The sequence below is a fragment of the Oncorhynchus mykiss genome, chromosome 8 (genome assembly GCF_013265735.2).
Source record: "Oncorhynchus mykiss isolate Arlee chromosome 8, USDA_OmykA_1.1, whole genome shotgun sequence".
Lineage (NCBI taxonomy): Eukaryota > Metazoa > Chordata > Actinopteri > Salmoniformes > Salmonidae > Oncorhynchus > Oncorhynchus mykiss.
Window position 1 is genome coordinate 59,098,184 of NC_048572.1, and position 72,089 is coordinate 59,170,272.

Below are 72,089 nucleotides of genomic sequence, written 5' to 3' on the forward strand. Positions count from 1 at the left end.
CTATCAGCGCTGCCTGAAATTAGCACTTTAGATCATGTTTTTAATGGCACACCTACAATATTTCCAACCCGCCCTTCTGACCGCAATCAAGCTGATATAAGACAGGTAAATTGCCGAACCTGGTGTTAGGTCTGGAAATACTAGTGCGCCAGTTTTGGCAAGACGAAATGGCAAACTAACGTGGGGTTGACACTGACGCTGCCTTAACGCCAGCCGAAAATAGAACCCTTAGAGGCAAAGCATTCTACAATGACATGGCTCTATACATAACTGAGAAACGCATTGAATCTGTTTTTGGTTTGGGTACGGTTAAGAAACCCGGGGAGGGGTGTCTGGTGGGGTATGTACAGTGGAGTAAAAAATAATTTGTCAGCCACCAATTGTGTAAGTTCTCCCACTTGAAACGATGAGAGAGGCCTGTAATTTTCATCATAGGTACACTTCAACTATGACAGACAAAATTAGAAAAAAAATCCAGAAAATCACATTGTAGGATAAAAAAAAAAAAATATTTCACCTTTATTTAACCAGTTAGGCTAGTTGAGAACAAGTTCTCATTCACAACTGCGACCTGGCCAAGATAAAGCATAGCAGTGTGAACAGACAACACAAAGTTACACATGGAGTAAACAATAAACAAGTCTATATACATTGTGTGCAAAAGGCATGAGGAGGTAGGCGAATAATTACAATTTAGCAGATTAACACTGGAGTGATAAATTATCAAATGGTCATGTGCAGGCAGAGATACTGGTGTGCAAAAGAGCAGAAAAATAAATCAATAAAAACAGTATGGGGATAAGGTAGGTCAATTGGGTGGGCTATTTACCGATGGACTATGTACAGCTGCAGCGATCGGTTAGCTGCTCAGATAGCAGATGTTTAAAGTTGGTGAGGGAGATAAAAGTCTCCAACTTCAGCGATTTTTGCAATTTGTTCCAGTCACAGGCAGCAGAGAACTGGAAGGAAATACAGCCAAATAAGGTGTTGGCTTTAGGGATGGTCAGTGAGATACACCTGCTGGAGCGCGTGCTACGGGTGGGTGTTGCCATCGTGACCAGTGAACTGAGATAAGGCGGAGCTTTACCTAGCATGGACTTGTAGATGACCTGGAGCCAGTGGGTCTGGCGACGAATATGTGGCGAGGACCAGCCAACTAGAGCATACAGGTCGCAGTGGTGGGTGGTATAAGGTGTTTTAGTAACAAAACGGATGGCACTGTGATAAACTGCATCCAGTTTGCTGAGTAGAGTATTGGAAGCTATTTTGTTGATGACATCGCCGAAGTCGAGGATCGGTAGGATAGTCAGTTTTACTAGGGTAAGTTTGCGGCGTGAGTGAAGGAGGCTTTGTTGGGGAATAGAAAGCCGACTCTAGATTTGATTTTAGATTGGAGATGTTTGATATGAGTCTGGAAGGAGAGTTTACAGTCTAGCCAGACACCTAGGTACTTATAGATGTCCACATATTCTAGGTCGGAACCATCCAGGGTGGTGATGCTAGTCGGGCGTGCGGGTGCAGGCAGCGAACGGTTGAAAAGCATGCATTTGGTTTTACTAGCGTTTAAGAGCAGTTGGAGGCCACGGAAGGAGTGTTGTGTGGCATTGAAGCTCGTTTGGAGGTTAGATAGCACAGTGTCCAAGGAAGGGCCAGAAGCATACAGAATGGTGTCGTCTGCGTAGAGGTGGATCAGGGAATCGCCCACAGCAAGAGCAACATCATTGATATATACAGAGAAAAGAGTCGGCCCGAGAATTGAACCCTGTGGCACCCCCATAGAGACTGCCAGAGGACCGGACAACATGCCCTTTGATTTGACACACTGAACTCTGTCTGCAAAGTAGTTGGTGAACCAGGCAAGGCAGTCATTAGAAAAACCGAGGCTACTGAGTCTGCCGATAAGAATATGGTGATTGACAGTGACGAAAGCCTTGGCCAGGTCGATGAAGACGGCTGCACAGTACTTGTCTTTTATCGATGGCGGTTATGATATCGTTTAGTACCTTGAGCGTGGCTGAGGTGCACCCGTGACCGGCTCGGAAACTAGATTGCACAGCGGAGAAGGTACGGTGGGATTCGAGATGGTCAGTGATCTGTTTGTTGAGTAGGCTTTCGAAGACCTTAGATAGGCAGGGCAGGATGGATATAGGTCTGTTGCAGTTTGGGTCCAGGGTGTCTCCCCCTTTGAAGAGGGGGATGACTGCGGCAGCTTTCCAATCCTTGGGGATCTCAGACGATATGAAAGAGAGGTTGAACAGGCTAGTAATAGGGGTTGCGACAATGGCGGCGGATAGTTTCAGAAATAGAGGGTCCAGATTTTCAAGACCAGCTGATTTGTACGGGTCCAGGTTTTGCAGCTCTTTCAGAACATCTGCTATCTGGATTTGGGTAATGGAGAAGCTGGGGAGGCTTGGGCGAGTAGCTGCGGGGGGGGGCGGAGCTGTTGGCTGAGGTAGGAGTAGCCAGGCATGACCAGCCATTGAGAAATGCTTGTTGAAGTTATCGATTATCATGGATTTATCAGTGGTGACCGTGTTACCTAGCCTCAGTGCAGTGGGCAGCTGGGAGGAGATGCTCTTGTTCTCCATGGACTTTACAGTGTCCCAGAACTTTTTTGAGTTAGAGCTACAGGATGCAAATGTCTGCTTGAAAAAGCTGGCCTTTGCTTTCCTGACTGACTGCGTTTATTGGTTCATGACTTCTCTGAACAGTTGCATATCGCGGGGACTATTCAACGCTATTGCAGTCCGCCGCAGGATGTTTTTATGCTGGTTGAGGGCAGTCAGGTCTGGAGTGAACCAAGGGCTATGTCTGTTCTTAGTTTTTTAGCATTTTTTGAACGGAGCATGCTTATCTAAGATGGTGAGGAAGTTACTTTTAAAGAATGACCAGGCATCCTCAACTGACGGGATGAGGTCAATATCCTTCCAGGATACCCGGGCCAGGTCGATTAGAAAGGCCTGCTCGCAGAAGTGTTAGGGAGCGTTTGACAGTGATCAGGGGTGGTCGTTTGACTGCGGACCCGTAGCGGTTGCAGGCAATGAGGCAGTGATCGCTGAGATCCTGATTGAAGACAGCGGCGGTATATTTGGGGGGTAGTTGGTCAGGATAACGTCTATGAGGGTGCCATTGTTTACAGATTTGCAACTCCGCCCCCTTTGGCAGTTCTATCTTGACAGAAAATGTTATAGTTGGGTATGGAAATCTCAGAATCCTAAGCCAGGATTCAGACACGGCAAGGACATCAGGGTTGGCAGAGTGTGCTAAAGCAGTGAGTAAAACAAACTTAGGGAGGAGGCTTCTGATGTTGACATGCATGAAACCAAGGCTTTTTCGATCACAGAAGTCAACAAATGAGGGTGCCTGGGGACATGCAGGGCCTGGGTTTACCTCCACATCACACGCGGAACAAAGGAGGAGTAGTATGAGAGAGCGGCTAAAGGCTATCAAAACTGGTCGCCTAGTGCGTTGGGGACAAAGAATAAAAGGAGCAGATTTCTGGGCATGGTAGAATATATTTAGGGCATAATGCGCAGACAGGGGTATGGTGGGGTGCGGGTACAGCGGAGGTAAGCCCAGGCACTGGGTGATGATAAGAGAGGTTGTATCTCTGGACATGCTGGTTGTAATGGGTGAGGTCACCGCATGTATGGGAGGTGGGACAAAGGAGGTATCAGAGGTATGAAGAGTGGAACTAGGGAGTCCATTGTAAACTAAAACAATGATAACTAACCTGAACAACAGTATACAAGGCATATTGACATTTGAGAGAGACATACAACGATGAATTTATTTGCAAATGATGATGGAAAATAAGTATTTGGTCAATAACAAAAGTTTATCTCAATACTTTGTTATATACCCTTTGTTGGCAATGACAGAGGTCAAACGTTTTCTGTAAGTCTTCACAAGGTTTTCACACACTGTTGCTGGTATTTTGGCCCATTCCTCCATGCAGATCTCCTCTAGAGCAGTGATGTTTTGGGGCTGTTGCTGGGCAACACCGACTTTCAACTCCCTCCAAAGATTTTCTATGGGGTTGAGATCTGGAGACTGGCTAGGCCACTCCAGGACCTTGAAATGCTTCTTACGAAGCCAATCCTTCGTTGCCCGGGCGGTGTATTTGGGATCATTGTCATGCTGAAAGACCCAGCCACGTTTCACCTTCAATGCCCTTGCTGATGGAAGGAGGTTCACAGTAGGTATGGTGTTCTTTGGATGCAACTCAGCATTCTTTGTCCTCCAAACACGACAAGTTGAGTTTTTACCAAAAAGTTATATTTTGGTTTCATCTGACCATATGACATTCTCCCAATCCTCTTCTGGGTCATCCAAATGCTCTCTAGCAAACTTCAGACAGGCCTGGGCATGTACTGGCTTAAGCAGGGGACACATCTGGCACTGCAGGATTTGAGTCCCTGGCGGCGTAGTGTGTTACTGATGGTAGGCTTTGTTACTTTGGTCCCAGCTCTCTGCAGGTCATTCATTCTTAAAGAAGAAGTTACAGGTCTGTGAGAGCCATAAATCTTGCTTGTTTCTAGGTGACCAAATACTTATTTTCCACCTTAATTTGCAAATAAATTCATTAAAAATCCTACAATGTGATTTTCTGGATTTTTTTTCTATTTTTGTCTGTCATAGTTGAAGTGTACCTATGATGAAAATTACAGGCCCTCTCATCTTTTTTAAGTGGGAGACCTTGCACAATTGGTGACTGACTAAATACTTTTTTTGCCCCACTGTATGTTGGTTTGGAGTGTATGCAAATAGATTACACAAGTGCTTAGCCATTTTCAACACACAACTGTTTCTTAAAAGGGCTAGAAGAGAAGTAGTCATTTTCTCCATAAACGTAAACCATGAAAGACTATCATGCATGTTTATGATGTTAGTTCTGTGTGTGTAGTTCAGGGCAAGGTGTGCTGCTTTGTTTTGATCCAGCTGCAGCTTTGCTAGCTCTTCTTTGCGACACCTGACCATATTACCGGACATTAATCAAGATGGGATGATATCAGAGCCTGAACAACTAGTACAGTTGATCTTTGTGTCAAAAACTCAGAACATCTTTTTATAACCTTTGTGGTGGCAGGTAGCCTAGTGGTTAGAGCGTTTGGCCAGCAATCGAAAGGTTGCAGGATCGAAATCCTCGAGCTGACAAGGTATAAATCTGTCCAGAACGCTAGGCCGTCATTCTAAATACGAATTTGTTCTTAAGTGACTTGCCTAGTTACATTTAATTTTTTTTATAACACACATATATTTGGAGATTCTAACTTTAACCCTTTCCTGGGTGGTTTATATAAAACTGAACTCATAATGATAATGGGTTGTATTTCTAATAATCATATTTCTGATAATAACAAAGAAGGAATGAATGGGTTTTTGACCAGATCAGCAGATGCCTTATCTGGTTCAGCTCGGCTGCAGCAGGGTGCTCTATTTTTTGTGCCACTTCTGCATAGCTGTCTTGATGGACTTTTGTCACCTATTTAAATGCAATCACTCTCTATGTAAAATGTCTGTTCTTTAGTTCATACGTACATATTAACTGCCATGAGAATAAAGGTGGAATTAAGAATTATGGCTCTGTCATTATTGTGCAACAACACAAACAAACCTCTTGTTGACTAAAACACCCCACTCAGAACAGGTTCTCTGCCCATGCATGTTTTCATAATTGTTAAGTTTATATGTCAAATGTAATGATTTGTCTCTTTCTACATACACACATGTTATCAAAGACACAAACACACAAACACACACACTATCCATTCCACCGGGCCTTTTAAGTGTCTCTTACGTTCTGTGGCATGTGGCGTGTGCCATGTAAAAGGCCCTTCTGGAATTGATCCTGATTGGACCTCACAGGAGGAGATTCCGGCCTTCCGATGACCCACACTTTGAGATGTTTCCACCAAACCCACCCCACCCCTCATCACAGGCAGCCCTCTTCTGCATCCCCCACCCCTGATCCCCTCCTGCTTCCAGTGTCTCATTTTAAAATGTTGAGGAGGGGGAACAAAATTAAAGAAATTGTAGCTGAAGGTTTCACAAAATCACTAGCAGGTCCGCGAAAGGTCCATATTGAAGTTTTCCTGGATATTCCGACTGTCAAAACATCTCTCTGCAGCATTGCCTCACGGCCAGCCAGCCTGCCAGACAACCCAACCCCAGGGCTCAGAGTTTCCTCTCCTTTACTCTACTCTTCAAAGTTAAATCTACTCTTTGTCGTTCAAATTCAAGTCCAAATCGTCTGTGTTCAATTTCTCCTTCCCTCCTCCTCCTCCTTCGCCCATGAACTCCATGTAAGGGTCCTCCTTTTGTGCACTGTTGACAAAGCTCTTGAACAGGGGCATAGCCAGGAAGGAGTAGAAACCAATGACAAAGCGGATATAGAAGTAAGCGTTGTCGCAGGACGTCCTGGGGTCCTCAGCCATCGGGGTTGGGGTTGTGATGGGCATGGGGAAGGAGGATGATGGGGTGGTGGTGGTGTTGAGATTGTGGTGGACACGGTTACAACCATTGGATTCCAGTTCTTCTAGGATGATCTTCCTGCATTGGGAGAGTGGTGCAAGAAGCAGGGTTTGGCTCATGGCGAAAGAGATGAGAGGGAAATAGAGATGTAGGGAAATAGAGATGTAGGGAAATAGAGATGAGAGGGAAATAGAGATGTAGGGAAATAGAGATGAAGGGAAATAGAGATGTAGGGAAATAGAGATGAGAGGGAAATAGAGATGAGAGGGAAATAGAGATGAGAGGGAAATAGAGATGTAGGGAAATAGAGATGAAGGGAAATAGAGATGTAGGGAAATGAGAGGGAAATAGAGATGTAGGGAAATAGAGATGAGAGGGAAATAGAGATGTAGGGAAATAGAGATGAGAGGGAAATAGAGATGTAGGGAAATAGAGATGAGAGGGAAATAGAGATGAGAGGGAAATAGAGATGTAGGGAAATAGAGATGAGAGGGAAATAGAGATGTAGGGAAATAGAGATAAGAGGGAAATAGAGATGAGAGGGAAATAGAGATGAGAGCGAAATAGAGATGTAGGGAAATAGAGATGAGAGAGAAATAGAGATGTAGGGAAATAGAGATGAGAGGGAAATAGAGATGTAGGGAAATAGAGATGAGAGGGAAATAGAGATGTAGGTAAATAGAGATGAGGGAAATAGAGATGTAGGGAAATAGAGATGAGAGGGAAATAGAGATGTAGGGAAATAGAGATGAGAGGGAAATAGAGGTGTAGGGAAATAGAGATAAGAGGGAAATAGAGATGTAGGGAAATAGAGATGAGAGGGAAATAGAGATGTGGGGAAATAGAGATGAAGGGAAATAGAGATGTAGGGAAATAGAGATGTAGGGAAATAGAGATGAGAGGGAAATAGAGATGTAGGGAAATAGAGATAAGAGGGAAATAGAGATGTAAGGAAATAGAGATGAGAGGGAAATAGAGATGTAGGGAAATAGAGATAAGAGGGAAATAGAGATGTAGGGAAATAGAGATGAGAGGGAAATAGAGATGTAGAGAAATAGATGAGAGGGAAATAGAGATGTAGGGAAATAGAGATGTAGGGAAATAGAGATGAGAGGGAAATAGAGATGTAGGGAAATAGAGATGTAGAGAAATAGAGATGAGAGGGAAAAGGAGATGTAGGGAGAGGATAAAATAAAAATGGTAAAAAATGGTATAAAAATATTTCACCTTTATTTAACCAGGTAGGCTAGTTGAGAACAAGTTCTCATTTGCAACTGCGACCTGGCCAAGTTAAGGCATAGCAGTGTGAACAGACAACACAGAGTTACACATGGAGTAAACAATTAACAAGTCAATAACACAGTGGAAAAAAGGGGAGTCTATATACATTGTGTGCAAAAGGCATGAGAAGGTAGGCGAATAATTACAATTATGCAGATTAACACTGGAGTGATAAATTATCAGATGGTTATGTACAGGTAGACATATTGGTGTGCAAAAGAGCAGAAAAATAAATAAAAACAGTATGGGGATGAGGTAGGTGAAAATGGGTGGGCTATTTACCAATAGACTATGTACAGCTGCAGCGATCGGTTAGCTGCTCAGATAGCAGATGTTTGAAGTTGGTGAGGGAGATAAAAGTCTCCAACTTCAGCGATTTTTGCAATTCGTTCCAGTCACAGGCAGCAGAGAACTGGAACGAAAGGCGGCCAAATGAGGTGTTGGCTTTAGGGATGATCAGTGAGATACACCAGCTGGAGCGCGTGCTACGGATGGGTGTTGCCATCGTAACCAGTGAACTGAGATAAGGCAGAGCTTTACCTAGCATGGACTTGTAGATGACCTGGAGCCAGTGGGTCTGGCGACGAATATGTAGCGAGGGCCAGCCGACTAGAGCATACAAGTCGCAGTGGTGGGTGGTATAAGGTGCTTTAGTGACAAAACGGATGGCACTGTGATAAACTGCATCCAGTTTGCTGAGTAGAGTGTTGGAAGCAATTTTGTAGATGACATCGCCGAAGTGGAGGATCGGTAGGATAGTCAGTTTTACTAGGGTAAGTTTGGCGGCGTGAGTGAAGGAGGCTTTGTTGGGGAATAGAAAGCCGACTCTTGATTTGATTTTCGATTGGAGATGTTTGATATGGGTCTGGAAGGAGAGTTTAGAGTCTAGCCAGACACCTAGGTACTTATAGATGTCCACATATTCAAGGTCGGAACCATCCAGGGTGGTGATGCTGGTCAGGCGTGCGGGTGCAGGCAGCGAACGGTTGAAAAGCATGCATTTGGTTTTACTAGCGTTTAAGAGCAGTTGGAGGCCACGGAAGGAGTGCTGTATGGCATTGAAGCTCGTTTGGAGGTTAGATAGCACAGTGTCCAAGGACGGGCCGGAAGTATATAGAATGGTGTCGTCTGCGTAGAGGTGGATCAGGGAATCGCCCGCAGCATGAGAAACATCATTGATATATACAGAGAAAAGAGTCGGCCCGAGAATTGAACCCTGTGGCACCCCCATAGAGACTGCCAGAGGACCGGACAGCATGCCCTCCGATTTGACACACTGAACTCTGTCTGCAAAGTAATTGGTGAACCAGGCAAGGCAGTCATCCGAAAAACTGAGGCTACTGAGTCTGCCGATAAGAATACGGTGATTGACAGAGTCGAAAGCCTTGGCAAGGTCTATGAAGACGGCTGCACAGTACTGTCTTTTATCGATGGCGGTTATGATATCGTTTAGTACCTTGAGCGTGGCTGATGTTCACCTGTGACCGGCTCGGAAACCAGATTGCACAGCGGAGAAGGTACGGTGGGATTCGAGATGGTCAGTGACCTGTTTGTTGACTTGGCTTTCGAAGACCTTAGATAGGCAGGGCAGGATGGATATAGGTCTGTAACAGTTTGGGTCCAGGGTGTCGCCCCCTTTGAAGAGGGGGATGACTGCGGCAGCTTTCCAATCCTTGGGGATCTCAGACGATATGAAAGAGAGGTTGAACAGGCTGGTAATAGGGGTTGCGACAATGGCGGCGGATAGTTTCAGGAATAGAGGGTCCAGATTGTCAAGCCCAGCTTATTTGTACGGGTCCAGGTTTTGCAGCTCTTTCAGAACATCTGCTATCTGGATTTGGGTAATGGAGAACCAGAAGAGGCTTGGGCGAGTAGCTGCGGGGGGGGGGGGGGGGGGGGGGGGGGGGCTGTTGGCCGAGGTTGGAGTAGCCAGGCGGAAGGCATGGCCAGCCGTTGAGAAATGCTTGTTGAAGTTTTCGATAATCATGGATTTATCGGTGGTGACCGTGTTACCTAGCCTCAGTGCAGTGGGCAGCTGGGAGGAGGTGCTCTTGTTCTCCATGGACTTCACAGTGTCCCAGAACTTTTTGGAGTTGGAGCTACAGGATGCAAACTTCTGCCTGAAGAAGTTGGCTTTAGCTTTCCTGACTGACTGTGTGTATTGGTTCCTGACTTCCCTGAACAGTTGCATATTGCGGGGACTATTCGATGTTATTGCAGTCCGCCACAGGATGTTTTTGTGCTGGTCAAGGGCAGTCAGGTCTGGAGTGAACCAGGGGCTATATCTGTTCTTAGTTCTGCATTTTTTGAACGGAGCATGCTTATCTAAAATGGTGAGGAAGTTACTTTTAAAGAAAGACCAGGCATCCTCAACTGACGGGATGAGGTCAATGTCCTTCCAGGATACACGGGCCAGGTCGATTAGAAAGGCCTGCTCACAGAAGTGTTTTAGGGAGCGTTTGACAGTGATGAGGGGTGGTCGTTTGACTGCGGCTCCGTAGCGGATACAGGCAATGAGGCAGTGATCGCTGAGATCCTGGTTGAAGACAGCGGAGGTGTATTTGGAGGGCCAGTTGGTCAGGATGACGTCTATGAGGGTTCCCTTGTTTACAGAGTTAGGGTTGTACCTGGTAGGTTCCTTGATGATTTGAGTGAGATTGAGGGCATCTAGCTTAGATTGTAGGACTGCCGGGGTGTTAAGCATATCCCAGTTTAGGTCACCTAACAGAACAAACTCTGAAGCTAGATGGGGGGCGATCAATCAGACGATGAAGAAAGAGTCCTAGAGAGAGGAAGACTTTGGAGAAAGACGTGCAGAGGGAAACTAAGAGAAGGGGTAAATGGAGAGATAGAGGGTGAAGTGACGACACAGCTGCATTGGGAAAGGAATGTTGTTCCTAACCTGGCAGCTCTCTGACACTGGATTAAGAGGCATTGCTGAGATTAATTCCACTTACCACTCTTACCAGTAAAAGACCATGGCAGCTACAGGGCAAGGTTCCTCCGGGCAAAATATCAGAGAGAGTTCAGTCTATCAATTATGATATAAACATGGTTGAAATGTCATACTGATAAATGTCACTAGGCTAAAATAGCATACACACACCATGCAGCAAAGTCATGCCAGATCAATGTATCCTTTTTAACTTTTTGCCTTCAATCATAGCTTTGCTTTACCCAAAACATTGATCAAAGCATATTTTTCTCTTTCTCCCTCTTCCCGCTCTATCTTTCTCTAAAATCAACGATTATTCACTCCTCCCTCCCTTTCTATCTCCCTCCCTCTCTTCTGAAACACCTCCTCCCCTTCCTTCACTTTCTATTGGAGGGCCGGGAAGCTGCAGGAGACTGGCGTTGTTGTCAGCTCCGGTCAAGTACTCTACACATTTCAAAGAGTGTTGGGGTCAGGGGTTAAGTTGTCTCCAGTGTGTGGCTGCTTGAGTGACACTCTGCTTCAGAGGAGGCCTTTAGCTCCTACTTCCATTGTGTTCAACAAGTTAAGCACTTGTAAAAAGAGTTTGCAGAAGGACTAAGAAAACAGTGAAATGGTATCTCGCCTTGATCGCTCAACGTTAACGTTCGAGCTTGGACACACAAGTAAACAATAACATGCAACCATACACACTATTGAAAATAAACACACAATGTAGGAAAACATGCACACACACAGGAAGATGTATGAACTTATACATGGACACACACACACCCCATATAAAATGAGTGACACTGCCAGCTGCATACACCTGATCCCTGGATCCCCCCTTCAGAGAGAGAGAAAGAAAGAACGAAAGAAGATGAGAAGAATGAGAGTGATAAAAACACCGATATCCATAACTTGTGAAGTGTCAGACAACTGGCTGAGTGTTTTTCTTTCTGCCAGGGTGCTGGGATCGGAACGTTTTGCCCTCTGAACCCCATGTGTGCCCCAAATGGTGCCCTATGTCCTAGATAGTTCACTACTTTTGACCAGAGCCCCTTTTAGTGCACAATCTAGGGAATAGGGTGCCATTTGGGACGTGAACGCAGTCTGAACCCCAGTCTGAATCCTAGAGAGACAGTGGCAGTGACTAATGTCCCAGTGTGTCTGTGGTGTTGTGTTTAGATCGTTTACAGGGTGCTCTGTTTTACTCATTATGGGTGTGAAGGGTCCCCCGGGGAGGAGGAATTTGTCCGAAAGCGGTGTTTATGAAAGGGAATATATTTATGAATGAGTCAATGTGCCTTTAAAGTGTTAGGGAGCCACTGTGCTGCAGGGAGAGAGAACATGAGTGGATGAGAGGCACCGACCGACTCTCAGTCATGGAGAATGCTTGTTCTTAGACCACAATAAAAAAATGTTCTATGCTCAATTCGCTTTTGTGTGTGTGTGTGTGTGTGTGTGTGTGTGTGTGTGTGTGTGTGTGTGTGTGTGTGTGTGTGTGTGTGTGTGTGTGTGTGTGTGTGTGTGTGTGTGTGTGTGTGTGTGTGTGTGTGTGTGTGTGTGTGTGTGTGTGTGTGTGTGTGTGTGTGTGTGTGTATACAGGAATGGGGTGAGTGGATGGCAAATTGTTCCACTTATTTTTCTTGGAAAACAAAACATATCTTATTGCAGGAAAAACTGTAGTTTCCAATATGGATTCTTGAAATATGAATGAAAGAGTGGAAGTCCTGAATGAAAAACTAAATTCTGAATTTCGGTAAAGAAAGGCAGTGGATGGTCACTTGGGACATTGCCATCTTGTCTTGTCTGAGTCATTGCTCTGTTGGCTTGAGTTCCCTTTGTTTAATACAGTTACAGTATCTCAGTGTTTCTTAACCTTGGTCCTGGGGACCTAAAGGGCTGATTGAAAGGATCAACTCATCATCAAGCTTTGATGATTTGAATCAGGTGTGTAGTGCGAGGGCAAAAACAGAACTGTGAACCACTTTGGGTCCCTGGGACCAGGATTAAAGAACGCCGCAGAGTATCGAAATCAGATGTACCTAAATGTAGAGGTCCTGAATGGGCAAGTAATCTGTTCTCAGTAATCTCATCAATGACATTTACCCAAATTCAGAACTAGTTCATATCTTACCATAACTCGTAGTTAGCTAATATCTGTACTAACATTTTTCAGTACATAATCAAAATTGTAAAGCCCATAGACGGTATGGTAACGACAGACACACATTGGTTTGAAATGAATGAAAACACTTCAGCCTGTACACATTTTTATATATTTTATTATAAATAGTAAATAGTGCTGCATTTGACACGAGACATATTAAAACACAAATCATCTTATGCAGTCATAAATGAAAATGATATATGTTTACAAAAGAAACAAGGCAGAAAAATAAAGGTTTGATTTCCACACAACTGAATGCTGTGATCAGGGATACTAACAGAGAAGAGGTGGACTGAATAAATACTAAATGAATGAGAGTGGTATGTTTTACCAGGTCCAATTTACATTTGATTGGACTGTGACTGGTAGCCTGGGCCTGTATTCACAAAGTGTATCGGAGTAGGAATGCTGTTTTGCCATTTTGATCATAACTAATATGATTATATGGACAGGAGGGACCTGATCCTAGATCAGTACTCCTGCTCAGAGATACTTTCTGAATATAGGCCATGGTCCTACTCCGATTTCTGCTCAAATCTCCCATTGAAATCAATGCAAGGTTTATGCAAAAGTCCAAGCTACCTGTACGTGCACAGATCTTGTGTCAGGATGATTCTCGCTTCAAAGTGATCCGTGCAACCCAGCTACCATTGTTTTTGCTCAAAACAATATGGATTACAAAAAGGATGTAGTCAGTTAATTGAGGAGATTGTTATACAGGGATGTGTCAATTCATTTCATCTGAGGTTTGAATGTATTGCACTTCTTTGGGTTGCAGCAGCTTCCATCTACTACAGTATATTTCTCTCTCTATCATCCTAGTTGGGTGAAAGACTGTCCAGACCTTCACTGTCCAGACCTACAGTACATATGCTTAGAGTCATTTTTACAAATCAAATTGATGGCAGTTTTTCTTCTCCTGATAGAACACATTTAATTTCCCCAAATCATATCAAATAATACAAAGTCTCAGCACGCAGTATTCCCCAAAGACATTGTGAGTGTCTTTACATAGAGCATTGTGGCTGAGTGAGCGGTGTGCCTATTGCAGGTCCATACATCATCCTTATGCCTCGGGATTGTGCTCTAAAACCTTATTTTCCTCCCTTCATCACAATATACCCTGAAAGCACATCCATGGAAGGAAAACTGTTTACCCAGTCCTCTCCCACTCTCTGCCACTTATTACAAATCAAACGCAGAGTGTTGAATGAGTGAATGTGGTTTTTTGTTGGGGTTTAATTCACTCCTTTTTTTTTGTTTATCCTCTTCTTCTCCTTCTCTCCATTTATTTTTCTCGTCAAGCATGGAGAGCGAGGCGTGCTTGGTTTTCGGAGCATGAAGTGAAGCGCGAGCGGGGCGAGTGCCAGGTAACTAGAGAGGGCTTCCCCTTTGGTCCTGATTATCCCATTGAGTCAACCCTCCCCCTCACATCCCCGAATCCCCAAAACAACCCCCTTCCCTCCATCTCTCTGGGTTGTCCCTTCTCCTCAGGGGCTGGGTGGGGAGAAGGCAGAGGGGGGAAGAAGAGAGGAAAGGGGAGTGCTCCAGAGTTGACTGTCGGGTTGACCAGAGATCTCATCCACTTCTGGCCATGGTGGGGCTTCAGATAATGAAAGGCACCTGAGAGAAAAGGAGAGAGGGGAAGGGTTGGAACTGTTCTCCATTGGGTTTGTCACTCTCTACCTGCTGTGTCAGGGAAACATCATGTCTGATGAGTAAGGAGGTAAATAATGGGTGAGAGGGATGAGAGCAGTGAGAGGTGGAGAGAGGGGAGGGGTTGAGGGAGTTAAAGAAAGGCAAGGAGTGTGAGGCAGATCTGGGGCTTTTCCCTGTGGCTGGGCTGTACTGTACTGTACTGCCTGCCCTTGCTGCGTTGGTCCTGGCTGTGGCTCTGCTCCAGTGATCAACAACAACTCAGACTGCATCTGACCTGCACAGAAACACATGGTTCTAATCCCCGCCTGCCAGAGGCCATTTCGCTCCCCGTTAAAAAGGCCCCCTCTCAAACCCACCTTCCACCCACCCCTCTCTTACCAACCCCCTACCCCTGCAAGCTGCCTGCACACAGGTCCCGAGCCAAATTAATGACATCAAGATGCCGCCACTGATGGGCCAGTATACACTACTCAACATGTGGCAGTGTACCTCACCCCCTCCCCCCCTGCCTGTCAAACATGTTTTGGGGAAGCCGTCCATTTGATTTGGAGAGGTATCTTTGTTACCCAGGGGTCATTACATGGCTAGGTGAGTGAGAGGAGGGTTTGGTGGTCCAGCTCATCACACGGGTCGTGGAAGGTCACAGGCTGATGGTTATGGGGGAGGCCCCACTGACATACCTCTGTATCGGGCCACGTGGATATATGGCGTGGGTAAGTGCTTGAAGGTAATAGTAATGTAAACCGAAGTGCCCTCTGGACTACTAGCAGTGCCTCTGACATACATGTAATGTCACAGCCTGATTTGAGAGCGTGATTCAAGAGGCTCACTCATCATGTTGGCCTTTGCAATTAACGTGGGTTATGATTCTGAAAATCTAAACCTTGAGTATGGTCTTTAATCATAGGAGACTACATACCGGTATATAGAAATGAATGGAGTTAGTATACCTCTAATGCTAATCTAATGTGTCTTTTATACAGGCATTTAAGCAGAATGTTTTTTCAGAATAACTTACAATCAATGCATTCAAACAAAAAAGGGATAAAAATAACTAATACACAAATACCTTTAAAAAACGTTACCAACAACCACATGACTAGAATATCATTGCACATAAAACTCCCATGACCCACCTTGCTCTGTCCATACTGTCCGTACTGGTATGAGGGGTGGTGGTCCATAGCGTAGGCTGGGGAACTGTAGGTGGGCGGGCAGTAGGACTGGGAGTTGGGCAGGGTGGGCATGCTGGTCAGGCCTGGCAGACCCTCCAGGCCCCGCTGGGAGCCGTGGCAGCTGGCCGCCATAGCACCCCCGGGCTCCATCCCACCAGTCAGGGGAGAGAGGGCAAAGTCACTCTGGTGGCTAGGCTGGTGGGGCACTCCTCCCGGGTTCAACAGCCCCATCACCTGGAGAGACAGAGGAGAGAGGTTAGAATGGAATGGATTGTGGTGGGATACAGTGGAATGGAGTAGAGTATCGTAGAATGTGGTAGACACAAAGAATAGAGAAGGATAACATTTAACAGAATACTTTTTCTCATACAGGTTACGCAAGATTCATTTGTTCACAAACAAATTAATAGATACAGTTGAAGTTGGAAGTTTACATACACCTTAGCCAAACATTTAAACTCAGTTCTACACAATTGCTGACATTTAATCTTAGTAAAAATTCCCTGTCTTAGGTCAGTTAGGATCACCACTTTATTTTAAGAATGTGAAATGTCAGAATAATTGTAGAGAGAATGATTTATTTCAGCTTTTATTTCTTTCATCACATTCCCAGTGGGTCAGAAGTTAACATACACTCAATTAGCATTTGGTAGCATTGTCTTTAAATTGCTTAACTTGGGTCAAACGTTTCGGGTAGCCTTCCACAAGCTTCCCACAATAAGTTGGGTGAATTTTGGCTCATTCCTCCTGACAGAGCTGGTGTAACAGAGTCAGGTTTGTAGGACTCGCACAAGCTTTTTCAGTTCTGCCCATACATATTCTTTAGGATGGAGGTCAGGGCTTTGTGGTGGCTATTCCAATACCTTGACTTTGTTGTCCTTAAGCCATTTTGCCACAATTTTGGAAGTATGCTTGGGGTCTTTGTCCATTTGGAAGACCACTTGCAACCAAGCTTTAACTTCCTGACTGATGTCTTGAGATGTTGCTTCAATATATCCACATAATTTTCCATCCTCCTGATGACATCTATTTTGTGAAGTGTACCAGTCCCTCCTGCAGCAAAGCACCCCCACAACATGATGCTGCCACCCCCGTGCTTCACGGTTGGGATGGTGATATATGGCTTGCAAGCCTCCCCCTTTTTCCTCCAAATATAACAATGGTCATTATGGCCCAACAGTTCTATTTTTGTTTCATCAGACCAGAGGACATTTCTCCAAAAAGTACGATCTTTGTCCCCATGCTAAGTTACAAACCGTAGTCTGGCTTTTTTATGGCGGTATTGGAGCAGTGGCTTCTTCCTTGCTGAGCGGCCTTTCAGGTTATGTCGATGTAGGACTCGTTTTACTGTGGATATAGATACTTTTGTACCTGTTTCCTCCAGCATCTTCACAAGGTCCTTTGCTGTTGTTCTGGAATTGATTTGCACTTTTCACGCCAAAGTACGTGCATCTCTAGGAGACAGAACACGTCTCCTTCCTGAGTGGTATGACGGCTGCGTGGTCCCATGGTATTTATACTTGCATACTATTGTCTGTAGAGTTGAACATGGTACCTTCAGGCATTTGGAAATGGCTCCGAAGGATGAATCAGACTGTCTTGGTTGATTTATTTTGATTTTCCCATGATGTCAAGTAAAGAGGTACTGAGTTTGAAGGTAGGCCTTGAAATACATCCACAGGTACACCTCCTATTCACTCAAATGATGTCAATTAGCCTATCAGAAGCATCTGAAACCATGACATAATTTTCTGGAATTTTCCAAGCTGCTTAGTGTATGTAAACTTCTGACCCACTGGAATTGTGATACAATGAATTATAAATGAAATAATCTGTCTGTAAATAATTGTTGGAAAAATGACTTGTGTTATGCACAAAGTAGATTTGCCAAAACTATAGTTTGTTAACAAGAAATTTGTGGAGTGGTTGAAAAACGAGTTTCAATGACTCCAACATAAGTGTATGTAAACTTCCGACTTCAACTGTAAGTACAGCCCTTACATGGCTTAATCCATGAAGACAAACGTACAAATAGCACGTACTGTATCTTTTGCACACGTAACACATGCTTTTGCTCATGCAACATTATTTTTCACACATAACATACTTTTGTATAGCTCATGGATTGATGTCAAAAGGACATATGCATGAAAGTTCCATTTGAGCGATCGTATCACGAGTTGGGGTATGTACAGAGTCATACAGTACATATTAGGAATGCTGACTGTGTCAAAGAGGACGAGAGGAGAGTTCAAGATGGAGGAAGAACAACAGGGATTGACTGGTGAATCTATTACAGCAGTAAAGTTGTGTTACTAATCCTCACCGGGCCTAAAAAAAAGATGTCAGTTCGCATCAGAGAAAACGTCTTTCAACTCAGTCTCGGGAAACATTAGATGGATTTTCCAGGAATATATTTGTGAGGACACGTTGAATTTCTGACATTCTTTGAAGGCTGTTAGAAAATACCTTAGGGTCCTGTAACAAACGGTACATCCGACTACCCATAAAAAATAAAATCATCTATACAAAAATCACGCAACGTCTTTATGAGTCTTCAACTTTACATGTATGCCTACTCTTCATTGACAGACAACTGTAACCCTGTTGATTCTTACTGACCATGACTATGTAACTTGGTTCTGTTATATTATACATAGTTTCTAGAATAACCTCTCCTCTCCTTCTTTGCTTTCCTCAGTTCTCCTTCTTTACTCTCCTCCTCTCCTCTCCTCTCCTCTCCTCTCCTCTCCTCTCCTCTCCTCTCCTCTCCTCTCCTTATTTACTCTCCTTCTTTACTCTCCTTCTTTCCTTTCCTCTCCTCTCCTGGTTGTGACCATATGAGACACATTATACTGTGTTCACCCAGACACATGGTTCCTGTTACATCATTTCCTTAGTGACAGACGGACGGGGGAGCCCGCATCGGTTCGGGACCGCACAGTTCTGGTCCACTACACCGCTAAATAGCATTTTCAGAATTACTCTGTGGAGTTTTTACTGTATCCTATGGAATGGAATCAAAAAGGTTGTTTGTGGAGGTTATTTACTATGCTAAATGTACAGTCCCACTTTTTAAATTTTTCATGAAACATGTTATATTTTATAAACATAGTAAAAAGACATTCACAATACAAAACCTATGGTAAATAACTTGTTAATTAATTTCGTCGTCAGAGTCTACTAGATAAAGCAGATGGTGTGTTTAACATTGTAAAGTTTATGAATGACCGTTTATATGTTTGGACAGTATACTAAAGGAGAAAAACAGACGTGAATCCCTCTCTCCCTTCCACCCCCACCCGTCTTCTCCCTCCTTCCCTTTCTCTCTCTCCAGCTTTCTCATTTGATGCCCAAATTCACTGTGTCCTTATGGGGCCTACATGGAAAGGCCACAGGGTACGTGGGAACAAGGAGTATGATTCTTCAACACATTTCCAAAAAGTAAGTGTGTGTGTGTGTGTGTGTGTGTGTGTGTGTGTGTGTGTGTGTGTGTGTGTGTGTGTGTGTGTGTGTGTGTGTGTGTGTGTGTGTGTGTGTGTGTGTGTGTGTGTGTGTGAAGCACTTTCTGTTAGGGGTTAAGAGGTCTCCTTGGTGATACATCGTGAACAGCTGCATGAGAGTTTGTGTGTGACGAGATATCGCCAAAACGGAGGGGTAAATAGGTGGACTTAGTGACCGTTAGAAACATACAGCAAGAGAGAGAGGGAGAAAGAGTGAGAGATAGACAGAGAGGGGGGGAGAGTGAGAAAGTAGATATAAACAGGCACGAGAGTGACAAAGGTAGACAAGATCATGAAAGAGTGACATATAGAGAGAGAGAGAGCGAAAGCGAGACAATTCTGTGAGAAATAAACCGAAAGAGACACTTTAAAAAGCGGCAGAGAAAATGGCAGAATGCTGAACTAATGGTGAATAATTGAAAGATAATCGTGTTGCTTCCCCACCTGGCATCCACACGCACACACACACACACACACGCACACACACACACACACATATATGCCCGGACAGCCACACACACACACACAATATCTGTCTGAGAGTATGTAATTTACAGGAGCTCTGTCAGAGGAATCTAACCTTACGCGTCTCAGGAACATGCTGATGTGTGACTGACTACAAATGGGAAACACATGGAGGTCAACACATCCCATTCATCTTACAGTGTGTGTGTGTGTGTGTGTGTGTGTGTGTGTGTGTGTGTGTGTGTGTGTGTGTGTGTGTGTGTGTGTGTGTGTGTGTGTGTGTGTGTGTGTGTGTGTGTGTGTGTGTGTGTGTGTGTGTGTGTGCGTGCGTGCTTGCGTGTGTTTGCCTGTGCATCTGTGTATGTTTGAGTATGTGTGGGTTGAGGGTGGGGAAATATATGGAAATTATTTTTTCTGAATGGAAAACCCAAATGTTGGCATGTTCACAGGGAAAAGTGTAGATAACAATACGTTTAGATCCTTATTACATGTGGACGTTGTACTGCCGTCATGGCGAAAGCATTTAACCCATATTTCCTCCGATTTGAGGTCAGATACGGGATTAGAGGAGAGAACTGTATACAATCCAATTGATACGGTTATCTGATCAAAAACCCCTGTGTGCATGTGTGTGTTTACATGCATGCCTGTGTGTGTCTGAGACTGTTTGCGCATGCGCACTAGGGCCGACCCCATTTAGTCGACTGGTCGATTGTTTGGTCGATAGGCTGTTTTTCGACCAAGATTTTTTTTAGTCAAGCAGTGGCAAATTATATATTAAAACAATTACGGCACACGAGACACCTGTTTGATTCACTCCTGTCTGAGGGGCTAATCCATTGGGGAGGCCACGGGGATGGCACTCCAGTAACACCAGGAGTACATTTATCAATAATTACCATCTTTTCTCAGCTACAATGTTTGTTTGTAACGGTCCTTTCTGTTAATGCATTCAATACATTATTATCACAGTCTTACCGATGTCATTGTAGAAGTGGACACGTTGTTTGCAGAGCGCACAACTCAGGCTACAAGTTTGGGTTCATTTCATTCCATTTACGAGTTGTCAATTTATTCATTGTCTTTTGTTTGGAGCACTCCTGTCAATGTTGAGTAAGGACACGTACCTGATTACGCACAGAAGTAGGCGTAGGCTACCTGGCCTGCACGCAAATGTAGGCCTATAAATGTGCCCATTTGGGGATCTGATGCTATTTCTGATTGGCTTAACTCACCATCACTGTGGAGCTTCTCAAAGTAGGAGAGAAAGAGAGGGAGAGAGACAGAGGTAGAGAAAAGAGAGTGGAGAAATAGACAGATCGAGAGAGGGGGAGAGAGAGAGAGAAAGTAGAGATAAACAGGCATGAGAGTGATAAAGGGAGACAGAAGAGAATGAAAGAATTACATATTGACAGAGAGAGAGAGAGAGAGAGAGAGAGAGAGAGAGAGAGAGAGAGAGAGAGAGAGAGAGAGAGAGAGAGAGAGAGAGAGAGAGAGAGAGAGAGATAGTAGTTGATACGTTTCAAGTTCCTTGCAGACAGGCCATGCATAGCCAATGTGATTCATAGGATATTTATTTTTATCAATGTTTTTATTTGTATTTTTACATATTGGTAGCGGCAATTTAAATATACATGACCAGTCAAAAGTTTGGACACACCTACTCCTTCAAGGGTTTTTCTTTATTTTTACTATTTTCTACATTGTAGAATAATAGTGAAGACATCGTCAAAACTATGAAATAACACATACAGAATCATGTAGTAGCCAAAAAAGTGTCAAACAAATCAAAATATATTTTACAATTGAGATTCTTCAAAGTAACCATAATTTGCAAATAAATTCATAAAAAATCCTACAATGTGATTTTCTGGAGAGAAAAAAATCTCATTTTGTCTGTCATAGTTGAAGTGTACCTATTATGAAAATTACAGGCCTCTCTCATCTTTTTAAGTGGTAGAACTTGCACAATTGGTGGCTGACTAAATACTTTTTTGCCCCACTGTAGCCCCCCCCCCCCCCCCCCCCCCCCCATTTTAGGGGACCAAAAGCAATACGATAAATTCACTTATATGTGTATTATAGTAGTAAAAAGTTAAGTATTTGGTCCCGTATTCATAGTCGCCAATGAGCTACATCAAGCTTGTGGCTCTACACATTTGTTGGATGCATTTGCTGTTTGTTTTGGTTGTGTTTCAGATTATTTTGTGCCCAATATAGATGAATGGTAAATCATGTATTGTGTCATTTTGGAGTCTTTTATTGACTTTTATTGTAAATAAGAATAGAGTATGTTTCTAAACACGTCTACATTAATGTGGATGCTACCATGATAACGGGTAATCCTGAATGAATCGGGAATAAAGATGAGTGAGAAAGTTAGTGGCATAAACATCATATATATTTATATTTGTGCATCTGTAACTTTCTCGCCCGTCATTATTCACGATTCATTCATGGTCCATTCATCATCCTTAATCATGGTACCGTCCACATTCATGTAGAAGTGTTCACCCGATATGGATGAAAATGCCTTCAAATTAAAGCCGACAGTCTACCTTTTCACCTCACAGTCATTGTATCTTTTCAAATCCAAAGTGCTGGAGGACAGAGACAAAACAACAACACGTGTCATTGTCCCATTACTTTTGGAGCTCACTGTATGTGTGTCTAAGCCAGTGTGTGTATTCCTCCAGCCTTTCTCCTCTGTGATTGAAGCCCATGGCGGTTCCTGGGGGTGTCTCTGTTTCTCGGTGGTTCCGGGGATTAAGCCTCATCGGGGTGCAAAGCCTGGCCGCTTGCTGCACTGGTGAGAACAGATTCCTCTGGTATGCCCCGGATCAGCTAGCCAGACGTCTGAGACCCCACACCCCAGGGAGATATCCCACAGTACACCGGGGAAGGCTAGACTGGTCCCCTAAACCTTCATGTTTTACTACCAACCGAAGCACTACCACTCAGAGCATAGGCCGAACTACTCATAAAATAGGGCTAACTCAGAGTGCTGATGTATTCCTACTCCATATAACCAAAGGGTAACCATTCCCAGAGCTACAAAAAAAACACATTCATTTTTTTTCATGGACTAAAACCTCAAATAACTTCCAAAAGCACCAAGAAGTGTCATTCAGCACTGTTTAACGATCAGACAGCCCAAAATAACGATATACTGTAACAACCCACTGGGCAAAAACTGGTTGAATCAACTAGGTTTCCACGTCATTTCAAACCAAAAATTCTGTCATGACGTTGAATCAACATGGAAAACTGATTTGATTTGAAAAATATAATCAACGTAAAGGAAATGTAATGTTTGTTTTTTTACCCAACCAATTATTTGGTTGATTTCCCGTTGAATTGACATTAGTTGACAACCCAACCAAATGTAAATCCAAAACTAGACGTTGAACTGACGTCTGTGCTCAGTGGGAATCCACAGTATTGAGGATTTTCTGTGTAGACATTGCAGAGTTTATATAGCTTTGTGTGTGCATTTATTTGGTATGTCTAATTGTAAAGTTTTAAAGGTTTTTATCCACTCACTATAAATGTCATAAAATGTATTAATTTGTATTTCATCTCTTTTATTATTTCAAAGTTCCATCCAGTCTGAAATGCAAATGAGCATATTCCAATATGCATTAAAAAAACTGCAGATGAATACATGAATTAAAACAAATTAGTCAACAAAGTGAGTCATTTGCATAAATTACACACCGCATTACTAAGGGATAGATTCCTTCATTCCAATCAATTAGCACACTGGAACGTTTCATAATTGCAATTCAGGACGGACGCATACATTCCAGACGTGTGCGTTTGATCGTGCATGTGCACGTGTGCACGTATGCTTCCATATGCAAGCTAAGATAGCCACTCTCTAAAGGGAAACACCCTCTCAGGGAGGCTGATGGTGAAAAACAGCTATGAGAGAGAAGCACCTTTGGCCTCCACGCAGAGTAAAAGCAATCGAATGGATTTGTCATCTACTGACCGTTTGCGTGCGTTAAATCGACTCTACTCAAGTGGTGGCTTGTGGCTAGTCAGCACCAGCTTGTGAAGGAACCAATGTGTTTTACTGCTGTTCTCAGTTTAAGTAGTCAATTATTGTCCATTTCCCAAATGGTTTCACGGATCACCAGGTTGTGTTGTCCTGCTGTCATTTGCTGATGAAAATGACAAGCAGACACACACACACACACACACACGCCCTCAGGGTTCCCCTTGTCACAGAAATAGGAAGAAGTGCTCTCTCTCATGGGGCGAGGACCCAGCGTGCATTGCGTGGGGCCTGGCCACCATTTGTGGCGGTTAAAAGCTCGTTTTCCGCCTGTTAGGACGGCCCCCTCACGGCGTACGGAACCCGCTATGGCCTCTAATGACTGTGTAATCGGCCATAATTGTATTTTCCATTTTCATTTGTGTCATCTTCCATCTGCCACTCTTCCTCTTACTATCGTCCACTCTCACACTCCCTCCATCTTCTACTGTCTCCTCTCTCTTCATGAAACATTTGCATAGCACAAGTCATCCCTATTGAATTCATCTGACAAATGGATGTCAAATTCACTGTCACTGAGCTAATACATCTACCGAAAGTTATCAAGAACAAACCCCCTAAACAGGGTTTACCATTCCGATGGTATAAAATCTATGCTAAATGTCAAATTGAAACTATGGAATCGACATGTTGCATAGCAAAACACTTATGTTTGTGCTGCTAGCTACAGTCATGACATTGAATGACTGACCTGTGGTGAGAGGCCGTTGCTAATGCTGGGGTTGACTGGGTTGGAGTGGCCAGGGGGGGGCACAAAGCTGTCTGAGTAGCCTGAGAAGCCGTGGCGTCCGGAGGACAGGCAGTAGGCCGAACTCCCGTCCTGGGTCCCCACTGAGGAGCCAAGCCCACCCTGGTGCACCGAGGTGGGGGGGAGAGGCTGAGGCCTGTGGACCGTACTGTGCTGCTCTGACACTGCTGAGAGAGAGCGAGAGAGAAAGAGAGAGCGAGAGAGAGAGAGAGAGAGAGAGTGAGAGAGAGAGAAAGAGAATGGATTAGGACTAGGCTATTGATCTTGAGTCAAATACATCACATCTGTAGATGACCTCTGTTGATATAGAACGAGATCACAGAGAGAAGTGGAAGGTGAAGGTGTGCTCACTTTGTGAGATGGAGGTGGGAGGGTAGGGGGTGTCTGACAGCTGATATGGCTGCAAGCTCGACATGGCCGAAGGTGGGAAACCGCCGGGGATCAGGTGATTAAATGCCATTAGCTGATTGGCTCCTGCCTGTTTCCTCCACCTGGCTCTCCTGTTGCTGAACCACACCTAATAAAATAAAACAGAAGACGTGAGAATCTATTCTTGTGAAAAATAGTACATACAGTGTGTGTGTGTGTGTGTGTGTGTGTGTGTGTGTGTGTGTGTGTGTGTGTGTGTGTGTGTGTGTGTGTGTGTGTGTGTGTGTGTGTGTGTGTGTGTGTGTGTGTGTGTGTGCAATAGACATGCCTAAAGTGTGTAAGAGTATTCAATGTGTGTGTGCCCGCTAACAGTATGTGTGTGTGTATGTGTGTATCTATGCTGTAGCCTCAAGCAGAACAGACAGATAGAGATCTGAACATCTGGTGCACTTTGAAACCATAGTGACATTACGTCTTTGTCTAACTCAGTCACAGGGTTTACAGTGACAGAGGTCCCCAATTACATTCAGCCGTGGGACGATTTGTCCTTGAGTGGATGGTCGTGGGGGGGGATATATAGTTGAAGTCGGAAGTTTACATACACCTTAGCCAAATACATTTAAACTTAGTTTTTCACAATTCCTGACATTTAATCTTTAAAAAATTCCATGTCTTTAATAAATCTTCTTAGGGCTAAGCCGCTTTTTTTTCTCAATTTCCGCCTGAATTACGTGCCCAAAGTAAACTGCCTGTTGCTCAGGCCCTGAAGCCAGGATATGCATATAATTGGTACCATTGGAAATGAAACACTTTGAAGTTTGTAGAAATGTTAAAATCGTGTAGGAGAATATAACACAATAGATATGGTAGGAGAAAATCCAAAGAAAAACAAACCAGCATTTTTCTTTTGAGAGAGACCATGCGCTTACAATGGCAAGTATAAGGACATACTCAATTTTAGCTCCCAGGATGCAATTGATATGGCTTCCACATGGTGTCTGCAGTGTATGTTAAAAGTTTCAGACTTGTAAATTTCAAAACGAATAAGAAATATCAGTTTTTGTACAGGGATACAGTCTTGTTTGCCCGCGCCATGAAGACCAGACACACCTGCTAAAATCGGTTTCCTATTGAACATACTTCTTTCTGTAAGAAATATTGTAGTTTGATTACATTTTAGGGTATCTGAGGAGTAAATAGAAACATATTTTGACTTGTTGAAACAAGATTTTCGTATTCCTTTCTCTGCATACTGAACGAGTGGATTACTCAAATCGATGGCGCCAAACTAAACTGACTTTTTGGGTAATAAAGAAGAATTTATCTAACAAAACGACACTAAGTGTTATAGCTGGGACCCTTTGGATGACAAATCAGAGGACGATTTTCAAAAAGTAAGTGAATATTTAATCGCTATTTGTGAATTTATGAAACCTGTGCCGGTGGAAAAAATATTTTGTGGGGCGCCGTCCTCAAACAATCACATGGAATGCTTTCGCTGTAAAGCCTACTGTAAATCAGACAATGCAGTTAGAGAATTTAAGCTTTTAACCGATATAAGACACTTGTATGTAGCTAAATGTTTAATATCCATAAATTGTATGATTATTTTTTTGAATTGCGCATCCTACAGTTTCACCAGAAGTTGTCCCGCTAGCAGGGACGCCTAGCCCCCTAAGCCATTTTGCCACAACTTTGGAAGTATGCTTGGGGTCATTGTCTATTTAGAAGACCCATTTGCGACCAAGCTTTAACTTCCTGACTGATGTCTTGAGATGATGATTCAATATATCCACATAATTTTCCCTCCTCATGAAGCCATCTATTTTGTGAAGTGCAACAGTCCCTCCTACAGCAAAGCACCCCCACAACATGATCCTGCCACCCCCGTGCTTCACGGTTGGGATGGTGTTCTTCGGCTTGCAAGCAAGCCCCTTTTACCTCCAAACATAAGGATGGTCATTATGGCCAAACAGTTCTATTTTTGTTTCATCAGACCAGAGGACATTTCTCCAAAAAGTACCATCTTTGTCCCCATGTGCAGTTGCAAACCATAGTCTGGCTTTTTAATGGCGGTTTTGGAGCACGGGCTTCTTCCTTGCTGAGTGGCCTTTCAGGCTATGTCGATATAGGACTCGTTTTACTGTGGATATAGATACTTTTGTACCTGTTTCCTCCGGCATCTTCACAGGGTCCTTTGCTGTTGTTCTGGGATTGATTTGCACCTTTCGCACCAAAGTAAGTTCATCTCTAGGAGACAGAAGGCGTCTCCTTCCTGAGCGGTATGACGGCTGCGTCGTCCCTTGGTATTTATACATGCGTACTATTGTTTGTACAGATGAACGTGGTACCTTCAGGCGTTTGGAAATTGCTCCCAAGGATGAATCAGACTTGTGGAGGTCTGCATTTTTTTCTTTTTTTCTTTTTTACTTCCCATGGTGTCAAGCAAAGAGGCACTGAGTTTGAAGGTAGGCCTTGAAAAACATCCACAGGTACACCTCCTATTGACTCAAATGTTGTTAATTAGCCTATCAGAAGTTTCTTATGCCATGACATCATTTTCAGGAATTTTCCAAACTGTTTAAGGGCACAGTCAACTTAGTGTATGTAAACTTCTGACCCACTGGAATTGTGATACAGTGAATTATAAGTGAAATAATCTGTCTGTAAATAATTGTTGGAAAAATGACTTGTGTCATGCACAAAGTAGATGTCCTAACTGACTTTCCAAAACTATAGTTTGTTAACAATACATTTGTGGAGTGGTTGAAAAACAAGTTTTAAACTTCAACTGTACTTAGAAATAATTTGAACACTGCAAATTGACGTCAAGAATCCCAAACAGTTTTTGACAAAAACAAAATCATTTCAAATCTGGATCCCACTTGGAAACGATGACATACAGTAGTATGCCTCTCTATTTATGCGTGGGGATATTGGGAAGAGACTTCCTCAATTAAAATCACTTTGAGCTGATTTCCTGGGAATTTTACAGTCTTTTATGTCCAACACTGAAAATGATATACAAATGTAAATATATTCTTTGTATTTTTTTGTTTTGAACACTTGGGGGCCTAATTAAAATCCCCAGCCCATGGGTCGCCTGTTGTGGAATCCTGACAAACCCATAAACCAATGAAATCACTTTAATGGGTTAATAAAGAATCTCTAATTCTGGCTTCTTTTTTAGTTGCTTTTAATAGATATATTTTTACAACAGATGTCAAAAAAGGAAACTTTTATATCTGAGAATACAGTGAGGCCTGTGTGTGTGTGTGTGTGTGTGTGTGTGTGTGTGTGTGTGTGTGTGTGTGTGTGTGTGTGTGTGTGTGTGTGTGTGTGTGTGTGTGTGTGTGTGTGTGTGTGTGTGTGTGTGCAGCTGACATGTGACTGATGTCTGGAGGGGGTGAATGGCACCATGCCAGGCCAGTTTAACACCCATATTGCACATATCCCCAGGAATCTCCAGCCCAGCAGATCACAGAGCAGTCGCAGACCAGATTGGGCCCCTGGGACTGTGGACAAAGACCTCCAGAATGTGTGTGTGTATGGGGCGGCAGGGGTTAAAGACATCCCAGTACAACTGGTGTCTGTGTGTGTGTGTGTGTGTGTGTGTGTGTGTGTGTGTGTGTGTGTGTGTGTGTGTGTGTGTGTGTGTGTGTGTGTGTGTGTGTGTGTGTGTGTGTGTGTGTGTGTGTGTGTGTGTGTGTGTGTGTGTGTGCGTGCGTGCGTGCGTGCGTGCGTGCGTGTGTGTGTGTGTGTGTGCATCTGAGCATGCATGCATGCCTGCCTGCCCATGTGTGTGTATGTGCTTGCCCATGTTTGTGTACTTCTGTGTGTATGTCTGCATTCTTGCCTGTGTGTGTATTGGTCTTCACTAACCTGAACTCTGGCTTCTGTGAGTTTGGCCCTCTGAGCTAGCTCTTCTCTGGTGTATATATCAGGGTAGTGTGTTCGTTCAAAGGCTCTCTCCAGCTCCTCCAGCTGCTCAGCTGAGAAGGTGGTTCTACTGCGACGCTGTTTCCTCTTTAGTGGCAGGCCCGGCTCGGAGTCCACGTCCGAACCCTCGTCTGAGTGGCTGGCTGCAAACACATAACAGATAATGGTTATTCTGATTGGCCGGTTAGAAAAACAAAACAGGAAAGCTGTTATTTTGAATGGAGGAGGGGGGCAACAAAATGTATTTCTAAGACTTGGAATGTAAAATAAACCCTTGACCTTTATTAGAGAGACACACAGAAGCAACAGGTGTCAAAGACTTGGGATAAATCCTGCAATGTAATGTAATGACTAGGGCCCATAGTATGACCTGGGTAGCTCCTGCGGTCAGGGAATAATATATCTAGTTCTCGCCCACTATGATGTGACCTTAGGGCTTTCACAGGGTGGGATCACTTTAAATTGATCCTCAACACCCCCTTCTAAACTCCACACAGGCTCCAGTGGATCCTAAGGTGATCAAAAGAGAGCCCAGAGAGACCAGTAGTCCGTTTAAACATGGATTAAAGGAGTCGTATACCTGTTGGGCAAAGTAGGATATCACCATTTTTTTATGAAACATTAATCCCAGATTGTGTCTTTTATCTGTTTGCTCAGTTGAGGGCTGCTGGACAGCGGGACAGAGAGACAGAAGGGACAGAAGGACAGAGGGACAGAAGAATATAGAGAAAGACAGATGGACAGAGAGACAGAGGGACAGAGGGACAGGATAATATAGAGAAAGACAGATGGACAGAGAGACAGAGGGACAGAGGGACAGGAGAATATAGAGAAAGACAGATGGACAGAGGGACAGGAGAATATAGAGACAGAGGGACAGAGGGACAGAGGGACAGACAGACAGACAGACAGACAGACAGACAGACAGACAGACAGACAGACAGACAGACGGACAGACGGACGGACAGACGGAGGGATATAGAAACAGACAGACAGATAGAGGGATATAGAAACAGACAGACATAGGGATATAGAGGCAGACAGACAGAGGGACAGAGGGATATAGAGGCAGACAGACAGAGAGACGGAGAGGGCTTTTAAGGCCTAATTCAGCAGAAGAGTGGTGAATGAAGGCTTGAGGCTGGGAGACTGAAGGACTAAAGCAGCGTATGGGGGGAGGCTAGCTGTCTATTAAATAATGATTAGGGTCCTCAAACTAGCGTGACAGCCACCCATTGTCCACCATTACGTGTCTGCAATGCACTCGTCACACACACACACACACACACACATAAACGTATACACACACACATGCATCTGTCTGCTGTGTCTAGAACCTCTGATTTCACGCGTTGCTTTTTCTCTATAACAATGTTTCCAACGCAGATGGCTACAGACAGAAAGGGTTAAATTCCATTCCCTTGAGCTCTTTGCCTGAGGGACCTTCTAATCATGAAGTCTGACAGAAGGTGGGACAGAGCTTTAAATAGGGGGCTGTCTGAGTCTGTGCTCGTATGTCTCATAGACCCAAACATCCACCTAAAAGCAGAGGCAAATCCAGTTCTATTGTAATAATAGTATTACCCATACCAAGACCACCTCATGTCTCTCAGTGAGGCATCAGAGAGGAGGAAAGAGCTGGAGAGAAAGAGAGAGAATATGGTGTGGATGCATGGTTAATGGAGGTAACCTCTCCTCAACGCTTCTCCTCTCTTCAGCTCTCTCTTTCTCCTCCCTCTCTCCTCCCTCTCTTCAGCTCTCCCTCTCTCCTCGCTCTCTCCTCTCCTCTCCAGATTTAGGTTTAATTAAAAGTAGAGAGCCAGGCAGGCAGGGGAGCGGGGCTTCCGTCTCTCCCGTCTCCTCAGTGCCATTCTCTGGAGCCGAACAGGAAATGCTTGTGCTGGTTGCCAGTGAGAGCCCATCCAGGCATTACACAGGGATTTGAGCTCTGGGAATTCTGCTGTGGCTCTGGAGCGCCGAAACAAGATTCCAACGCAGGGAAGAGCTCTTTATTAGATTCAGACCAGGGGCACCGGACAGAGCATTGAGAGCAGAGAGACTCATGGGAGATTTGTTGGACGTGAAGAGTAAATATCCATCAGTGCAGAAAGTTTTGAGCCATGATTTGGAATACTGGTCTGGCTGGGATGTTTGTGTTACTTTGACAGGAATGTTGAGGAGAGGTATGTACACAGCATCAACCCTAACTGATAAACTGATCAAGTATAGATTTTTTTCTGCAGTGAATTTTACATGAATTCTATTGGGATGCTATTATGTCCTAAACTATCAAATAGTCTCAAAATCTTCCCCAAAATGATTCTGCCCCAAAAGCAACTATACTTGTTACTCAAAACATTCACAAAACAAGAAACTGATTCATTAAGCGATAAACAAGATAAAAACCAAACAAACCAATAAACAAATACACACATCATGGTCATTGCCATTTAAAGGATAGAAGAAAGAGAGAAAATGTGACAGAAAGAGAGCTGAAAACAAGCTGAGAAGAGCTAAGAGAAAAGAAGGAGACCAAAAGAAAGCTGAAAATGAGCTGAGAAGAGCTGAGAGAAAAGCTCCCCAGCAGCACTGTATCATGTTAACTGCAGGGTGGTGGTGCACTCCTCTTTTCTCTCTCTCTCCCTCTCTCCCTCTCCCTCTCTCTCCCTCTCTCTCTCTCTCTCTCTCTCTCTCTCTCTCTCTCTCGCTCTCTCTCTCCCTCTCCCTCTCTTTCTCTCTCTCTCTCTCTCTCTCTCTCTCTCTCTCTCTCTCTCCCTCTCTCTCTCTCTCTCTCTCTCTCTCTCTCTTATTAGTAACTACCGCAAAAACACTCCATCACAGCCTCTACTTTAATGAAAAATGACAGTGTTACTTTTGTCATCCTTTTGGCCCTCTTTCTCTCTCGTTCTCTCCATCTCTTTCTCTCCGTCTCTTTCTCTCCATCTCTTTCTCTCCATCTCTCTCTTTGGGAGTGTTATGGCCCGGGTTCCTTTGTATGGCAGAGGGGAAAGGCCTGTGGCAGGGCTCTATTGGGCTGATTTCCACGCTCCATCTGTAGAATCCATCAGGGCTGCCCCGGCCCGCATTCAGGGCCCTGTCACCTGCCCAGCAGGGGAGTGAGGGAATGGGGGTCTGGGTGGGTGAGCGAGGCAAGGGGGGTTGTGGGGGCACAAAGAGGGCCAGAGAGGGGCCACTGGGGCTGTAGAGGGGCACAGCAGGGGAGCACCCCCCCGCCCCCAATCACTCCCACCCTCCATCTATAGCCAGAGGGGCATGGGGGTTGGTGGGGGCATGGGGGTTGTGGAGTTGACAAGATGAGGGGGGTGGGGGTAACTGAGATGGGAGCTGAATGCACCTGGAGAAGATAGACAGAGGTGAAGGGGTGCTACGGAGGGAATGAGAGAGAGAGAGAGAGAGAGAGAGAGAGAGAGAAGAAGAAGAAGTACAAGTGGGGTTGCTCTCTATTCTGCTCCACTCATTGTTAAAACTGTCCCTTCCACCACGTCCATTTCCATTACTCCACTTCCCTCTTCCTCCCGCCACAACCGCCCACGTTTGAGTTTGAGAATACCAACCACGTTCCGATGCCCGTGGCGGATCACAACGAGAGGGCAACATTGACGCAAACGCAGGAACCTAGAGCAACAGGGTTCCCACACATTCCCATCAACAAACAGGAGAAGAGGATACTGAACACACAAGGGGACCTCCTCACTTCAACACTCAAATCAAATTTTACCCTGGAGCTAGGGTGCTGAAAATACAAAATACTCCACAGTTTGGCTGTGCCTCTGACAAAATCTAAATTAACGTAAAAATGGATTATTTTCCCTGAGGAGGAAATTGGTTTTGCTGCTGAATTACCCACTAAAATAGACATTTAAACAAAGCAGGACCAGGACGTGTAAGGCCAGTAGATAAAGGATACATTGAATAAGGTTGACAGAGCGACACAGTAAGGATAGATGGATATGTAGATTTCAACAGGTACGTAGTTTGTGTTAGACAGTGCTTCCCTCTCGAGCATGAAACACACAGAGAATCTCACTGCCAATAGATACTTATCACAGTGGGAGGCCATTCCTTCTTTTGCTAGAACAAAAGCGGTAACTGCTGGGTGCCAAACCAGTGGCGACGAACCTGACATTTCTACTTTTAGAATCGCAATGCACGTCAGTAGCCAACAACTTGACTTTGAGCCAATCAGAGAGCACGAATCCCCACGTGGGGGGAGCCAACAGGAGTGACAACAAAAAAGAAAAAATATGGGGGCATGAGCCAGTCACAATTAATATGCAATTTAGGCTATGGGATGGGAGCTAGCTAAGTGCACAGATGCAATGCACACAACACTAAATACTTCCTTCAAACTATGTAACCACTGTAGCTAATATTTACATTATCATTAAATCACAATGGATTCGTTTCCATGAAAAACTGCCTGTGTTAGCTGCCGAGTTAGCGCAGTGTCCTTAGCTAACTAGCTAGGTTGTGCCAGCTAGCGAATATGCTAACATTAGCTAGATATTTCAACAAGTGTCTATGGTCTGGCACTGGCAGTATGGGATTATGTGTTCAATTGTTTCTTTGTCATCTTGCTAGGTAGTTATCTACCTGTGGCCATCAAGTGCTTTCTACAAAATAGCAACATTAGCGAAGCTATCTAGCTTGTTAACATTGGAATCTAGACCATGAACTAAGCAACACATACGGACATGCATTGCCAAACAACGCTACTGCCACATTCTGGATCGGAGTATTTTAACAAGGCTGAGTGGCTGACGACTTCTAGGTCTTTGCTGTGTGAACACAAAACTGCCGACAGTGTTCAGAGGTGCTGAGTACTGTCGGCAAGCAAACGTTTGACAATCCTAACGGTGTGTCTGAGATTTTAAATCATTACAGTGTCTTAGATTGATGCGTTGAGCTCTTTTTGGTTATAAAGCCCTCTTGCATAATCTTCCGCCGTACCTTACTAAATTGTTAACCTTCAGACGTATAAGTTACCAGACCTGGACTCAGGGATCCATTCAATCGCCAATGAGTCTGCATTGTTTTTCATTTGCACCTCTCGTGAGGAATCCTCTCCAAAAATCCTTCAAGTTGGTGGAGTTGGTGCCTTTAGGCGGGCAATTCAGGCGGATGTCAGAGGGCCTTTTTACCGAAGAATATGTTTGTTTCATATCATTGTGTTTTGCTTTTCGAGTTTTGTGTTTGCTTTTCATGTATTGTGTAACAAATGTGTATGTAGATACAGTTGACGACGAAAGTTTGCATACACTTAAGTTGGAGTCATTAAAACTTGTTTTTCAACCACTCCACAAATGTATTGTTAACAAACTATAGTTTTGGAAAGTTGGTTAGGACATCTACTTTGTGCGTGACACCAGTAATTGTTCCAACAGTTGTTTACATACATATTATTTCACTTATAATTCACTGTATCACAATTCCAGTGGGTCAGAAGTTTACATACACTAAGTTGACTGTGCCCTTAAACAGCTTGGAAAATGATGTCATGGCTTCTGAAACTTCTGATAGGCTAATTGACATAATTTGAGTCAATTGGAGGTGTACCTGTGGATGTATTTCAAGGCCTACCTTCAAACTCAGTGCCTCTTTGCTTGACATCATGGGAATATCAAAAGAAATCAGCCAAGACCTCAGAAAGAAATTGTAGACTTCCACAAGTCTGGTTCATCCTTGGGAGCTATTTCCAAACACCTGAAGGTACAACGTTCATCTGTACAAACAATAGTATGCAAGTATAAATGCCATGGGCCATCATACCGCTCAGGAAGGAGACGCATTCTGTCTCCTAGAGATGAACATACTTTGGTGGGAAAAGTGCAAATCAATCCAAAAATAACAGCGAAGTACCTTGTGAAGATGGTGGAGGAAACAGGTACAAAAGTATCTATATCCACAGTAAAATGAGTCCAATATCGACATAACCTGAAAGACCGCTCAGCAAGGAAGGAGCCACTGCTCCAAAACCTCCATATAAAAGCCAGACTACGGTTTGCAACTGCACATGGGGAAAAAGATTGTACTTTTTGGAGAAATGTCCTCTGGTCTGATGAAACAAAAATAGAACTGTTTGGCCATAATGACCATCGTTGTGCTTGGAGGGAAAAGGGGGAGGCTTGCAAGCCAAAGAACACCATCCCAACCGTGAAGCACGGGGGTGGCAACATCATGTTGTGGGGGTGCTTTTCTGCAGGAGGGTCTGGTGCACTTCACAAAATAGATGGCATCATGAGGTAGGAAGATTATGTGGATATATTGAAGCAACATCTCAAGCTTGGTCGCAAATGGGTCTTCCAAATGAACAATGACCACAAGCATACTTCCAAAGTTGTTGCAAAATGGCTTAAGGGCAACAAAGTCAAGGTATTGGAGTGGCCATCACAAAGCCTGACCTCAGCTCTGTCAGGAGGAATGGGCCAAAATTCACCCAACTTATTGTGGGAAGCTGGTGGAAGGCTACCCGAAACGTTTGATCCAAGTTAAACAATTTAAAGGCAATCCTACCAAATACTAATTGAGTGTATGTAAACTTCTGAAAGCTGAAATAAATCATTCTGTCTACTATTATCCTGACATTTCACATTCTTAAAATAAAGTGGTGATCCTAACTGACCTAAGACAGGGAATTTTTTTACTAGGATTAAATGTCAGGAATTGTGAAAAACAGAGGTTAAATGTATTTGGCTAAGGTGTATATAAACTTCAGACTTCAACTGTATGTATATTGTAATTGTTGTGTATTGATGTGTATACAGGGCTCATCTGTGAAAGATACCGTGGTCTCAGCATGACTCTCTTCTTAAATAAAGGTTATAAAAGTCGTATAAAAATGTATATGCCGTTTACACAGAAACCCGCGCTAACACATGCAGACACGCCCACAACGATTTACAGATGACTGACATGGCCAAAAGCACACACACAAACCTTAACTAAACTAAATGGTTTATGGATCCAGGAAGCAGACAGGCATGGCACACACACAGAGATGTGAACCGTCAGACTGTCACTGTCCATTACAATCACCTCTAGCAGAACTGTATTTAAGAGTAGAGAAAAACCTCCAAACAGACCAGACCTCAAATAGGGACTGACTGGGCTTGTTGACTGTGTCGAGTCCAGTGGCCAAGACACACCCTGGCAAGCATTCCCTCTTCACCCTACTCTGAGATGTTAACACGAGGAGACACATATTACACACACATAGTGGCTGACACACACATACACACACACACAGAGTCACGACTCGCCAATACACACACACACACACACACACACACACAAACACACACACGCAAACACACCCGTACACAGAGTTGCCAATACACACACACAAACACACACACACACAGTCACCAATACACACGCTCTGACTTTGCAATCTCAGCATAAAGATGTAGAAAGAGAGGGAGAGAGGAAGAAAAATAGGTAGATTGAAGGAAACTGATGGAGAAAGAGATTAGAGAAAGAGCCAGAAGGACTGAGCCGGATAGAAGGAGAGAGAGAATCCAGAAAGAGACAGAAAGCAACAGAAAAAGAGAGATACAGTAGGTATAAATAGAGAGAAAGGGTTTAGAGAGAGGGCCATATGGGGCTGTTTATGACGGGGCTGGTCGTAGGGCCGGGCGGCCCTTCCTCTAGGGGCTCTTAATAGAGAGCGTAATTGAGATGCTGACATGTGTTCCCCTGCACCCAAAACAAAAGGCAGAAGAGACAAATTAACTAGTTATTTGCACAGGGAAGTAGATCTGTCCCTTTCAGAGAGCAGGACTGGATGGCCGACTCACTGAATAAAACAGTACATCATCGCCATGGAGGCGTGACAAGGAAAAGCTAGGGCTAGACCCAGCAGATGCACACAGGGTATAATGGTTAACTGACAGCTTATGGCCCCAGCTGGAGTTAACAGTGTGGTGAGAAAAGGAGGAGAAAGAGGGGAGGATGGGGAGGAAGAGGGGAGTGGGGCCTGGCTCTCACTTGACTTGCTAAGGAGCCCCCAGGAGTCTGTTGCAGCTGCCTGGGAATGAGGGAGGAAGGGACGAAGGAGGAGGGATGGAGCAGGGATGGAGGGTGAGAGAGCAAGAGAGAGAGAGAGAGCGATTGGAGAGCGGGCTGCGGAGATCACACACAAAGAGAGTCAGCGATATGACGTTAAAAAGATGTATCACTCTCTGATATAGCTGAAGTGGCAAAAAGCCCCAAACGGCCCTGTGCAGGGCATTATGTGGACCCAGTGTGGGGCATCTTATTATTTAGTTCCAGTGGGGTGGAGTGAGGTGACAGTTTCACGGTGGCATTGCCACCCCCAAAGAAGGGACAAAGCAGTGGCACAGTACCCATGCAGGGCCACATGAACAGGCCAGTCTGCCACACGCTCCCCCCCAGCACTGACCCACCCCGGCCCAGCCGCCCAAGCCACCCGCTCCCCAGGTGCATAATGGCCCTAGTGGGCCTACTCTCATAGTCTCACACCAAGCAACCACCAGCAGCATTCCAATTCACTTTAGCTTTACACATCCATGCAATAATATCAGAAAAACCTACAAGATTCCTATAATATTGGATGACTATGTAATATGTTCTATAGCCCAGAGAAATAGAACGGGAGTCTATTAGCTGTCATGGTGACCTAAACATTATTTTAACCTTCTCTTCCTGACGAGGAGATAGTTTTAACAGGCAGTGACCCTAAGTCGCCCTCTGACCCTGCCAAACTACACCCCCATGTACTGTCATAAAGGAGAGGGGGCAGGAGAGGAGCGGAGGTTGGCTGCTGACCCCTTTACAGGCCAACATCACCCCTCCACAAAAACTTCATAGGCAGTGAACGGCCAGAGTTCAACCACTGTGGCATTCCTCAGTTTCTCTTCTTTTCCATAACACATTCTGTAGGCTGTGATGTGTCTTTCTTTCTTTTTCTCCTTTTACTGGTTAGTCTGTCTGTCCTGGTTTCTTTATCTTAACGTTCTGATATTTTCTCAATTTTTTAGGCATATCTCATCGTGCTTGGATAATGTTCGCGTCTAATCGAGATGCACAAAGACGCGAAAACAAAAGCAGACTTTTTTTTGTTGTTGCTCTTTTCCATGAGAAAACACGACTAAAAAGAGCTACGAAATGACTCTACCGTGTCCATTCCATTCTGCGCCGAACTAAACTGCTCTTAAAAAATAATAAAGAAGCCAGGCTAAACCAAGTTAAGTGATTGACAACGCTGTCTGGCTTTACTCAATTAACTATCTCATTGTATCGAAACCTTTTTTTTGCCAGAACTCCCCTCGCCCCTCACCCCCCCCCCCCCCCCCCCCCGACCTCATTCTCTCCGAACTCCTTTATCCTCCACCATCACAGAGTTTTGCTTAGCTAATACTTCCAAGGAAATAGAGCGTTCTCCTTGACCTTCTATTGGTCACTCTTCTCTTTCTCTCTTCTTCTCTCTTTCTCTTTCAGCCACTTCAAACTGTCTCTCTGGGCAGTGGGGAGAATGTGACGGGAGTCCATCAGCGACGAGAGGCAGGCCCAGGGCAGGACCCCGCTCCCTCACTTCAAAGTTGGCCTGCATTCATTAATTGTCCTTTGAATTAATATCACAGTCCTCACAATGCGGGTGCCAGCACAGAAAGAGGATTTAATGAAGCATAGAGCCTGTATTCACTTGCAGATAAACCAGTGTGGATTTTCTTGAGAGAGAGTCTTGAGAGTGATGCTTTGACATAGGCTGAAGTAAATGTGGTGTGTATAGCCAGGGTGAGAGGAGATAAATAAGGGAGTGAATAGGGAGGGGGATGCTTTTCAATGCACCGCTAACATACACTACATGAGCAAAAGTATGTGGACACCTGCTCGTTGAACATCTCATTCCAAAATCATGGGCATTAATATGGAGTTGGTCCCTCCTTTGCTGCCATCACAGCCTCCACTCTTCTGGGAAGGCTTTCCACTAGATGTTGGAGCATTGCTATGGGGACTTGATTACATTCTGCTACAAGAGCATTAATGAGGTCGGGCACTGATGTTGGGCGATAAGGCCTGACTCGCTGTCGGTGTTCCAATTCATCCCAAAGATGTTCGGTGGGGTTGAGGTCAGGGTTCTGTGCAGGCCAGTTAAGTTGTTCCACACTGATCTCGACAAAGCATTTCTGTATGGACCTTACTTTGTGCACAGGGGCATTGTCATGCTGAAACAAGCAAGGGCCTTCCCCAAACTGTTGCCACAAAGTTGGAAGCACAGAATAGTCTAGAATGTCATTGTATGCTGCAGCGTTAAGATTTCCCTTCACTGGAACTAAGTGGTCTAGCCCGAACCACAAACCATTATTCCTCCTCCAACCAAACTTTACAGTTGGCACTGTGCATTGGGGCAGGTAGCATCCTCCTTGCATCCACCAAATCCAGATTTGTCTGTCGGACTGCCAGATGGTGAAGCATGATTCATCACTCCAAAGAATGCGTTTCCACTGCTCCAGAATCCAATGGCGGCGAGCTTTACAACACTCCAGCCGACGCTTGGCATGGTGATCTTAGACTTGTGTGCGGCTGCTTTGCCATGGAACCCCATTTCATGAAGCTCCAGACGAACAGTTACTGTGCTCATGTTGCTTCCAGAGGGAGATTGGAACTCAGTAGTGAGTGTTGCAACCGAGGACAGACGATTTTTATGTGCTATGGGCTTCAGCACTCAGCGGTCCCGTTTTGTGAGCTTGTGTGACCTACCACTTCGCGGCTGAGCCGTTGTTGCTCAGCCGTTTCCACTTAACAGCACTTACAGTTGACCGGGGCAGCTGCAGCAGGGCAGAAATTTGACAAACTGACTTGTTGGAAAGGTGGCATCCTATGACAGTGCCACGTTGAAAGTCACTGAGCTCTTCAGTAAAGCCATTCTACTGCCAACGTTTCTCTATAGAAATTGCATGGCTGTGTGCTACTTGTATAATACACCTGTCAGCAACGGGTGTGGCTGAAATTACTGAATTTACTCATTTTAAGGGGTGTCCACATACTTTTGTATTTATACACTACCATTCAAACGTTTGGGGCCACTTAGAAATGTCCTTGTTTTTGAAAGAAAAGCAAATATTTTGTCCATTAAAATAACATAAAATGTATCAGAAATACAGTGTCGACATTGTTAATGTTGTAAATGACTATTGTAGCTGGAATATCTACATTGGCATACAGAGGCCCATTATCAGCAACCATCACTCCTGTGTTCCAACGGCACATTGTGTTAGCTAATCCAAGTATATCATTTTAAAAGGCTAATTGATCATTAGAAAACTATTTTGCATCTTGTACAATGCTGTGTACTTCTCCCTTCACAGAACAGCGCAAACTGGCTCTAGCCAGAATAGAAAGAGGAGTGGGATGCCCCGGTGCAAAACTGAGCAAGAGGACAAGTACATTAGAGTGTCTAGTTTGAGAAACAGATGCCTCACAAGTCCTCAACTGGCAGCTTCATTAAATAGTACCCGCAAAACACCAGTCTCAACGTCAACAGTGAAGAGGTGACTCCGGGATGCTGGCCTTCTAGGCAGAGTTGCAAAGAAAAAGTCATATGAAGCTCCAGATACTCAACAAGTCTAAAGAAGGCCAGTTTTATTGCTTCTTTAATCAGTACAACAGTTTAACACAATTGCAAAAGAGTTTTCTAATGACCAATTAGCTTTTAAAACGATAAACTTGGATTAGCTAACACAACGTGTCATTGAAACACAGGAGTGATGGTTGCTGATAATGGGCATCTGTACATCAATGTAGATATTCCATTACAAATCAGCCGTTTCCGGCAACAATAGTCATTTACAACATTAACAATGTCTACACTGTATTTCTGATCAATTTGATGTTATTTTAATGGGAAAAATTGTTGCTTTTCTTTCAAAAACAAGGACATTTCTAAGTGACCCCAAACTTTTCAACGGTAGTGTACATTCTCGAAGTATGCAAGCGAGGAGAATCTGGACGTCTCTTACTTAATAGCTGAGCTTACGATTTTATAAAATGGTTCGCAGGAAACGACAACACACTACAGAAGTCAAAAATAAGCTACAACTTCGAAAAAGTGAACTTTCATTTTAACTTGATCCAAAAAACACCAGGAAAAATCCAAGTGGAAAAGGTTAAGACCAAACACATAAGTTAATCAAAAATGTGTATGACACTAAACTGCCTCTATGTTTGACTACCTGTGATGACACCAAACATCAAATGATCTGGGATACATCATTTATTAATCTGTTGGTGTTAATAAAAACTCTCAGCCCTGAATGAATTCTGATCACTCCATCCAACATCAATCTCCAAGAAAGAGTTGCTATACTCCAGCTATTGTGAATTTGGATTTCTGGTGTGGCATACTGTCACAGTACAGTTAAATTGGGTTTATATAAGTATTAATAACCCAGGCAGGGAGACAGCCAGTGATCGCACACAGAGTCAAGACCCAGCTATTTCTCTTCTCTATCCCAGTGCCTGGATTTCTCCACTGCTCTGCCTGGAGGCAGAGATGGAAAGTAGTTGGTAGAAAACATTCCACTGGTCGCAATGAGGCACTGTTGTTTGTTATGACTGGAGATAGTCTCTCTCTCTCCATCTCTCAATCCCTCTGCTTCACTAAGACAGCGTAAAAACGCACGGACCGCTGACAAATATACAACGTTATAGAAAATCAATGTCTAACTTCCCTAAAGGTTTCCGCTGTTGTGTCTGAGTTTTTTTTTTTTTTTGGTGTGTTCCTGACATGGTTGGCTATTACTGAGTGAGTGAGAGACATGCGTTTATTGAAATTTCTGAATGTCCTGGGAGAAAAGACATTATGAAACATTCTAATTGGTTTATAGGGTTTGTGGAAATACACAAATCATAGCGACCATTGATAAGATTCCCTATAGATTTAGCTTCAACCGAATGATTGCAGTTTGCATATTACTGTCTATGCATGCCACGTTTAAAAATGGCTCTCACTTTTTTCTGTTTCTCTGTTCTCTCTCTTTCCCTCTACTCTTTCTCCCCCCCCCCATCTCTCTCTCCTCTCTATCCTCTCTCTCCTCTCTCTCCTCTCTCTCCTCTCTCTCCTCTCTCTCCTCTCTCTCCAAACTCTCTCAGTCCATGCCAAAGTAGTGGGGAGCCAGTTTTCCCACTTTATTTACACAAACAAAGTCCTACTCAGTTTCTTTGACAAAAGCAGCTAAATCTTTCATGTTTTGTCAGCACTTGATTCCTCCTGTCCCCCTGGCTATTTGCCTGCCCCAGGACAATGGAGCCAGGAGAATGGGAGCAGATTTTGTGAATGTGCCTCAATGAAACCAATTATTACATGTTGACTGCGTTCACCATGGCAGATTTGAAAGAACTGGGCTTATTCAATTTGGCACCGCGGGATTCCCTTTCAAGATAAGTTATCCCTTTGACTGTTTGTATTTCTGAGCTTTTCTTTTTTTCTCCCCCCCACCCAAACCCCCCCATTGTCATAAATGGAATCTGCAAGAGTAGGCTACTCCTCTTTCATGACTTTGGTTATTTTAATTAGCTAAATGAGGCTAAAGGGGTGTCCGTTGGTGTTATAGTCATAAACAGAGGAAGGTGGTGTCATTCATTAGGAGGCAGTTAATGTGCCAGTATTTATTGATTAATTAACATGAAACCATTCATTCAGTTTAGGAGACCACTTCCATGCTGGTATCGTTTATGTAATTTTCTCATGCAAGATTGACAAGGTTGAGCACTTTCTGCAGACAATTTTTGCACCAAATGAATGTGTTCATACTAATAGAAAGTATTTACTATGTCCCCAATTTCTGTTTTTTTTGTATTTTTTTTTTTTACTACTGTTAAATAATTGGTCAATCACCATAACATTCTTAATTATATATAAATAATCGAATTTATACATTTAACATTTTGTTTCCCCTGAACTCAACTATACATCTTAAACAGGAACTGCAATCGTTTAACATCAGATTCATTTCCTGATTAAAAGCGCGACATTTACCATTTGCTTGGGGGCATCCTTTTCCCAGAATGCTCTAGGTGCCCTGTAATGTCATGCAGATCTAGTAGTAGCTACCTGGTCCCAGTATAGCTACTTCATCCCACTGAACTCAATAGTGGCCTTTTCCCAGACAAATAAATCAAAACAGAGCAGCTTTGATCTCTGCACTTAAGGGTAGCCAACAATGGAGGCCGAGGCGAAAGAAGCAGAGAGGAACAGTCCTCTCTCTCCTGCAACAATAGCCTCTACAAACACCTACTTAATCAATATTTGGCCAGAAGACACCCTCTCCATACCCAAGACAGCCTTTTCACATTCTAATGAAGAGCTTTAAAGGAAAACGAAAACAACAAGATCAACTACTTCCACAGGCACACACAAGAGGATAAGAGAATTACATATGGCCATTGCAGACTGAGGGAAAAGGGAAAGTAGTCATTGGACTGTGTTTGAATTGGAATATAATTTGAGTAGACAACATTTCAGATATGCCATTATCAACACTTGAGTTTGCTCTGAGCTAATGAGTTAATGTTGTCATTGTGGATAAGATTAAGATGATTAGTCTGGCAATGTAACAAGGGGTCGAGGTACTGAATTAAAGGAAAATACGTTGAAGAATTCTTCCCAAAACACTCAACTATATTTCTTGAATCTAAATAACACATAAAAACAACAACTTTTAGTCCATTCAGACGTTTGGCATATTTTAAAATAAATAGGCTGTAAATCATACTGTGATACATCTATAGGTCTGTGATACATCTATAGGTCGTATTTAATTTAATGTCACTTGTTGTGCACACTTGTTGCAACGTTTTATCATGCCTGGCTGTTCCTAACTTACAATATCTATATCCTAATCATACACCTCTCTCACAATATCTGCAAGCCTGTATAATATATCTAAACAAGGCATCATCAGCACGAATAGATAACAGAGAAATGGATGGGAATAATATCAGATATCGAAACAACCATAATCAAAAGAGCACTATCACATCTCCATAAATGGGCTATAGATTGTTTTGGACAAATTTGTCACAACCCCGCAGGAAAAATATTAACCAAACTGAGAGAATACATTTTAAAAGGTTAACAAAGTAAATTGCCTATCCTGATCTGTATTCGCGATGCCTCGCCTGGAAAAGGGCAGGAAAGCGGCTATACATATGGCATGAATGCGCGCGCCGCGGGCGAAGAGGACCGGGCGGGCTTTGTCCCTAGATGAAAGTGGGAAGAAATAAAAGGTTTGAGTTTAATCTACTAGAAAGGGTTTACACTGCGATGACTGATGTAAGGAGTAGTAAGCAGACCATGCCTCCTGCGCAACGAGTCTAAACACATGAGTAAAATAGCGATAAGAAAGGCCTAATCATTTGAGGATGCTTGGAAAATGTGTAAAAAAAAATGTTGAGTTCTTCAGATATGTATTTGCTATAAGTGAAAATAATTTACCCCCCCCCCCCCCCCCCAAAAAAAAATACAAAAATACAAATAATAATATGTAAAACAGGCAATGTGTCCCTTCCGAAACCTTGTTATGAACTTGGAATAGGCTTTGCTCACATTTCTAAAATTGTATGTTTAAAAAAGTCAGTTTCTGAAAGTATAGCCTACATTCCTGAAAAACCAACAGGTCACCAAGCAACAGGTGTTCGGGAAAAATCCAGGTCATAGGGAGAGATAGGATGCTGTCTCGTTCTCTCTGAGTCTGAATAGCAAACCCATCTCTTGACGCTGAAAAAGTCTCCAAATGAACATTTTGTCGTTGAAAACGGCCATTTTCTCTCGGCGCGCAGTCTATAAAACCGGCCGGAGTTGCCCATTGGTGTTATCTGAATTATTCATCGCTCATTGCGGGTCCATAATGTCTTCTCCCAGCCTTTTGTCAGCGCATTTTTTCTCCCTTTCTCTACACATTTTGAAAAGCTTTGGCGTCTTTTTGTACACCACTGAGCCGCTTGCTATAGCAGGCCTTTGTGCGCCTGAAACCGAAGTGTGAGTCTCAATAGACTCTCTCGCCTTTGTCCGGCAAGTTCATCCTCAAGTGTCCGATTGTGTGCGGAGGAACCGTCTTTTTTATGGGGGACGGAACAGTTGGGCAAATGTTTGATCAACTTCATATGGAAACGTTTGCCTTTAGCAAAAGTTTCGTTTAGTATAAACACAGGCATGCAACTCAAAAGTCCATATTCATAAAGTTAGGCTAGGGCTATATTGCAGAAAACCACCAAAATAGTTGTTATTTTCAAATGCTTAAATATTCGTTTTTTAAAATTCAATATCTATCTCATATCTGCACAACAATCATTCCGCTTGACAAACCAACCACAAAAAAAGTTAAACGTAGAATCACGCGTCCAAAATGTTTTATTTAGTAAACGATTTAGGTATTTAATTAAATAGTAATGGTCCATGATTATATTTCCATTTATCGCATTATATGGGTATTCTAATTCAATTCTGCATTTTTTTTCTCTGCACATTATGTAGGCCGTACCCATCTGAATTTAGTGTAATATGCAGGTTATTTGCTAATTCAGCATCTTCAAGAGACAACAACACATTTTTAATATTCCCCCTTTCTCCCAATTTTCAACTGTCTCAAGTGGCCAACGAATTAACCGACTTTTTAACTACTTCTAAACAACATCTCAGCACATATTGTATCACAACCAAATATAGAAAATTGAGAGGAAAAGAAGCATTCCATACTTCTGAAATAAAAATAATTTTCTAAACCAAAATTGCACCCTTGTCCAATAAGGAAACCGTGGCCTACAGTCAACATCGCCAAAGCTTTGCACTGCTTTTGATTAAAACCATTACTCACATCTATCCCCGAGGATGCCGTCGATGCTGTGTTTCGCTCGTCTTTCGTTCTCTTCCAATTCCCTTTTCTGGATTTCATCATCGTCCTCCTCATCTTCTCCTCCAACTCCCCCGAATTTACAACGCATGATACGGCTGATTGAACTCACTTTCAAAGTAAATACATAAGTGATAAATTGTTAGTAAAAAAATCATGCTTGAATTGATGAAAGTGCCAACATCCAATGCATATTGTCTTAGCACCTGTTGATTGGTTTTCACCTCGCAATAATGTTTCACAAAATTCTATTTATATCTGTTTATATTTTCAAACTTTCAGAATGTTTACAGTTGTTGCAATAGGGGTGTCATTATTGCATGCTTTTATGACTTTAGTAGACCTATAGACTATCTTCTCCTGCACTTTTTTACTAGGCGTATGCAAACGCATAATATTATTGTAGGCTTATACGATTTTAGTTAAGTAGTGTACATTTACATATTGGACACTATGCTCTGGTTAAGACAATGATAATATATGTTTGGTTTGTAGATCTTTAAGGTAGAAATTATTAGTTAAAAAATGTAAATACCTGAGGGGATGTTGTTTCTGTCGCAGATCCCGTCTTTGAGTAATTTATCCCTGATTTCCCAGCTGAACATGCCCGGGTTGTCTTTCTTGTATTCCTCGATCTTTTTGTCCACATCTGGGGTTGTTGTCTGCTTCAAGTGGCAAGGATGCAGGAAACATTTCATTAGGCCTATGATTGCTATTGCACATGTATTTATTTTAATGTTAAAATAAATTAGGCTACACTGTGCCTAATAGGCTATACAGTTCTGTTGAGTTTTATCTTTTACCTGATCGTTTTCAAAACCCATGTTTTGACAGTCTGTATTAATATGGTGCTAAAAGTGTGCATAAAATAAGGTCTTATAAATTAAATATGTATTCGAAATAATGAATAGCATATGACAATAAATTATACCACACAAAACTGTTAATTCTTATATATCCTTTTAGTTTAACGGCCTGTCATCCCCAATTACATGTATCCTGTTGGTGGCATGTTGAGGTGCAGCCCATTAAGTTGGGCTTGACAGAGACATCGCTGCTATACAGTCCGGTTCTAGGGCCCTCACCTTGGGTTTGCTGCCTCCGATGGACCCGGGCCTGATGGAGCCTGTCTCCTGGTACCGGCACAAGATTTTGGACACGCATCCATGGGAGACTCGGAGCTGGCGGGAGATGACACAGGGTCGGATGCCGTGGTGGGCCATCTCCACGATCTTGTGGCGGATGTGGTTGGGCAGGGGTCTGCCGTTGATAAACATCCCACCGAGCTGGTTCACCCGGCCCTGGCCTAACGGGGTAGAGACTGGACGGAGGGAACGCATTTCATTCAATAACAACAACAAAAGTAAACCCCAGCAGCAAAAAAAAAAAAGCCTAAACAATCAGGACTATATTTATTTATTCAACGTTTATGTATCCTATCTCAGTGAAAGGGGCTATATTTTTCAAGAGAGACCTGTTGCAAGAAAATATGTTAATAACATATCATTTGATCTCGGTCTTTTGCTAAATGTTTAATTGTTCTTGCTATTACATAGGTTAGACTTAATTGATGGTGCACAATGTAAATCAATATAAAATGTATAACAAGAGCATTGTTGATGTTTTGATATCAACTGCTACTATGTTAATTCAATTGAACCAGGGATTGCTACAAACTGTTTATGGCTTAGTAGGCTAGTGTAGGCTACTTACAGTTTCCAATAGGCAGCCTACACATTTAGGGAATACATCAACTTTCATTCACTTGTCAAAATGTTAGTTCATGTGTAGGCCTACTGTTAATTGTCTGTTAAAAGGCCACACTAAGACAATTATTTACATATGAACAACAGTTTTGCAGCTGTTCAAAGTTGACACAATATCAACACTTGCTTTCTGATTGAATCCTAAACAAACAAACAAATCTTCCAATACGCAAGAAACATGCACTTGGTTCCATTTGCAATAGCCTACCTTCCAGAGAGTAGCCTCCCCGCGGGTAGTTTTGGTGTGGGTTCGGGCGCATCATCCTCGGTATGCCCCCCGCTAGTGCTGTCATGTCTCCTAAAACTCCGCCAACGATGCCTTGCTCTCGACCAAATCAACACCAACCCGTAAACTTCTGAAATATTATGGGATCCACAAAAACGTATAGCTTAAAGGCCTACACGTTGGCTTCGATGGAGCAACAGGACAGTCTCCACGGGTTGCTTCGTCAAAATAACAACATGCAAGAAAAAACGCAAGTTAAATCCTTGGAGAATGGTACATTTGTCGATATTCAACGTGGAGTGTGAAAATATTGACAAAGCAATGTTTGCCTCTGTTGAAAGTAAAGGCCGCTTAGTTGGAGTTGTTGTTGACACTTTATCTGAATTGAGAAGATGGGTGGAAGTGAAACATTTTATAAGTTGTTGCTCTCCTTTCTCCTCAGTCCTTCCAGGCCTCTGATTGGCTTAGAAAGTCGAATCCCAGGGGCGCTGAGGGTGCATTTTGATTGGCCGACTGTTTTCTGTAGTGACCTCACGGGTTCAAGGCGTTGAGTCTTGTGGTGCTCCCGAGCTTTTGCTTTCACAGAATCTGATCCACGATCAGCCCTCCAGTCATCAACGGTAAAGGCTATATGGTCCAACCATGTTGATGGATGAAGATGCGCCTTTTAGTGAAGGCTACGCTACCCCCTGTAAGTCACCAGTCACCAATGTATTGCTTCATTATGATGTGACTATTTCATAACAGAATTGCACATTCACCATTTTCTGCCTGTGAAAGAACACACACACGAACATACACACACACTCACACTGTTTGCTATGCACAGTGATTTTACAAACAGGAATTTATTGTGGTATTTAGACAGTAGTGCACTAATTAGAATAGAAGGAGCTATGCGACCCAGCAGGGTGTGACGCCTGGAGTGCAGTAAAGTTGTCTGTAGCGAAAGAAAGTACAATTGTGTGAAGACATTATTTATAACTTCATGAGTGTCAAATGCCCCCCCCCCCCCTTCTTTTATCACTCTCTCTCTCTATCGCACACGCGCGCAGACGCACTTCCACATGCACGCACACACATACACACAGCCACCCCAGCTAACATATATGTTTGTTTTTTTAAGTTGTGGGAACTTATGTTTTGATTTCACATTGGTTGTGGGAATGAATCCACGTTTCCTTACTGGTAAAACTGAACGTTTTTAAAACATTCTGAGAACAGAAGTGAAAATGTTGCCTGTTCTGCGTAAGTTAATTTTTAGGTTGCAGGGAGGTTCTGAAAACGTTTTACTCTGGTTCTGAGAACGTTTTCCTGGGAGGTTTTATTAACTCTGAGAATGGTTTTTAAATAACTTCCTTAATACTTTCACTGAATCTTTCAATACGACTTTTAATAACACTGCTAGCTTATTTTGAATCAACTTTTTTTTTTAACTCCAAGCACAGATAGGACACATGGAAATTAATTTCCATAGGCATCAATCATGCAAGCACATTTCTTTTTTATTGTGACACGGAATCACTGAGATTCAAACCTATGATCTTATGTTCGCTATCCATGGAATTAGTCCACTGCACTATGAAGATGGAGCTAGCATGCAATGTTCTTTTAAGCATACATTGCTGTTAATTTGTGTATATTCAAACAGAACCCATTTCAAAGGAAACAAGCACTCATTATTAAGATCAGGTGTGGCCAATTCGTGGGCGCAACCGACACACCTGAACACACTTAACAAGATAGAGGATAGAGAGTTTCGTTGATGCTGAGGACTGAATATACACGTTTTTAAATAACATTCGTAGAACGTTCTTGGAAAACTTTCTTGTGTTTTTTATGGAACGTTGTCTTCAAGTTCTGAGAACGAAATGTATGTTCTTAAGTAACATTCTTAGAATGTTCTCCAAACCTTACTAAAGTGTTCTTGTGGGGTTTTTTTTTGGAAAGTTTGCTTAACGTTCCCGAAATAATTTGAGAACATGATTTTAAATAGAACCATGAGAAAACTGATAGTAAACATTATGCTGAAGTAGCCTACTGAAATTCCCATAAAAGAACATTGTTTCTAAACTTTCTTGGAACAATTTGAGAACATGATTTTAAATAGAACCATGAGGAAAAATGTAGGAAATGGTATGGTGAAGTACTGATATTACCACAGAAGAATGTTGTTGAGAAGAAAGTTCTCTGAACCCTTTGAGAACATTCCCAATGTTAAACTAGTTGGTGAACGTTCCTGGAACATTACCAACATTTAAATTAAATGTAACCATATTTGAACCTTTAGGAAACGTTCTGTAAAAATCCTTAGGACTCTATTGACACACCTGTGAGTCAATCTAATTAACATGATAAACAAATCCCCTTCAAAATCTGCCAGTTTAAGCTAGAGATATGTTTTTTTTTGTTACATGGTCTGTGTCCCAATCCACCACATCTGCCTATGTTGGCCTTCAGCATCTGCGGTGGAAAGTGGCAGGGCTACAGCATTGTTTGTCAGACCAGGAGACATCCCTAAAATCTGACATTTGTAGCGACCTCCACAAGCCCCACGGGACTCATCTGAAGTCGGTACCTGTTGATGTGTCAACTTCCGGTTTGTAGCGTCTGAACCGTTTGGGCTACAAACTAATATGACCCCCACTATGGAAAAGGGGGACTCTGTTTTGCTCTACGACCCCACAAGTGTCACAGGATTCATCTGAAGGTAACCCGGGTACCGGTTTAAAATATGAATGGAAGTATGAAGGTAGTTTTGTAGCAACAAAAGAAATTGGTTAAATATGTGTCCAAAAAACGAAATCCCCCTCCCGGCTTAGACATTTAGTGGTTAAGGTAATGAAATACCACCCCCCCCCCCCCCCCCCCCCCCCCAAAAAAAAATGTTGGTCAAGTTCCGTAATTCCTTAAATGTGCTGAGAATGCCAGAAACTATCCTGCACTGTTCCCATAAAGTTGTGGGAAGGCAAAATAACCATAGGATGACCATGTTCTCACCAAGCTCTAAGAAACATATGGTTCTCAGAACGTTATGTGTGCTAGCTGGGACTTGTACCCCATTCAGAAGTTTTTGTGGAGGCTCATTGAACAAGTCATGTCAGTCAAAAAGCTTCTCCCATTCACCACTCCCATCAATCAAAGGTATGGAGATCATTCCAAGTGAAGCCATTGAGTTCTAACAAAACAACGATTTTTTTTCCCTCCAAATTCCACATTGATACTTACCCTAATATTAGCCTACCCACCGACTGTTAAGGTCACATTTCCAATCAGTGAACTGAACGAAAATACAGTTTTGTATTAGGATACTTATAAGAGAGGTATAAACTACTTACTTGTGAGAGGTCGTGGCTGTTTTAGGGCCTGGAATATAGTAACCGATCAACAACTCATAATCACATGGCGAAGTGCATGAAAGGGCAACATGTCAAGGCATATCAGTTGATAGAAACTATGAATATAGGCTATTCTGTGTGCTCTTACAGGCCTATAGGAATTTAGTCAATCCCAACAGATTGAGCCCTACAACATTACTGTGGTTGACATTAACCACAGTTTAATTTTGATGCCAAAAATACTTCCATGTATAAACAACAGAAAAGTTCGAGAGTGGTTTTCCTTTGGAATATTGTATGCCATCTTCACGTCTATGTGTGCGCACCCGGGCGCGCCGCGACCCTTAATAACCGGTGATTATGGAGCGTTTCGGTCCCAGGTGCTCTGTAACCAGATTAGGGCCGTCACCGTGGCGCGAGGAGCAAACTGGAAGCCGGGCAAACCGGCAAACTGGAAGCTCTACAAGGGAGAGCGTCATTAGTTATGATTTTAATTGACATTGCTGGAATAGCTGAACAATAATAAATGCTTCTGATGAGAAGGCCCTATGCCTAAAGCCAATCATAGCCTATTTGCATAATGGTGTCACCTTTTTATTAATGGAAATAATTTAGGCCTGCGTCGTTTTTAGCAATGTCCTTGAGTTGTTCAAAAAGAGCAACTTATTGTTTCTTATTCATATTTCTATGTATTTATAAATAAAGTGTATATTATTGTTATTATACTTATAATTAATATTATTATTGTAGTCCTTATTATTATTTAATAATAACCATTTGTATTATTAACTTTATTCTCACAATGATAACACTGGAGATAAACTAGTAGTCTTAATAATAATCGTTAACCTTCGTATTGAATAACCATTACTTCTACTACGTTAAAATCATTAGGTAAATATTTGGACCATAATAAAGTTCGTTTTTCACTTATCATTTAACCATGTGGCTGTCGTGTTTCTCTCTCACCTGAAATCTAATACATCTAACAGACGAAGAATTATGGTAAGCCAAACGACATTTTAGAGTTGGAAATGTGGTATCCCACAGTTAATGAAGGCCTGCATTGACATTCCGCTTTTTGGTAACCGAAAAGTCTCTTCCAAATGTTTTCTTTCTACAGGAACGCACAGACAACGGAACGCAGGAGGGAAATATGGTTTGGACACGGGAGTCCTTTCACATGCAAAATGAGGAATTGCTCTCTTTCTCTCAGTTCCAACACAGAAGTCTACATGCGGAACTTCTTCCATGGTCGCCTAATGTTCGCCTAATTCAACATTAGGACCATGCATGACCCGCGGTTCAACCACACGTTGGTGTAACACATGCGTGCAAATGGTCGATTATTGACACAGAGACACGAGAGGTCATTTGACTGTAGCCTTGTTGAACTGTGACAATTAGCCATGTTTGATGGTCAGAGACACATGCTGCTCAGGCATAGGGCCTATTCCAAATAGGTCAATGGAGAGCGTTAGGCTATTTGTGATCATGATGATTGTTAGAGCATTTGTTGGTAGGCTACAATGTACTAATATGGTAGAAGTTATATAGAATTGTCACAATATCTGATAATACATTATTGATATTTTGGCGTAGGCCTTCAATTAGAAGTTGTAAAAAGTAACCTTCTAATATTGCATTACCAAAACAATTTGGGCTGTTAATTAAGTAGGATGATACAATGATAATGATATACCTAATAATAGGCCTAATAATACTAATAATAAGAATAAGCATACATTGTAAATCAAAACAAATGTTAAAGAAAATAACCTATCTAGAATTATAATCGTAAACATCCAGCGAGATAACTACAACTGTATCTCTACAGTTTTAAGAAATGGTGTGGCTACTTTTTACAGCAACAACCCCATCATGCAGCCTGATAATGTTTTTCTTCACAGGGTTTGAGGTGGGATACATTCCCCTTTCCTCCTACAAAAATACGTCCACGGGACATAAATGACTTGCTGAAACTCTATATCGTCATAAAAGAGGGAATGGGGCAAAAACAAAGTTATGATACGAATTTTGATTATCATGAAAGGGATACTGGATATCCGTGTCAAATCAATTAGTGAAGGGGAAAATCCAAGTCAGAAACTCGCTCGATCAGTGAGCAAAATGCATCGAAAAATAAAGACCAAAATGCCTGTGTAGAAAAGAAAACGCAGTCGCGTTCAGTGTGCTCAGAACCAAAATAACCTTAGGATGTATCAGAGAGCAAAATAAGGACGAGCAGGCCTTATCTCTGTCACTTATAGGCCGGGAGTAAAGAAGATCATTAGAATACGGGATTTGGTCTGGTTCTGGTTTAAACATTCTGTAATTTTCGATAGGTCCACATCTCATGGTATTTTGATTAATTTATTTCTTGACGAGTTGTTCTTTTAATTATGAATGCTGACTCGTTTGTGGACATCATGGCCAATTGTAGCCTAATATAAATATTATATTGTTCAAAGGTCTAGTGCAATTTTACCCTTTTATAGCAACATTAAATCAGTATAAATCAGAAAGATGTCGCTATTGGAGGTTTGGAGTTTTTCTTTTTGATGACCCCTCTAAGTCAGTATTTACAATGTGGGAACCTTGTCATTCCCACATTACGATGACAGATGACAACTGAATGCCCTGCGTTTACAGTGGGCACTTGTTGCTGTGATTGCTTTACAAACTGTTTTCAGGTCATTCAAATAACTAGGGAATGGTTGTAAAGCCATTTCCCATTTACTTTGAGTGTAAAACCGATTAATTAGCCCACAGAGACATGTTTGCCACTGTGACAGGGGACGTAATTCCCACAGGAAATAATAACATTATCTTATCTACACCAACTCGCAGCCTATTGTTGTGTATACTGTCCTCGAGATATGAGAATATATTAAAACGATAGCATATAGACCTACCAGCATAGTCCAGTCAGAACGTTAGCTATATATGCAGACGTGGGATCTTTTCAAAAAGATTGCAAACAAAGAATAGTTTCTAAGGATTAAATAGTATTATGGTTACACCGTATTTGAACCATTTGGTCATTTGTCAATTAGTTGCCCATATAGCCTGTAAGCTTATTCAACAATGGCTAATTTATCTCTGGTGTTTGAAATGGTCAATTACATGCAATCTGAGGCCCTACAACCGAAGCTCAAACTGGGGATATTTTGCATCAGTGAGCCTACAGTGCCTTCAGAAAGTATTCATACCCCTTGACTTATTCCACATTTTGTTGTGCTGAATTCAAAAATGGATTAAATGTATGCTTTTCTCACCTGTCGACACACAATACCACATAATGACAAAGCGACAACATGTTTTTAGAAGTTTTAACACATTTTATAAAATACATAAATATCTATTCACACCCCTAAATCAATACATGTTAGAATCACCTTAGGGTCTTTCTGGGTGTCTCTAGGTACTTTGAACATCAGGATTGTACAATATTTGCACACATTCTTTTTTAAATTCTTCAAGCTCTGTCAAGTTGGTTGTTGATCATCGCTAGACAGCCATTTTCATGTCTTGCCATATACTTTAAAGACGATTTAAGCCCCAACTTTAACTAGGCCACTCAGGAACATTCAATGTCATCTTGGTAAGCAACTACAGTGTAGATTTGGCCTTGTCTTTTATATTATTGTGGTGCTGAAAGGGGAATTAATCTCCCAGTGTCTAGTGGAAAGCAGACTGAACCAGGTTTTCCTCTAGGATTTTTACTGTGCTTAGCTCAATTCCATTCATTTTTTATCCTGAAAAACTCCCCAGTTCTTAACGATTACAAGCATACCCATAACATGATAAAGCCACTACTATGCTTGAATATTTGGAGAGTGGTACTCAGTAATGTGTTGTATTGGATTCGACCGAAACATAACACTTTGTATTCAGGACAAAAAGTTAATTGATTTGCCACATTTTTTGCAGTATTACTTTAGAACAAGATGCATGTTTTTAATAGTTTTAGTCTATACAGGCTTCCTTCTTTTCACTCTGTCAATTAGGTTAGTATTGTGGAGTAACTACTTTCTGAAGGCACTGTATGTGGGACTAAGTGAGTGGGAGAAAGAGAAGAAGAGAGGGAGATGGGTAGAGGGGCATTTGTTAACCCAGAGCCCTCAGGCCATGCAGCAGGATGACTAAGGATGATGACTGGGGACAGTGGTGAGTTTGTAGTTTATTGTCCCTATGGTGAACTCATATGGCTACCTACATCCCCCATTCATAGCCCTCCATCCCTACCCCCAGGCTACTGTGTGAGCCCCTTGGTCCTCCTCCTGTACCCTAAACTAAACCATAAGCCCTCAGGTGACCTTTAGCCCAGTAGGAGCCTGAGTCATTCTCTCTCTGATGTTGGCACCTTGATGTCAAATGTCATTGTTAACTGGTTAACTTTGGATTAGTGACACTACTGTAATACTGAATCACATTCTGTAGGCCAATCACGTGCTGTATGTCCATTTTATTCAGCAAATGGGTTAGTGTGTGTGTGTGTGCATGTGTGCGCGTGTGTGTGTGTGTGTGCGTTTGTGTGTGCGTTTGTGTGTGTATAAGGTCAGCTCTAGCCTTTTGGGGACCCTAAGCGAGATTTGGTTGGGGGGCCCACCAAGCTGGTAAAACAGTACTGTGGTCCCTCTCTTGATTGTGGAAGGAAAAATCAAAGTTATAAGTTATAACAAGTTTTATGCAATTCTACTCATGTTGTCATGGGACAAAGATACATTTTTGTAGTTTTAAAGCTAACTCATTATTTTGGGCTCCTGAGTGGCACAGTGTTCTAAGGCACTGCATCTCAGTACAAAGAGGTGTCACAACAGTCCCTGTTTCAAATCCAGGCTGTATGACATCCGGCTGTGATTGGGCGGCGCACAATTGGCCCAGCATTGGCCGGGTTAGGCCGTCATTATAAATAAAAATTTGTTTTTAACTGACTTGCCTAGTTAAATAAAGATTTTAAAAAAAATACAAATATCAATTTTGCCATGGGGTGGAGAGATTTGGCAGTTTTAAAGCAAATTCTGTGAAATTCTACACATTTTGCCATGACTTATGCCCTGTTAATGATATCTGAGTGAGAGTGACTAACAAAATCAATGGGGCCCCCCTGGAGGTCAGGGCCCCCGGGCACGTGCCCTGCATGTCCAGTCAGTATTCGGCCAATGTTACTACAAGTTTAGATAATGGGCTAGACTAAATTACCAATCTAAAAATTGTTAGCTGGGTGACTGTCAGTGACTGACAAAACAAGAGAAAAACTGCTGAAACACAACCAAAATCTACTATTCTCACTCTCAACAGTAAGTTGAGTCTCCGACTGAGTTCCTTTGGGTCTGGAGCCACCGGTCACTAAGCGACTACTTACGACACTTATTCCTGGAGCCGGCCCTGTGTGTGCCTGTGTTTTCTTCTTTTGTGGGTGCACATGTGTGTACAAAAAATACTTATGTGTTGTAGTGCAAATGGAAATGCCCCACCATTTAACCAGTTCTGCCTCTCATTGACCTGTAACCTAATACCTTTCACCATTGTGGGAGTAGATTTCCTCCCATCAACACTGAACCCCATATCTCTCTCTGATCTGATTGTGAATAATGTCATTATTACACCTCTCCATCTAGGGATCTCCATGGAAAACAATATTGACTTTGACAGGGAATGTATTTCCCAACATGAGAATGACAAATGGGATATCAAGTAAACGATGTGGGTAGCCTACAATATTTGCTTGATGATGTGGAAAACCCTGCATTCACAGGAGGTTGGTGGCACCTTAATTGGGGAGAACGGACTCGTGGTAATATCTGGAACGGAATGGGTGGAATGGCATCAAATACATCTCAAACATGCCATTCCATTAACTCCGTTCCAGCCATTATTATAAGCCGTCCTCCCCTTAGCAGCTGCACTGCCTGCATTGGTCTCTTTAGAAGACCAGAACATGGGGCCTCCTGTGTGGTGAAGTGGTCTAAGGCACTGCATCGCAGTGTTAGCTGTGCCACTAGAGATTCGGGGATCGAGTCCATGCTCTGTCACAGCTGAACGGGAGACCCATGAGGTGGTGCACAACTGGCCCAACGTCGTCCAGGTTTAGGGGAGGGTTTTCCTGGCAGTGATGTCCTTGTCCCATCGTGCACCATTGACTCCTGTGGTGGGCTGCTGACACAGTTGCCAGGTGTTTCCTCTGACACATTGGTGTAGCCAGGTTAAGTGTGTCATTGTGTCAAGAAGCAGTGCAGCTTGGTTGACCTTTGCCTCTCCTGAGTCTGTACGGGAGTTGCAGCGCTGAGACAAGACTGTAACTACAGCACCAATTGGATACCATGAAATTGTTTTTTTTATTTTTTATTATGTTAAAAAAAGAAGACCAGAACATAAAACAATGCATTCTGTCAGTGTGAAGGCTATAGCCTATAGTAGTGTTCCCTTTGACCCAAGACTGTGATAAGCACATTGGTATTCATGCAGCATCACTGAGCTGGACAGGATTCAGTAGTTTTATTTTCGAATGTTGTAAATGTATGAGCCACCGGAGGGTGCCAGTGGTAAGCCTAATTCTTATGTGAGCCTGAGATTGAGGGTGACAATGTAGACATACCAATCAATGTGAACTACAAATACACATTCCCTTATTCAATAATGCCAGATCAGAAAGGAGGGAACGGACTTGCAAGCCATGACTCAAGGATCACTTTTATTAAAACGATAACACTTGAGCTCTGACGGAATCAGTGTCATCTGAATGGCTAAATGTACTCTTAAATCTCCAGCCGGTACAGCCAGGGACTGGCTACCCCCCTGGAGCCTGGTTCCTATCTAGATTACTTCCTAGGTTCCTACCATCTAGGGAGTTTTTCCTAGCCACTGTGCATCTGCATTGCTTGCTCTTTGGGGTTTTAGGATGGATTTCTGTAAAGTACTTTGTGACTACTGCTGATGTAAAAAAAAAAAAGGAAAAAAAAGGGCATTATAAAATACATGATTGATTGATTGATTGATTGGTTGATTGAAGGGCTACATTCCAGGGTTCGGCTGACTGAGAAACTGCTCTAAAACCTTTCTGTCATCAAGTAGTACATAACAGTCAGGACAGAGGAAACATTATTCTTTGGTTAATGTAAATATGGGTGACACATTTGCGTTTAGACAGGCAACCCAATTCTGATATTTGTTTCACTAATTGGACATTTGACCACTCAGGTCAGCTTTGAAAAAGAGCTGACGTGAAAAATCTGATGTGATTGATCAAAAGACGAATTAGCGGAAAACATATCAGAATTGGGCTGCCTGTGTAAACACAGTCAGAACACACAATCTGAATATGAGTCATGATGACCTAGCCTACATTCATAGTGATAGGACAGGCCCACCAGAGGCGGAACACAATACCTGCATTTACACAGGCAGCCCAGTTCTGATCTTTTGCCCAATTATTGGCAAAATATCTGATATGATTGGTCAAAAAGCCAATAATTGGGCAAAAGATCAGAATTTGGCTGCCTGTGTAAACGTAGCTAATGTGATGCAATACTAAATAGGGCAGACATACAACATATTATTTAATTGGTCCAATTATGAAGTGGAATCACTACCCTGTGAATCAGGCTACCCAAAGGAGTGTATAACACACCTAAGCATATATAATAGGCTATAGCCTACACTTAAACTGACCCGTCAATACATTAATACATTGAAGTGATTACATTTGAAAGGTAATCTCATAAAACATTTAAATGTCTCCGGTTGGCATTGGACGAGGAAGAATGTCCGGGTTCCGGGTCAGGTCTGTATCTCAGCCAGCACACCAACCACGTGATAACAACAGAGAACATGGTCATGGTGCTGGCAACACTGGTGCTTTCCACCCAACGTGGTGCTGAAATATGTAACACAGTGGTGCGCAGCCTGATCACAATAAAGAAACGGAGACTCTTGACTATTTCTAAAACGAAGAATAGCACCATTGTTTTGGTTTGAGCAAATAAACTAGGCCATCCAAATATTCACCTGGCAGGAGGATAGAATAGGTGTTATGCAAGGGTTATTTCGTTTAAGCATGCTACAGATCTAAACGGGTTTATTAAACCTGCATAATCTGATATAGCCTAATCTGGCACTATTTCCAGGTTGTGCCAGTGCCCCAGTTGAGCCCCAGATCCAAACAGCTCTACCGGGGAAACGACTCTAGTCTAGATTCTGGTTCATGCCAAATTGAAGCAGTGGGAGAACCGTGAATGAATGCAGTTCTGTCCTATCCGCTGTGTGAGAGAGAGAGAGTTCCAGGGGCCGCTTCCTCTTTACCGCGACGGAATTACCACGTCAAATTACCCTCACGTCGTAGACCTATTATCGTATTCTAGCACTATTCTGGTATTTGATGCTGTCAAAACCACGCAGAATGGCGGGAATGGAGCTCCCTGCGTCTGTGTAAACCCGAGGGAGAGGCGTTGGAAATCATCTGGTCACATCATACATTATTTTGAGCAGCCTAGGCTTTAAAGCATGTAGGCGAAACATGCCCTCTCTGTCGCCACCGGAGTACCGGATACACAACCTCCCCAACAACATTACAGCCACCGACGCTTATCCGTTCTACATCCAGGATGACAGTCTCCCGCAAGACAGCCTGCCACCGTATCCTCCTCCTCTGCACCCAGCGCTCACGGCGGCGTACCACCGGGAGGAGGCGAACGCACGAACCATACGAAATAGCCGGAATGTAGCTGTGTCTAGAGGTAAGGCCGCTTCCGCGGAGTCGTATGACAGTGCAGTTTACGAGAGCTGTCAGAACTGTAGGCGCATCGCACTGACCACAGGCTGTGTGAGCGCCATTTCCGCCTTCGTCTCGACGCTTGTGCTGCTGTTTCTGGGACTCATATTCTTACAGCAACCCCACATCTCCAGTCGGCCCTGTCTGTGTTGCTAATCAGCACAATGCGATAACACCTGTGATGTGTAATGAGGAGCAACCAGATGCTGCACTTGACATCTTTATGGAATTGCTTATTCCGTTTACTAATAATGCACCCATTAAGAAATTTACTTTAAAAACTGTTAAATCTGCGTGGATTGATGATGAATAGAAAAATTTGATGATTGAGAGGGATGAGGCAAAAGGAATGGCAAATAAGTCTGGCTGCAAGGCCAAGTGGTAAACATACAGTAAATTGAGAAATCATGTGACTTAACTGAACCAAAATAAGAAACTATGAAACAAAGATTAATTATAGAAAGAATGATAGTGAAAAGCCTTGGAGCACCTTAAATGAAAATTTTCGTTGAATCAGATGGCTCATTCATCTCAAAACCCATTAATATTGCCAAATACATAAATTGTTTTTTCATTGGCAAAATTAGCAAACATAGGCATGACATGCCAACAACAAATTCTGAACGTACAAATCCCTGCATAACTGATCAAATTATGATAGACCAACATTAGAATTTTGAATTCTGTAAAGTGAGTGTGGAAGAGGTGAAAAAAGTATTGTTGTCTATCAACAATGACAAGCCACCTTGTCATGGAAAATTGCAGAGGATGAGAGCGGACGATATTGCCATCTCTTCCATATAAGCCTACAGGAATGTGTGTGCCCTCATGTCTGGAGGGATGCAAAAGTTATTCTGCTACCCAAGAATAGCAAAGCACCCTTTACTGGCTTAAACAGCCTACCAATTAACCTGTTACCAAAAAAAAATGGTGTTTGACCAGATACAATGCTATTTCACAATAAAAAGATTTTCAGCATGTTTATAGGGAAGGGCATTCAACATTTACGGCATTGACACAAATAACTGATGATTGGCTGAGAGAAATTGATAATGCAAAGATTGTGGGAGCTGTTTTGTTAGACTTCAGTGCATCTCTTGACATTATTGATCATAATCTGCTGCTGGAAAAACGTGTGTGTGATGGCTTTACATCTACTGCTATATTGTGGATTGACAGAACATAGTTCTTTAAGTTAATGGAATCCTCTCCAAACATAATCCAGGTAGAGTCAGGCATTCCCCATTCCCCTTACTTTTTAAAATATTTACTAATGACCTGCCATTGGCTCTGAGTAAAGCCTATGTGTCTATGTATGCTGATGACTCAACACTATACACGTCAGCTAGACCAGCAAGTGAAATCACTGCAACACTTAACCTCTCTAGGGTACGTGGGACGGTAGCGTCCCACCTGTCAACAGCCAGTGAAACTGCAAGGCTTCAAATTCAAAACAACAGAAATCCCATAATTAAAATTCCTCAAACATACATGTATTTTACACCATTTTAAAGATACACTTGTTGTAAATCCAGCCACAGTATCTGATTTCAAAAAGGCTTTACGACGAAAGCAAACCAAATGATTATGTTAGGTCAGAGCCAAGTCACAGAAAAACACAGCCATTTTTCCAGCCAAAGAGAGGAGTCACAAAAAGCAGAAATATAGATCAAATTAATCACTAACCTTTGATGATCTTCATCAGATGACACCCATAGGACTTCATGTTACACAATATATGTATGTTTTGTTCGGAAAAGTTTATATTTATATCCAAATATCGGAGTTTACATTGGCGCGTTATGTTCAGTAGTTCCAAAACATCCGGTGATTTTGCAAAGATTTATTTACAGAAATACTCATAATAAAATTGATAAAAGATACAACTATTATACATGGAATTTTAGACCCCCTTCTCCTTAATGCAACCGCTGTGTCAGATTTAAAAAAAACTTTACAGAAAAAGCACACCATGCAATAATCTGAATAGGGCGCTCAGACGACAAAATCAAGCCATACAGATATCCGCCATGTTGGAGTCAACAGAAGTCAGAAATAGCATTATAAATATTCACTTACCTTTGATGATCTTCATCAGAATCCACTCCCAGGAATCCCAATTCCAACAATAAATGTTTGTTTTGTTCGATAATGTCCATCATTTATGTTCAAATTCCTCCTTGTTGTTAGCACATTCAGCCCAGTAATCCAACTTCATGACGCACGAGCAGACGAAAAGTCCAAAAGTTCCGTTACAGTGGGCATGCTTTTCATCCAAAATTCCCAATGCTGCCCCCTACCCTAGAGAAGTTAAGAGCTGCAGTCAGTTTCAGAATGGGTGGCAAGAAATAAGTTAGTGCTAAATATTTCAAAAACTAAATGCATTGTATTTGGGACAAATCATTCACTAAACCATAAACCCAAACGTAATCTTTTTATGAATAAATTGGAATTTGACCAAGTTAAGGACACTAAACTGCTTGCAGTGACCCTGGAGTGTAAACTGTCATGGCGAAAACATATTGATGCAACAGTAGCTAAGATTGGGAGAGGTCTGTCCATAATAAAGCACTGCTCTCTCTTCTTGACAACACTATCAATAAGGCAGGTGCTACAGGCCCTAGTTTTGTCACACCTGGACGACTGTCCAATCCTGTGGTCAGATGCCACAAAGAGTGACTTAGGCAAATTACAATTGGCCCAGAACAGGGCAGCTCGCCTGGTCCTTAAATGTACATGGAGAGCTAACATTAATAATATGCATGTCAATCTCTCCTTGCTCAAAGTAGAGGAGAGATTGACTTCAACACTACTTGTATTTGTGAGAAGCATGTTGAATGCACCAAGCTATATGTTTAAACTACTGGCACACAGCTCAGACACCCATGCATACCCCACAAGACATGCCATCAGAGGTTGCTTCACAGTTCCCAAGTCCAGAACAGAATATGGGAGGTGCACAGTACTACATAGAGCCATGACTACGTAATGCAGTGTATCTTTGGAGAGGGAATCCCAGGCAAGGCCGTTGACAGACGGCGCGGTGACGTCAGAGACTACCCAGAACAGGTTACCCTAACTCCACACTCGAGTGCATCTTCTCTTGATGCAGATTTGGATTAGTTATGATTCCCATGGGAGTAGATTATTTAGAATGCAATCGAGGGAGAAGAGGATACCCTCAATGGCCTAACAGGGATCAGCAGCAACGCTGACATGGAAGACGTGTCAGAGGGGAAAGAAGAACAGAGGAGCAAGGCCCCTATTGGACAGGCAGTCAGAATGCTTGAGTGTGATCAACCGTTCTTCACGTCCCATCACCACTTGAGTTGGCCTTGAGTAAGGGTTTATCTTTTGTCCCCACTTTATCGTGTAATTACTTTGACACCACAACAGAGTTTCAGAAATTATTTTGTACATTGAGACTTAGGGAGACTTAAGTGTCCAAATGTGGATGTGTCAACTATGTCACACCCTGATTTGTCTCACCTGTCCTTGTGCTTGTCTCCACCCCCTCCAGGTGTTAAACATCTCCCCCATTATCCCCTGGGTATTTAAACCTGTGTTTTCTGTCTGTCTTCGCCAGTTCGTCTTGTATGTTCCAAGTCAACCAGCGTGATTTTTCTCGTGCTCCTGCCTTTTCTATTCTCTTTTGTTAGTCCTCACGGTTTTGACCCTTGCCTGTTTTCTGGACTCTGTACCCGCCTGCCTGACCATTCTGCCTGCCCTGACCTCGAGCCTGCCTGCCACTCTGTACCTCCTGGACTCTGAACTGGTTTTGACCTTTTGCCTCTCCACGACCGTTCTCTTGCCTTCCTCTTTTGGATTATTAATACATATCAAAGACTCAAACCATCTGCCTCCCGTGTCTGCATCTGGGTCTCGCCTTGTGCCCTTATAAACTATGGGTGAGACAAGTGTGCAGACTATGGGTGACACAACAGAGAATGACATTTCCCACAGAACAAATAACCCTTATCAAGCCAAATCCACCTTTTGTCCACCCAGATACAGAAATCCCTCCCTAAAAACATACTGCAGATTGGTGTAAAAATATGTATTTTGAATGAGAAACAAGAATACAGATTCTACAATATTCTCCCTAAAGAACAGAGGCAAGCACTGGATGTTTTAAAAAACTGATTCCACTTTGATAGTGCATAATGCTGATAAGGGCGGAGCTGTGGTGTTGTTAAACCATGATGACTATGTGAATGAGATCGGGGGACAATTGAACGACACCAATTTCTATCAAACATTGTCACGTGAACCCACACCACTGTTCAAAAATGAGATTCACTGCAAGCTAAAGTCTCTTGAGGAAAGTGGAGACACTATGCAAAAATATTATGAGTTCATGAAAGAATCTATCCAATCAGGAGCGTTATTCATGCCTTACCAAGAATCCACAAACAACTGGATAAGCCACCAGGGAGGCCTATTGTGGCCTCCATTGGCTGAAAATATTTCTGCTTTTATATATTTATTTCTAAAACTCAGTGTGGTGTCCCTCCCTGCATATGTACACGATTCTATGGACATGATTAACACCCTCAAGACAATGCACTATATCAATGGAGAGATGCTTATGGCTTGCTTTGATGTTGAATCCCTGTATACTAATATCCTCCATCAGGGAGGCCTAGAAGCCATGGCACACTGTCTTAGTCAACAACCCACTGGTACACTGTCTTAGTCAACAACCCACTGGCACACTGTCTTAGTCAACGACCCACTGGCACAATGTCTTAGTCAACGACCCACTGGCACAATGTCTTAGTCAACGACCCACTGGCACACTGTCTTAGTCAACGACCCACTGGCACAATGTCTTAGTCAACGACCCACTGGCACACTGTCTTAGTCAACGACCCACTGGCACACTGTCTTAGTCAACGACCCACTGGCACACTGTCTTAGTCAACTACCCACTGGCACACTGTCTTAGTCAACTACCCACTGGCACACTGTCTTAGTCAACGACCCACTTGCACACTCCCTAGCACTATGTATTGAACTTGCTGAGATTGTTCTGACTAAGATCTTTTTCATCTTTTCCATTATTGCGCCATATCAGACTCTAGAAACGCGTCATTGATGACGTATTCATTCTATTCCAGGGCACAGCAGGGGAACTGAAGACTAATTGATCAGAAATCAAATATCTGAAAAGTTATATTAGGAAAATTATAACTTTGTAATCTGAATATTTTCCTTGGTGCCCCGACTTCCTAGTTAATTACATTTGCCTGATTAGTTCATCACGAAATGCTAATTAAATGCTAATTACAGAGAATCTTTGATAAAAAACGAAGTCTTCAGTTACACGACAATCAGGACCCTTGACCAGAGAAACCCTGTGGCTACGCATTTCATGGAGGCTCATCACAACATTAGCTCTTTGAGATATATTGGCATCGAACATGTTAAGACTCCTAGGAGGGGGGAGATACTGATCATCTAGTATTCAGAAGAGAATTGTATTGGATTCACCATTTGTGTACCATGTCTCCTAGAGGTCTGAACCAAGAGTTTGATATCAGACCATTTCTTACATGAATATGTCACTTTGATTGGTCTTGCCTTCCAGGTTACCCACTTTTTGTAAATATATATTATTTTCTGGAACTACTACATGTACCTATCTCATTGTTATTAAATTATTAGAGATACACAAATTGTTTTTGCATCCACCATGTGTCATGTCCGCAATGGCCATGTGAGGTGAAATGTGTATATTTTGGGATGTCACCACTCAGTTTGTTTGTCCGGAAGAGGATCGGTTGCGGATCGAAACGTTGTCAATAAATCGGTGAATTGGGAGCTTTAAAACGGTGCATGCCTTCTTGTTATATACTAGTGTTCTTAATTAGTCTAGCACCTATGTTTTTAAGGATGTGCGTATGACCACAAACTTAACATACGCACTACAACACACATATACACATGGATTTTGTGTTGTAGATACAGTGCCTTTGGAAATTATTCAGAACCCTTCACTTTTTTCCTCATCAATCTACACTCAATAAATACCCCATAATGACAAATAAATAAATGACAAATGAATAAATTGTAGAATAATAGTGAACACATCCAAACTATGAAATAACACATATGGAATCATGTAGTAACCGAAAACTGTTAAACAAATCAAAATATATTTTAGATTTTAGATTCTTCAAAGCCTTGATGATAGCTTTGCACACTCTTGACATTCTCTCAACCAGCTTAACCTGGAATGCTTTTCCAACAGTCTTGAAGGAGTTCCCACATATGCTGAGCACTTGTTGACTGCTTTTCCTTCACTTTGTGGTCCAACACATCCCAAACCATCTCAAATGAGTTGAGGTCGGGTGATTGTGGACGCCAGGTCATCTAATGAAGCACTCCATCACTCTCCTTTTTGGTCAAATAGCCCTTACACAGCCTGGAGGTGTGTTTTGGGTCATTGTCCTGTTGAAAAACAAATGATAGTCAAACTAAGAGCATACCAGATGGGATGGCGTATCACTGCAGAATGCTGTGGTAGCCATGCTGGTTAAGTGTGCTTTGAATTCTAAATAAATCACAGAGAGTTTTACCAGCAAAGCTACCCCACACCATCACACCACACATGCAGAGATTATCCATTCACCTACTCTGCGTCTCACAAAGACATGGTGGTTGGAACCAAAAATCTCAAATTTGTACTCATCAGACCAAAGGGGAGATTTCCACTGGTCTAATGTCCATTGCTCGTGTTTCTTGGCCCAAGCAAGTCTCTTCTTCTTATTGGTGTCTTTAGTAGTGGTTTCTTTGCAGCAAATCGACCATGAATTCTATCAGGTATGAAGGTAAGACCCAGATGCAGAGAAGGTCGAATTAACAATGGTTTAATAATTCAACAGGGGCAGGCAATAGACAGGTCAAGGCAGGTAGGGGTCAGTAAACCAGAGGTGGGGGCGAAGGTAGCGGTCAGCAGGCAGGCTCAGGCTCATAGTCAGGGGCATGCAGAGTGGTCTGGCAGGCTCAGAGTCAGGACAGGCGAGGGTCAGAACCAGGAGGGCGAGAAAAAGAGAGATGATGGGACCAGAGATGCTGCCGCGTTCTGTCTCCTAGAGATTAATGTACTTTGGTGCGAAAGTGCAAATCAATCTCAGAACAACAGCAAAGGCCCTTGTGAAGTTGATGGAGGAAACAGGTACAAAAGTATCTATATCCACAGTAAAACGAGTCCTATATCGACATAACCTGAAAGGCCGCTCAGCAAGGAAGAAGCCACTGCTCCAAAACCGCCATAAAAAAAGCCAGACTACGGTTTGCAACTGCACATGATGAAACAAAAACAGAACTGTTTGGCCATAATGACTATTGTTATATTTGGAGGGAAAAAGGGGAGGCTTGCAAGCTGAAGAACACCATCCCAACCCTTGAAGCACGTGGGTGGCAGCATCATGTTGTGGGGGTGCTTTGTTGCAGGAGGGACTGGTGCACTTCACAAAATATATGGCATCATGAGGGAGGAAAAGTATGTGGATATATTGAAGCAAATCAATTCCACTCCTTCATTAATACAAGAAGTGAACATTTGAAATTCACCCTCACCTTTGATGCGGATGACATTTTAATTAAGAGGGAGGGGGGTTGATTTTAGCATGGATCTATACAGGAAGCCGATGGACAGGAACTCTGTTACGAGGCGACAGCTTCCACCCTACACCCCTAAAAAAGAGCCTCTCCGTTAGCCAATACAGTCGCATACGCAGGATTTGTAGTACACAGTGTGACTGACAAGCAAGCCAACTATATGGATGAGCGTTTCAGACAGCGGGGTTACCTAGAGGAATGGTCACTTTAACCATATCTACATGTACATACTACCTTAATCAGCCTGACTAACCGGTGTCTGTATGTAGCCTCGCTACTTGGGTACAGCAAGCCCCATCCCCCTCTCCCTGTCTCCTACACACAGGCTGCTGTGGTTAGAGAGAGGTTGTATATTCCTGGAGGAGTTTATCTCCTCATGTCTCATAGAGACAGAGTGAATTTTCATAGAGAACAAAGGAATTTCTTCCACCTCACAGAACTTGAACAATATTTATGTTCTGGAGAAGGTATAAAAGATCGGTGAAGAATCCAGCTACGAACTGGTCCGTTTGGTACAATTTGGTGAAACTCATGGGAGACAATACGACCACATTACCATTACGCTGTTTATATAATAGCCTCAGATATGAGGTTTATATCTATTTGTTGTATAAGATGAATGAGTGAGGATGATACTGTTTGTAAAATTGTGTAATGTGATTTTGGACTGTTTAACGAAGGAAACTCCAATTCCCTTTTGAGTTTAACTAAATCAGAGGACTGCCCATGAGCCCAGTTAGGGTCTGGCATCCTGGGACAGGCCCTTTTTTGCAACTCCTGAATAAAACCCCCACTTTGAGAATTTCTCAACAGACCATGTTTCTCTCCATTACGAGAGGACAAGGGTTGCAGACCAGCTTACCTCGATAACGAGAGGGCCAAGGTTTGAGACCAGACTGCTGAATCTTTTAACCATCCCACGTGGTTAAACTCTTAGACTATCGATACCGACCGAATAAGAACAAGTCTTTGATATTAATTACTAGTCTGCAGCTAGGAATTCGGTATCATTGAACGCAAAGACCGACAACCGCCGAAACATCTATCCATAACGACATAAATGTCACTCTGAACTATCCATTCTAACCACAACAGAGAGGGCGGACAAACTCTCCAACAGAAACAAACTTTTCAACAGAGACCCCGACAACACACTGAGCATAAATATATATATTGATTGCAGTTGTTCCCGAATGAGTGAGCGTTCATGTGCAAAGGATTAGCATTTCAATTGTTGTAATTATCAACTGTGTGTTGTCTTATCTCAGCTGACCCCCACTCCCCTTTTGTCTAACAAGCCGCCATGCTGGTTTAGCCCACTAGGGCACTTTCCCCTATCATTTCTTGTAACCTTATTTACTTTGTTTGTTTGCGTGTGCACTTGAGTTAGTTAATAAATCAATTATTTAAGACAATTGATGTATTGATGACTCATAGTGAAGACTGGGTTTGTGCAGATAACCAACAATTTACGACGTTTGGAATGAGACTAACGTGAGGTAAAATAAATAAGTCATTAATCAGAAGACTAATTGATCAGAAATCAAATATCTGAAAAGTTATATTAGGAAAATTATAACTTTGTAATCTGAATATTTTCCTTGGTGCCCCGACTTCCTAGTTAATTACATTTGCCTGATTAGTTCATCACGAAATGCTAATTAAATGCTAATTACAGAGAATCTTTGATAAAAAACGAAGTCTTCAGTTACACGACAATCAGGACCCTTGACCAGAGAAACCCTGTGGCTACGCATTTCATGGAGGCTCATCACAACATTAGCTCTTTGAGATATATTGGCATCGAACATGTTAAGACTCCTAGGAGGGGGGAGATACTGATCATCTAGTATTCAGAAGAGAATTGTATTGGATTCACCATTTGTGTACCATGTCTCCTAGAGGTCTGAACCAAGAGTTTGATATCAGACCATTTCTTACATGAATATGTCACTTTGATTGGTCTTGCCTTCCAGGTTACCCACTTTTTGTAAATATATATTATTTTCTGGAACTACTACATGTACCTATCTCATTGTTATTAAATTATTAGAGATACACAAATTGTTTTTGCATCCACCATGTGTCATGTCCGCAATGGCCATGTGAGGTGAAATGTGTATATTTTGGGATGTCACCACTCAGTTTGTTTGTCCGGAAGAGGATCGGTTGCGGATCGAAACGTTGTCAATAAATCGGTGAATTGGGAGCTTTAAAACGGTGCATGCCTTCTTGTTATATACTAGTGTTCTTAATTAGTCTAGCACCTATGTTTTTAAGGATGTGCGTATGACCACAAACTTAACATACGCACTACAACACACATATACACATGGATTTTGTGTTGTAGATACAGTGCCTTTGGAAATTATTCAGAACCCTTCACTTTTTTCCTCATCAATCTACACTCAATAAATACCCCATAATGACAAATAAATAAATGACAAATGAATAAATTGTAGAATAATAGTGAACACATCCAAACTATGAAATAACACATATGGAATCATGTAGTAACCGAAAACTGTTAAACAAATCAAAATATATTTTAGATTTTAGATTCTTCAAAGCCTTGATGATAGCTTTGCACACTCTTGACATTCTCTCAACCAGCTTAACCTGGAATGCTTTTCCAACAGTCTTGAAGGAGTTCCCACATATGCTGAGCACTTGTTGACTGCTTTTCCTTCACTTTGTGGTCCAACACATCCCAAACCATCTCAAATGAGTTGAGGTCGGGTGATTGTGGACGCCAGGTCATCTAATGAAGCACTCCATCACTCTCCTTCTTGGTCAAATAGCCCTTACACAGCCTGGAGGTGTGTTTTGGGTCATTGTCCTGTTGAAAAACAAATGATAGTCAAACTAAGAGCATACCAGATGGGATGGCGTATCACTGCAGAATGCTGTGGTAGCCATGCTGGTTAAGTGTGCTTTGAATTCTAAATAAATCACAGAGAGTTTTACCAGCAAAGCTACCCCACACCATCACACCACACATGCAGAGATTATCCATTCACCTACTCTGCGTCTCACAAAGACATGGTGGTTGGAACCAAAAATCTCAAATTTGTACTCATCAGACCAAAGGGGAGATTTCCACTGGTCTAATGTCCATTGCTCGTGTTTCTTGGCCCAAGCAAGTCTCTTCTTCTTATTGGTGTCTTTAGTAGTGGTTTCTTTGCAGCAAATCGACCATGAATTCTATCAGGTATGAAGGTAAGACCCAGATGCAGAGAAGGTCGAATTAACAATGGTTTAATAATTCAACAGGGGCAGGCAATAGACAGGTCAAGGCAGGTAGGGGTCAGTAAACCAGAGGTGGGGGCGAAGGTAGCGGTCAGCAGGCAGGCTCAGGCTCATAGTCAGGGGCATGCAGAGTGGTCTGGCAGGCTCAGAGTCAGGACAGGCGAGGGTCAGAACCAGGAGGGCGAGAAAAAGAGAGATGATGGGACCAGAGATGCTGCCGCGTTCTGTCTCCTAGAGATTAATGTACTTTGGTGCGAAAGTGCAAATCAATCTCAGAACAACAGCAAAGGCCCTTGTGAAGTTGATGGAGGAAACAGGTACAAAAGTATCTATATCCACAGTAAAACGAGTCCTATATCGACATAACCTGAAAGGCCGCTCAGCAAGGAAGAAGCCACTGCTCCAAAACCGCCATAAAAAAAGCCAGACTACGGTTTGCAACTGCACATGATGAAACAAAAACAGAACTGTTTGGCCATAATGACTATTGTTATATTTGGAGGGAAAAAGGGGAGGCTTGCAAGCTGAAGAACACCATCCCAACCCTTGAAGCACGTGGGTGGCAGCATCATGTTGTGGGGGTGCTTTGTTGCAGGAGGGACTGGTGCACTTCACAAAATATATGGCATCATGAGGGAGGAAAAGTATGTGGATATATTGAAGCAACATCTCAAGACATCAGTCAGGAAGTTAAAGCTTGGTCGCAAGTGGGTCTACCAAATGGACAATGATCCCAAGCATACTTCCAAATGTTGTGGCAAATGGCTTAAGGATAAGAAAGTCAAGGTATTGGATTGGTCATCACGAAGCCCTGACCTCAATCCTATAAACAATTTGTGGGCAGAACTGAAAAAGCGTGTGCGAGCAAGGAGGCCTAGAAACCTGACTCAGTTACACCAGCTCTGTCAGGAGGAATGGGCAAAATTCACCCAACTTATTGTGGGAAGCTTGTGTAAGGCTACCCAAAATGTTTGACCCAAGTTAAACAATTTAAAGCAATGCTACCAAATACTAATTGAGCGTATGTAAACTTCTGACCCACTGGGAATGTGATGAAATAAATAAGAGCCAAAATAAATAATTCTCTCGACAACTATTCTGACATTTCACATTCTTAAAATAACGTGGTGATCCTAACTGACCTAAGACAGAGAATTTGTACAATGATTAAATATCAGGAATTGTGAAAAACTGAGTTGAAATGTATTTTGCTAAGGTGTATGCAAACTTCTGACTTCAACTGTTCATATTACCTCAATTACCTCAACACTGGTGCCCCCGCACATTGACTCTGTACCGTACACCATGTATATAGCCGCTCTATTGTTATTTTACAGCTGCTCATTACATTTTTGTTATTCCTATCTATTACTTTTTTTTAGGTATTATCTTAAAACTACATTGTTGGTTAAGGGCTTGTAACGAAGCATTCACTGTGAGGTCTACCTGTTGTATTCGG

At 42.7% G+C, this 72,089-nt stretch overlaps 1 protein-coding gene across 4 annotated transcripts; it reads right to left on the minus strand.

Annotated features, from left to right (window-relative positions):
* Nucleotides 1-12,939: 12,939 nt before the first annotated feature.
* LOC110530949 (paired box protein Pax-3-like) lies at nucleotides 12,940-48,048 on the minus strand. 4 transcript variants are annotated; one of them, XM_036985811.1, is made up of 9 exons: nucleotides 47,627-48,048; nucleotides 46,738-46,973; nucleotides 46,188-46,314; nucleotides 45,617-45,763; nucleotides 28,704-28,903; nucleotides 24,804-24,969; nucleotides 24,396-24,616; nucleotides 15,638-15,910; nucleotides 12,940-14,465 (listed from the first exon to the last, which is right to left on the minus strand). In XM_036985811.1, the coding sequence occupies exons 1-9, from the start codon at nucleotides 47,709-47,711 to the stop codon at nucleotides 14,448-14,450; spliced, it is 1,473 nt and encodes a 490-aa protein (XP_036841706.1). In that variant the 5' UTR covers nucleotides 47,712-48,048; the 3' UTR covers nucleotides 12,940-14,447. The 4 variants fall into 4 exon arrangements, with proteins under 4 accessions (XP_036841706.1, XP_036841705.1, XP_036841704.1 ...); XM_036985810.1 differs by having other exon boundaries at nucleotides 24,396-24,619; XM_036985809.1 differs by having other exon boundaries at nucleotides 46,188-46,317.
* Nucleotides 48,049-72,089: the final 24,041 nt, after the last annotated feature.

What these genes read in the sequence shown, in the direction of transcription:
- LOC110530949 (XM_036985808.1), bottom strand. Translation starts at nt 47,711, where the DNA reads ATGACAGCACTAGCGGGGGGCATACCGAGGATGATGCGCCCGAACCCA. An exon ending in GGGAGGCTACTCTCTGGAAG is followed by an intron (nt 46,974 to 47,626) that starts GTAGGCTATTGC and finishes CCCTCCGTCCAG; the next exon opens with TCTCTACCCCGTTAGGCCAG. An exon ending in TCGGAGGCAGCAAACCCAAG is followed by an intron (nt 46,318 to 46,737) that starts GTGAGGGCCCTA and finishes TGCCACTTGAAG; the next exon opens with CAGACAACAACCCCAGATGT.